Source organism: Vicia villosa, linkage group LG3 (genome assembly GCF_029867415.1).
Source record: "Vicia villosa cultivar HV-30 ecotype Madison, WI linkage group LG3, Vvil1.0, whole genome shotgun sequence".
NCBI classification, from domain to species: Eukaryota; Viridiplantae; Streptophyta; class Magnoliopsida; order Fabales; family Fabaceae; genus Vicia; species Vicia villosa.
In genome coordinates, this window is record NC_081182.1 from 164,895,209 (window position 1) to 164,967,297 (window position 72,089).

General features: G+C 35.6%; 5 protein-coding genes across 5 annotated transcripts; 3 read left to right on the forward strand and 2 right to left on the reverse strand.

The window, feature by feature from the left end:
* The first annotated feature begins 3,663 nt into the window (after positions 1-3,663).
* Positions 3,664-4,515, forward strand: LOC131659304 (uncharacterized mitochondrial protein AtMg00310-like). Its single transcript, XM_058928513.1, has one exon. The coding sequence runs from the start codon at positions 3,664-3,666 to the stop codon at positions 4,513-4,515; it is 852 nt and encodes a 283-aa protein (XP_058784496.1).
* A 25,116-nt stretch (positions 4,516-29,631) lies between these two features.
* LOC131659305 (protein FAR1-RELATED SEQUENCE 5-like) lies at positions 29,632-31,048 on the forward strand. Its single transcript, XM_058928514.1, has 2 exons — positions 29,632-30,489; positions 30,714-31,048. Exons 1-2 carry the CDS (start codon positions 29,640-29,642, stop codon positions 31,046-31,048), a joined length of 1,185 nt encoding a protein of 394 aa, XP_058784497.1. The 5' UTR covers positions 29,632-29,639.
* A 6-nt stretch (positions 31,049-31,054) lies between these two features.
* On the forward strand, positions 31,055-32,257 carry LOC131659307 (protein FAR-RED IMPAIRED RESPONSE 1-like). Its single transcript, XM_058928515.1, has one exon. The coding sequence runs from the start codon at positions 31,055-31,057 to the stop codon at positions 32,255-32,257; it is 1,203 nt and encodes a 400-aa protein (XP_058784498.1).
* Positions 32,258-36,457: 4,200 nt separating this feature from the next.
* On the reverse strand, positions 36,458-38,049 carry LOC131659308 (uncharacterized). Its single transcript, XM_058928516.1, has 3 exons — positions 37,815-38,049; positions 37,072-37,709; positions 36,458-36,844 (listed from the first exon to the last, which is right to left on the reverse strand). The coding sequence occupies exons 1-3, from the start codon at positions 38,047-38,049 to the stop codon at positions 36,458-36,460; spliced, it is 1,260 nt and encodes a 419-aa protein (XP_058784499.1).
* Positions 38,050-62,358: 24,309 nt separating this feature from the next.
* Positions 62,359-64,800, reverse strand: LOC131659309 (uncharacterized). The gene has a single exon (XM_058928517.1). The coding sequence runs from the start codon at positions 64,798-64,800 to the stop codon at positions 62,359-62,361; it is 2,442 nt and encodes an 813-aa protein (XP_058784500.1).
* Positions 64,801-72,089: the final 7,289 nt, after the last annotated feature.

Genomic DNA, 72,089 nt, shown 5'->3' on the forward strand with positions numbered 1-72,089 from the left:
ATATACATATATATATATATATATATATATATATATATATATATATATTGTATTTATATTTTTTATTTATTATCTATCATAAATTAGTTATATACATTTTTTAATATTTGTTTTTAGATATTTGGATATTATATAATTATATCAATTTTATTAATTTTTTTATATTTTTAATTTGTATTTATTATTTAGAAAAACTAAGTAATTCATGATTATAAAAAAATTATAATTTTATTATAAAAAAATTAATAAAAGAGAACAATTAAAAAAGCATAATTTTTTAACATTGCAATGGGATTTAATACATTAAAGAATGTTAAATGGGATATAAATTATAAAAAATTTATAACATATTTATTTGACAGTTTTTTTAAACAAAACTTATTTGATATTTATATATAAATTAAATATATATTTATAATTTTTATTTTTATTATTATTATTATTATATTCTTATTAATGTAGAATTAAAGATTTTTTGTATAAAAAATGAGAATTAGAATAATAAGATATAATAGTGCTAATTGAATATATTATTATTATTATTATTATTATTTTTAATATTATTATAAGTTAGATATTATATAATTATTATTATTAATACTGGTGGTTTAATATTATTATTATTATATTATTAATATAAATATTATAATGATTATTATTATTTATCTTTAGAGTTTGTATAATTAGAGTTTGTATTTATAATTAGAGTTTTTATTAATAATTATTAATGTAAAATCTATTTTTAAAAAAGTAGAATTATGATTGATATTAGAGTGACACGTGTCAAAGGTTGCCAAAAGTTGTTATCATGATGACACATGGCTAGGGTTGCCATCATGACAACCTTGCATTTATATATAAGATTATTATTATTTTTAATATTATTATAAGTTAGATATTATATAATTATTATTATTAATACTGGTGGTTTAATATTATTATTATATTATTAATATAAATATTATAATGATTATTATTATTTATCTTTAGAGTTTGTATAATTAGAGTCTGTATTTATAATTAGAGTTTTTATTAATAATTATTAATGTAAAATCTATTTTTAAAAAAAGTAGAATTATGATTGATATTAGAGTGGCACGTGTCAAAGGTTGCCAAAAGTTGTTATCATGATGACACATGGCTAGGGTTGCCATCATGACAACCTTGCATTTATATATAAGATAAGATGGGTATGTCAAATTGATTATTGTCTATATGTATCATTATTTCTGTTTTCTCTCTTCATACTAAACAAAACAGCAAGTAAAGTAACGTGTCAAAGATGCACATTGAGAAACGAAACATGCATGGAGTTATTCTTGAGCCATGTGATTTCATTGATAACATATACTTGCCTTCTCCTTCTACAAATACCAGCATATTATACCATTCCTCATCAACAACTCTTTCAATCTCTAAACCCTAATCTCTTTATCGCATCAACAATATCTTCATTCTTCCATCACAAATCAGAGTAAAATTATGCAATTTTAGTTAAAATCCTAAATATTTTGTCACCGATTTTGATTCTCCATTTCTTTGTTGATTACAGAAACAACAATGAGTAGAAAGGGTTGATAAGATTTTGTTTTTAATTTTTCAAAACAAAGAAAGGGTGGAGAAACTGTTATGAATCGGTGGATGTGAACTAAAAAAACAAAGAAAGTGTTATGAATCGGTGGATGTGAACTGGGAGTTTCAGTTGTGTCGCAAGAAAATTTGTAGCAGCAGTAGAGTATTTATGGTGACAATGACGATTTTGAGTTCCTTCAGTAATTTTTTTATTTTATTTTTAATGTTGTTTCTCTATACTTGGTTTAAAGGTTTCTTCTTTCTCTTTGAAACATATTGCAGATTGGAATCATGGAAGAAGATGAAACTTAAGAATTGATTCCTTGGAAGAAGATGAAGCTTAAGAATGGATTCCTTAAATCATGTTCTTCCTCTGTTCATTACCTTGACTTATTGCTTTATAACTTTTTATTGTTGTTGTCTGGATATTTTTGCCATTATAAATATATACTGGTGCTTTTGTTTCTTTCTTCTTTTCTATCTAAGTTTTTTGATTTTGTTTTTGCAAGCTGAGAAACACACAACAGAGGCAGTAGTAAACAAGTCTGGTGTCATGTAATTGACTTATAATGTACTTCAATTCCAACACATGCATGATTATTGTATATGGTATTAAATAATTTTTCTATTTCAATTAACTTTTTCTTTTCAAACCGGCTTATGTTATGTATTTTTTATGTTTAATTTTTCCGTTTCTTAATATAATAATAATGTTTGTTTCAAAAGTTTGTATTGATAAATTTGTTTTAATTTCAAATTTTTCTGAACCAGCTTAAATTAAGGTTTTTCTATGCAGGAAAATAATGAAGTTTGGTGAAACATAGAAGAATATGGTTAATTTAGAGGTTTTATGGATACATCCCACTATTTTTAAGCCCATTGCACAAAACATTGGCAGATCTGGACTACTAAAAAGAAAACTTTACTTTTTATAATATGTTTATTTATTAATTATTGTGAAATCATGATTATATTTTTTTTAAGAAATTATATATTATTTTCAATTAAATCACATAATTATTACCATTTTTGATGTTTTGAATAAATTTATTTTATATGAATAAAGTGGATAGAATACATTTCAATATAACTGAATACATGAATATCCTTAAAATTTTATATAATTATAAATGGGAAGTATATCAAATTAAGATAATATATTTATTTTTTCAAAATTATCATTTATATGTTTATTAAATAGCAATATTTTTATTGTCATAATTTTACTGTCACATTTTTTAATATTATTTATTGAATAATTTTTTCATAAATTTACTTTAAACATTATAACTATACCAAATCACAATTTATTAACTTTTTACTAGTGAAAAATTACTATAATAATAAATGTAAAATTAAATTAATTAATAATAAATGTTCTATTTGTTTGTGACAAATTAATTTTAAAAAGGGAAAATCAAGTTAATCATTGATAAATCTCTATTTTAAAATGATTTATTAAAAATAATAATTTTAAAATCAATCTATATTGATTCTTGATGTTAGAATTAAGCAATTAAATTATATGTAATAATATACAATAAAAATTATGAGTGCTTTAAGCAAGGGAGTGAGTCCATTTTTTTTTGAAACAATAATCTTTATTCTAAATCAGTTTTGGGATGGATTATCAAGGACCTAAATGTAATTATATTTTCTAATCATTACATATATTTTAAATTTCTCTTTCCAGATAATTATTAGTTTCCACTTCTCAACGTTTTGAAACGTACAATTTAAATACAACTATTAAAAAATAATTACTACTTCCAACGTGCAATGATTCTCATTTTACATTGGGAAGAATAACTACAACCTAAAGCCCTCTAAAAGATTCTCTGCAAAAAATGTCATTTTATCATCCTAATTATTACTTACCCTAATTAAATATGGGTAATGCTAACATGTGCCCTTATGGCACATGTTAAAAAAACCTCTATTTTGCAGGGCCAACGTGGAGGAAGTTAATCATCTTATGAAGGTTCTGGATATCTATGCAAAGGCTTCCGGTCAGGAAATCAATTTATCCAAATCTGAGGTCTTTTTAGCCGGAATTTGAGTTTGCCTGCCCAGGAGGATCTTGCAAATATCATGGGAGTCCGTCATGTCTTAGGGACAGGCAAGTACTTAGGGCTGCCCTCGATGATCGGGAGGAGTAAAAAGTCTACTTTTGCTTTCATCAAAGACCGCATTTGGCAACGAATTAATTCTTGGAAAGGTCGGTCCCTGTCAAAAGCCGGTAAAGAAGTCATGATTAAATCGGTTCTCCAAGCTATCCCGGCTTACGTGATGAGTATATTTATTTTGCCCGAAGCAGTGATTAATGATATTGAGAGAATGTTGAATGCTTTTTGGTGGGGTGGAGGTTCTAACAGCAAGGGTGTCCGTTGGATGGCGTGGGATCGTTTAGCTTGTTCTAAGAAGGATGGAGGTCTTGGTTTCAGAGATTTTAGAGCTTTTAATATGGCTATGGTGGCTAAGCAAGGATGGTTTATTATGAGTCACCCGAATTCTTTAGTGTCTAGATTCTTCAAAGCAAGGTACTTCCCAAAAACATCTTTTTTTGAAGCTAATCTTGGTTCTAATCCTAGTTTTGTATGGAGGAGTATTTGGAAAACTAGAGATCTTCTTATGCTCGATTGTAGGTGGAGTATAGGTGATGGTAGCCAGATTAAGGTTATGGAGGAACCTTGGATTCGGGGAAAAGATGAGAGGTGTGTTCCGGGTCCTCAACAACATGGTATCTATAATATGGTGGTTAAAGATTTGTTGTTGCCAAACGTAAAACAGTGGAATATGAGGTTGATTAGAGAGCTGTTCGATTTTCCAGGAGCGGAAGCTATTACTTATGTCCCGTTAGTGGAGGACGTTGTTGTTGACCGTTTGGTGTGGAGGGAGGAGAAAGATGGTCAATATAGTGTTCGATCCAGTTATTGTGTTTGAAAAAGTAAAAAGAAGCCCCCTATTCATGAGAATATTGAGTTTAATTGGAATGAATTGTGGTCTATTATAGCTCCCCCACGAGTGAAACACCTTCTTTGGCGGATTTGCTAGGGTTGTTTGCCTTCCCGGGTCCGACTACAACAACATCGTGTTCCTTGTCCTATTATGTGTCAATTTTGCAGGGAGGAGGAGGATGATTGGCACGTTTTTTTTGGATGTCCGGAGACTATCGAGTGCTGGAGGACAGCAGGTTTGTACGACATTATAGCACCTCTCCTTCTTCATTCTATTGACATTCGATCTCTTATTTTGCACTTGTGTAATAGGGAGGATAGGAAGGTGGCGGGGCGGTTTGCTATGATGATTGAGTTGTTGTGGCATAACAGGAATGATTTTATTTGGAATAATGAGAAGGAGGAGGCATCAAGGCATGGGTGGTTAGCTTTTCATAAGTGGCAAGAGTGGTGGTTGGCTCGAAATCCTCAGGATGAAGAGGCTGCTCTTCCTTCCACTCTTTCTTGGATTCCCCCCCCCCTTCCGGTTGGGTTAAGTGTAATGTTGATGCGGGTTTTAATCGTCACCAAGGAACTACTAATAGAGGTTGGTGTATCCGAGATAACTTGGGGAACTTTGTTAAAGCAGGTGTTGCTTGGGATGTTGGTTCACTTTCTATCCATGAAGCGGAAGCGTTGGCGTTAAAGGAAGCTATCCAAAGTGCATTAGCCCTGAAGGATAGAAAAACACTTAGAAAGGGGGGGTTTGAATAAGTGTAGCTTTAAAAACTTGACAGATAAAAATAAATTGCACAGTTATTTTTATCCTGGTTCGTTGTTAACTAAACTACTCCAGTCCACCCCCGCAGAGATGATTTACCTCAACTGAGGATTTAATCCACTAATCGCACGGATTACAATGGTTCTCCACTTAGTCAGCAACTAAGTCTTCCAGAGTCTTCTGATCACACACTGATCACTCCAGGAACAACTGCTTAGATACCCTCTAAGACTTTTCTAGAGTATTCTGATCCACACGATCACTCTAGTTACAACTTGCTTAGATAACCTCTAAGACTTCCTAGAGTATTCTGATCCACACGATCACTCTAGTTCCTTACAACTTAATGTAATCGATTCTAAGAGTATTACAATTGCTTCTTAAAAGCTATAATCACAAACTGTGATATTTCTCTTAACGTTTAAGCTTAATCTCACTAATATATTACAACAGCAATGTAGTGAGCTTTGATGAAGATGAAGATTCTGAGCTTTGAGTAGAACAGAGTTTCAGCAAGTTAATATGAGTTGTTTTGTGCAGAATCGTTAACCTTGCTTCTCATCAGAACTTCATATTTATAGGCGTTGGAGAAGATGACCGTTGAGTGCATTTAATGCTTTGCGTGTTCCGTACAGCATCGCATTTAATGTTATACGCTTTTGTCAACTACCTCGAGCCTTGTTCACGCTGTGTCTACTGACGTTGCCTTTAGTAGCTTTTAACGTTCCTTTTGTCAGTCAGCGTAGCTTGCCACTTGTACTTCCTTCTGATCTGATGTTTGTGAATACAACGTTTGAATATCATCAGAGTCAAACAGCTTGGTGCAAAGCATCTTCTGATCTTCTGACCTTGAAGTGCTTCTGAGCGTGATACCATCAGAACTTCAGTGCTTCTGATCTCATGTTCTTCTGATGCTTCCATAGACCCATGTTCTGATTCTGCTTCGACCATCTTCTGATGTCTTGCCAGACCATGTTCTGATGTTGCATGCTGAACCCTTTGAGACAAAGCTTCTGAGCGCTGAATTATGCATACTCTTTATATATTTCCTGAAAAGGAAATTGCATTGGATTAGAGTACCATATTATCTTAAGCAAAATTCATATTATTGTTATCATCAAAACTAAGATAATTGATCAGAACAAATCTTGTTCTAACAATCTCCCCCTTTTTGATGATGACAAAAACATATATAAATGATATGAATTTGCGATCAGAAAGAGCAGACGGCAAAAGACAAATTACACAGCTATAGCATAAGCATATGAATATGTCTCCCCCTGAGATTAACAATCTCCCCCTGAGATAAATAATCTCCCCCTGAAATAAATACTCGAAGAACTTTAATAATAGACTTCCCTGATTATTTCGGTAGAGACGATCACATAAGCTTCTGTCTTCAGAGAATTCATAGCTTCTGACTTCTGCTTCCATTGGACAGCTTCAGAACTAGAATTTCCTTAGATCCCTAGAACACTCACAGCTTCTGATTCCTGCTTCCATTCAGGACAGCTTCAGAACTTGAATTTCTTTGATCTTCAGAACATTCACAGCTTCTGATTTCTGCTTCCATTTAGGACAGCTTCAGAACTTGAATTTCTTTGATCTTCAGAACATTCACAGCTTCTGATTTCTGCTTCCATTTAGGACAGCTTCAGAACTTGAGTTTTCTGGATCTTTAGAACATTCACAGCTTCTGATTTCTTCTTCCCTCGGATAGCTTCAGAGCTTTGAATTTCTACCAACATCACTTCATGCTAGATTTGTATCAGAACATTGTTGAATGTACCAGAGCATCATCAGAGCATCTCTACATCCTGAAATGTTACAGAACAAAAACTAAACGACAAAAGTCAGCATGAACGAGTCAGAACATAAAATGTATATTTGAACACATGATATGTATCAGAGCCATATAGGCTGAAATAATGTATCAGAGCAAATAGAATTTTGTCAGAGCAAATAGACAAATATGGATCAAATTCTATTATCAGTGCTTCTGATTCATTCTTCTTTCTTGCTTCTGATTTCTGAAGCTTGACAGCACTCAGCTTGCTTCAGTTTCCATGAGCTTATTCTTTTTACAGAATAACACTTCTTATGGTTTTGCTTCTTGTGTTTGCTTTGAAGATTCTCTTCATTTCTTTATACCTGCAAAACACTTAAACCATATAGAACTTGCAGTTCTTGTTAGTAAATGTGTGGGAGCTTTACCCAGCAACTGATAGATTAATCAAATCATTTATCATTTATCTTCTCCCCCTTTTTGTCATAACATCAAAAAAGAATATTTCAAAAGATTCAGATGAATAAAACGACAAATAAAATCACTGGAATGTAAAAACAAAGAAACTTTTCATTGATAATCAAAAGATATTACAAAAGGTTCCTATGTTTAACAAGATGAGAAACATTCCTAGCAAATACATAAAAAGTCATCCCAAGAGGAAATGACTACAAAAATTAAAAACAAAACCCTAGCAAGACACATTCTGTGTCAACCCATCAAGAATCCCCGTGGTCTTCTTGTCTTCCAGACTAGAGCCTCCACTGTAGGAGAGATCCAAGAGACCAAAGAGGAAGAGAGGGACAGTTCACAGACAGAGAGCTACTGTTGCAAACGGGGCTTTCTCTTAACATAGAAGTTAAGAATATCATTCTTAACCTCTTCCCATAACTCAAGAAAGTCTTCTGTCTTTGGGTGAACGTTGATAACAACATCAAAGAAGAGGTCTGACTTGAGAGGTATTAGGAGAGCCATCCCGAGATATGCAGAGATCTGCCGCCTTTGAGTCATAGATCTTCAGCAGGCTTAGAGCATTAAGAGATCCAGACAAAGGATTTAAGATGAACGCTAGGTTTGAACTAGGATTTTTAAAAAAAAAAAACTTTGTTTGAGCAAGAGAAAAAAAACAGGAGAGAGAGAGAAAAAAAACTTGATGAGGAATGCAGAGAGATAGAGAAGGAAAACAGAGACAGAGTGTAATAGAGAAAATATAGGAGGGAAGGAGAAGCGTTTGAAGAGTATTTAAAAGAAAATAAAATGAAACAAATGATGGATAGCATTTAATGTTACGTGACATGAGGAGAGATAATAAAGACAAATGAGGTGACTAGCACAGTTACCTATGGTCGGCGTCCCTTCAACTGCACGCGCGCTTATCCATGAATAGTAACGACAGGTTTACCATCCCGAGATAAAACGTTACAGCTGTTTTGCTTTAAAAGAGGTTCTGAATCAACTTAGACAATGAAACGTTAGTAATAACCGAATCATAATTTCTAAAAGATTTCAATCAGAACTTCTGATTAAAAAAAAAAATCCACATTCATTTCAGAAGATACTCATACGTAAGAACTTCTCATCTTCTCATTCTGGGCATAAATCCATACTGATGTTCTTCAGAATGAACTTAAACCTATCTTCAGCCAGGGGTTTTGTAAAGATATCAGCCCATTGATGGTCTGTATCAACAAAGTTTAAAGATATAACACCCTTCTGAACATAGTCCCTTATGAAATGATGTTTAATCTCAATATGTTTAGCCTTTGAATGAAGAATAGGATTCTTAGATAAACATATAGCAGAGGTATTATCACAGAATATAGGAATGTTACTCTCATATATCTGATAATCTTCTAACTGACTCTTCATCCAGAGCATCTGTGTACTGCAACCAGCAGCAGCGACATATTCTGCTTCTGTTGTTGATAGAGCAATAGTTGCTTGCTTCTTGCTATACCAGGAGATCAAATGACTTCCAAGAAATTGGCAACTTCCTGAAGTACTCTTTCTTTCAATTCTGTCTCCAGCATAGTCAGCATCGCAGAATCCTACTAAGTTGTATTCTTTAGATTTTCTGTAAACTAAGCCAACATTAGTAGTACCTTTCAGATACCTTAGAATTCTCTTAACAGCAGTTAAATGAGATTCTCTAGGATCTGATTGGAATCTAGCACACAAACAAACACTGAACAGAATGTCAGGTCTAGAAGCAGTCAAATATAGAAGAGATCCAATCATACCTCTGTATAACTTCTGATCTACCTTCTTACTTACCTCATCCTTACCTAGGATGCATGTTGGATGCATAGGAGTTTTGGCTTCTTTGCAGTCTAGAAGATTAAACTTCTTCAGAAGTTCCTTCACATACTTGGTTTGGTGAACATACGTTCCTTCTGATGTTTGATTTATTTGTATTCCAAGGAAATACTTGAGTTCTCCCATCATGCTCATTTCAAACTCAGCCTGCATAGACTCAGCAAACTCCTTTCCAAGTGTAGCATTAGATGTTCCAAAAATAATATCATCTACATATATTTGACAAATTAAAATATCCCTTTTAAAGGTTTTACAAAAGAGAGTAGTGTCCACTTTTCCTCTAGTGAAACCATTATCCAGAAGGAAAGAACTTAAGCGTTCATACCAAGCTCTGGGAGCTTGTTTCAATCCATACAACGATTTCTTTAGTTTAAAAACATGATTAGGAGACATAGAGTCTTCAAAACCAGGAGGTTGATGGACATAAACTTCTTCATCTATATAACCATTTAAGAAGGCACTCTTAACATCCATCTGATAGAGAGTGATGTTATGTTGAGTGGCAAATGAAATTAATAGACGAATAGATTCTAACCTGGCCACTGGTGCAAAGGTTTCTGTATAGTCAATCCCTTCTTGCTGACTATAACCCTGAGCCACCAGTCTGGCTTTGTTCCTTACCACTTCACCTTTCTCACTGAGCTTGTTTCTGAAGACCCATTTTGTACCGATTATATTGAATCCATCTGGTCTAGGAACAAGATCCCAAACATCATTCCTTGTAAACTGATTCAGTTCTTCTTGCATAGCAATTATCCAGTCTGGATCTTCTAGAGCATGATCAACAGAAGTTGGCTCGATCAAAGATACAAGACCTAATTGACAGTCTGCATTGTTCTTAAGGAATGCTCTTGTTCTGATTGGATCATCCTTCTTTCCAAGAATGACATCTTCTGAATGACCAGAGATGAGTCTGGATGATCTTCTGACAGATGGTTCTTCAGAAATGCTTAGATTCTCCAGAGAAGCTGATACTTGATCTTCAGACTCTTTGCTTCTGAGAAGCTCTGCTTCTGATGCGTTGCTTCTTGGCTCAACAACTTCTGATATATCAATATCACAATCTGCAAAATTATCAAACTGCTTTGGTTTTTCAGAACCAAGCTTATCATCAAACCTGATATTGATTGATTCTTCCACAATCAAAGTTTCAGTGTTGTATACTCTGTAGCCTTTTGAGCGTTCAGAATATCCAAGAAGGAAACATTTTTGTGCTTTGGAATCAAATTTACCAAGATGATCTTTAGTGTTCAGAATAAAGCATACACATCCAAAAGGATGGAAATATGAAATGTTGGGCTTTTTATTCTTCCACAATTCATAAGGAGTCTTATTTAGAATAGGTCTGATAGAGATTCTATTCTGAATATAGCATGCAGTGTTTATTGCTTCTGCCCAGAAATGCTTAGCCATATTGGTTTCATTGATCATGGTTCTGGCCATTTCTTGCAGAGTCCTATTCTTTCGTTCTACAACTCCATTTTGCTGTGGAGTTCTAGGACAAGAGAAATCATGGGCAATACCATTTTCTTTGAAGAATTCTTCAAAGGATCTGTTCTCAAATTCACCACCATGATCACTTCTAACCTTTATGATTTTACACTCTTTTTCAGATTGAATCTGAATGCAGAAATCAAAGAACACTGAATGAGACTCATCCTTGTGTTTCAACAATTTTACCCACGTCCAGCGGCTATAATCATCTACGATGACTAATCCATATTTCTTCCCTCTGACGGATGCTGTTTTGACTGGGCCAAACAGATCAATGTGCAAGAGTTCTAATGGCCTTGAGGTAGAAACAACATTCTTGGACTTGAATGCAGGTTTGGAGAACTTGCCCTTCTGACATGCTTCACAAAGAGCATCTGATTTGAATTTCAGATTAGGGAGTCCTCTGACAAGATCCAGTTTGTTAATCTGAGAAATCTTTCTCAAACTAGCATGACCTAATCTTCTGTGCCAGACCCACTGCTCTTCAGAAACAGACATAAGACAAGTCACCTTCTGACTCATAAGATCTTGCAGATCTGTCTTATAAATGTTGTTCTTCCTCTTGCCTGTAAATAGGATTGAGCCATCCTTCTGATTTACAGCCTTGCAAGACTTTTGATTAAAGATTATATCATAACCATTGTCACTCAATTGACTGATAGATAAGAGGTTATGTGTTAATCCTTCTACAAGAAGTACATTAGAAATGGAAGGAGAGTTACCAGACTTTATAGTTCCAGAGCCAATTATCTTGCCCTTCTGATATCCTCCAAACTTGACTTCTCCTCCAGACTTAAGCACCAGGTCTTGGAACATAGACCTTCTTCCTGTCATGTGTCGTGAGCATCCAGAGTCCAGGTACCACGACATGTTGTGCTTTGTCCTTTTTGCAGCCAAGGATATCTGCAATAGGAATAATCTTATCCTTAGGTACCCACATTTTCTTGGGTCCTTTCTTGTTAGATTTTCTCAAGTTCTGATTGAACTTGGGTTTAACATTGTAAGCAATAGGAGGAACAACATGATAATTTTTAATGTGAGTTTCATGATATTTCCTAGGTTTTGTCACATGCTTTTTGGTGTGTGTTATGTGAAAACTTTGAGCATGTGAAGTGTGCCTAATATCATGGGAGTGGCCATACTTGAACTGATCATACAATGGCTTGTATGTGAATTTCATTTCATCAACAGGTTCAAGTTTGTATGGGGTTTCACCCTCAAAACCAATGCCGACTCTTTTGTTTCCAGACACAGCATATATCATAGAAGCTAGCTGACTTCTGCCAATACTTCTAGATAAGAACTTCCTGAAACTTAAATCATATTCTTTCAGAATATGGTTTAGACTAGGAGTGGATTTTTCTGAATCAGAGGGAGATCCAACATTATTGGATAATTTTAAAAGTTTTTCTTTTAATTCAGAATTCTCCAACTCAAGCTTCTTTGTTTCAAATTCAAATAGCTTTTTCAGCTCTTTGTATTTGAGACTAATCTGAGACTTGAATTCCAGAAGTTCAGTTAGACCGGAAACTAACTCATCTCTAGTAAGTTCAGAAAATACCTCTTCAGAATCTGATTCTGATGTAGATTCTGATCCGTCATCTTCTGTCGCCATCAGCGCACAGTTAGCCTGCTCATTTTCAGAGTCTGAATCATCTTCTGACTCATCCCAGGTTGCCATAAGACCTTTCTTCTTATGAAACTTCTTCTTGGGATTTTCCTTCTGAAGTTTTGGACATTCATTCTTGAAGTGTCCAGGCTCATTGCATTCATAGCACATGACCTTCTTCTTATCAAATCTTCTGTCATTAGAAGATTCTCCACGTTCAAATTTCTTTGAACTTCTGACGCCTCTGAACTTCCTTTGCTTGTTCTTCCAGAGTTGATTTAGCCTTCTGGAGATCAAGGACAGTTCATCTTCTTCTTCAGATTCTGATTCTTCAGGATCTTCTTCTCTAGCCTGAAAAGCGTTAGTGCATTTCATGATATTGGATTTTAATGCAATAGACTTACCTTTCTTTTGAGGCTCATTTGCGTCCAGCTCTATTTCATGGCTTCTCAAGGCACTGATAAGCTCTTCCAGAGAAACTTCATTCAGATTCTTTGCAATCTTGAATGCAGTCACCATAGGACCCCATCTTCTGGGTAAGCTTCTGATGATCTTCTTTACGTGATCAGCCTTGGTGTATCCCTTGTCAAGAAATCTCAATCCAGCAGTAAGAGTTTGAAATCTTGAAAACATCTTTTCAATGTCTTCATCATCCTCCATCTTGAAGGCTTCATACTTCTGGATTAAAGCGAGAGCTTTAGTCTCCTTGACTTGAGCATTTCCTTCATGAGTCATTTTCAAGGACTCATATATGTCATAGGCCGTTTCCCTGTTAGATATCTTCTCATACTCAGCATGAGAGATAGCATTCAGCAAAACAGTTCTGCATTTATGATGATTCCTGAAAAGCTTCTTCTGATCATCATTCATTTCTTGCCTTGTCAGCTTTACGCCACTGGCATTTACTGGATGTTTGTAACCATCCATCAGAAGATCCCATAGATCACCATCTAGACCAAGAAAGTAACTTTCCAGTTTATCTTTCCAGTATTCAAAGTTTTCACCATCAAATACCGGCGGTCTAGTATAACCATTGTTACCGTTGTGTTGCTCAGCAGAGCCAGATGTAGATGCAGGTGTAGACTTTGCAGTTTCATCAGCCATCTTTTAATGAAGTGTTTTTCTCTTCCTGAATCTTTTCTAAACACGGTTAAGTGCTTGCACCTTAGAACCGGCGCTCTGATACCAATTGAAGGATAGAAAAACACTTAGAAAGGGGGGGTTTGAATAAGTGTAGCTTTAAAAACTTGACAGATAAAAATAAATTGCACAGTTATTTTTATCCTGGTTCGTTGTTAACTAAACTACTCCAGTCCACCCCCGCAGAGATGATTTACCTCAACTGAGGATTTAATCCACTAATCGCACGGATTACAATGGTTCTCCACTTAGTCAGCAACTAAGTCTTCCAGAGTCTTCTGATCACACACTGATCACTCCAGGAACAACTGCTTAGATACCCTCTAAGACTTTTCTAGAGTATTCTGATCCACACGATCACTCTAGTTACAACCTGCTTAGATAACCTCTAAGACTTCCTAGAGTATTCTGATCCACACGGTCACTCTAGTTCCTTACAACTTAATGTAATCGATTCTAAGAGTATTACAATTGCTTCTTAAAAGCTATAATCACAAACTGTGATATTTCTCTTAACGTTTAAGCTTAATCTCACTAATATATTACAACAGCAATGTAGTGAGCTTTGATGAAGATGAAGATTCTGAGCTTTGAGTAGAACAGAGTTTCAGCAAGTTAATATGAGTTGTTTTGTGCAGAATCGTTAACCTTGCTTCTCATCAGAACTTCATATTTATAGGCGTTGGAGAAGATGACCGTTGAGTGCATTTAATGCTTTGCGTGTTCCGTACAGCATCGCATTTAATGTTATACGCTTTTGTCAACTACCTCGAGCCTTGTTCACGCTGTGTCTACTGACGTTGCCTTTAGTAGCTTTTAACGTTCCTTTTGTCAGTCAGCGTAGCTTGCCACTTGTACTTCCTTCTGATCTGATGTTTGTGAATACAACGTTTGAATATCATCAGAGTCAAACAGCTTGGTGCAAAGCATCTTCTGATCTTCTGACCTTGAAGTGCTTCTGAGCGTGATACCATCAGAACTTCAGTGCTTCTGATCTCATGTTCTTCTGATGCTTTCATAGACCCATGTTCTGATTCTGCTTCGACCATCTTCTGATGTCTTGCCAGACCATGTTCTGATGTTGCATGCTGAACCCTTTGAGACAAAGCTTCTGAGCGCTGAATTATGCATACTCTTTATATATTTCCTGAAAAGGAAATTGCATTGGATTAGAGTACCATATTATCTTAAGCAAAATTCATATTATTGTTATCATCAAAACTAAGATAATTGATCAGAACAAATCTTGTTCTAACAAGCCCTTCATCTTGACCACGTTATTTTCGAGGGCGGTTCACTACAAGTTGTCCAAGCTATTCACTCTAATAACATAGGTAGGTCTGAATTTAATTTTATTATTCGCTCTATTAAACTTTTACTTTGTGATTTTCCGAACTTTGAGGTAGAGTTCGTTAAGCGTCAAGCGAATATCATTGCTCATTGTCTTACAAAGGCGGTCAATTCTTGGCCTCGACGCAGTTATGTTAACAGTATTCCTCATTGTATTGCTTCTATTCTTATGAATGAAAGAAGTTAAGTTTGTTTTGGTCAAAAAAATGGGAAGTATATCAAATCAAGATAATATATTTATTTTTTCAAAATTATCATTTATATGTTTATTAAATAGCAATATTTTTATTGTCATAATTTTACTGTCACATTTTTAATATTATTTAATGAATAATTTTTTCATAAATTTACTTTAAACATTATAACTATACCAAATCACAATTTATTAATTTTTTACAAGTAAAAAATTACTATAATAATAAATGTAAAATTAAATTAATTAATAATAAATGTTCTATTTGTTTGTGACAAATTAATTTTAAAAAGGGAAAATCAAGTTAATCATTAATAAATCTCTATTTTTAAAATGATTTATTAAAAATAATAATTTTAAAATCTATCTATATTGATTCTTGGTGTTAGAATTAAGCAATTAAATTATATGTAACTAGTTTGTATACCCGTGCGAGGCACGGGTTTAAATTTAGTATGATTGATTTCGATCAGTATGACTATAACGAAATTCAAAATAATCATATAATGATTAGTATATTCATGGCTTTTGATCGTCTTCGTGCGAGGCACGGGATAAAAAGATTCAATAAAACTTTATACATAATAAAAACATTTACTCTCATTTCAAACATTCAATAAAAAGTATTTGATAATTCATTTATTTTTCGAAAATATTGACTTTTGAGATAGAATTTTTCAAATATTAAAAATAATTTTTATTTATTGACTCAAGTTTTAAAATTAAGAATTGTTTTTAACAAAGATACATAAGATTCATATAGTATGAATTTACATTAACAAAAATATCATACGAATATAAAATTCATATATTATACATTTACATTTATTCATCTTTCTTATAAATATTTAATACATAATAAAATATTAAAATAAATTAAATATATAATTATCCATTTGTTTTTTTCATAAGAAAAAGTTGTGATTTCTATACATCATATTATCTTACATTTTTTTGTTAAAACGAATATTATATCAACTTATAAATGTTACCATTTTAGAGGACCCATGCATCTTAGAATCTCCACGTTATTTTTAAATATTTTCTCTTTGAGTTTGATTTTTTAACTATATTTTATTATAAATAATAATATATAATAATGGTAATAAAGTAATTTACTATTACAATCATATTTATTTTATTAAATCTATGGGCTAATCTGTCAGTGTTACAAAGTTAAATTCAGATCTTTTTATATATAACTGGTAAACTTTCGTTTAAAAAATTTCTCAACTTTTTAGTCATTTTTTGTGTATCTTAACAATCGTAAAAAAAAAATTATTCAGTTTGTATTAAATAAAATGAGAACTTTTTGTATTATATATTTTTGTTTTTATTAATCAGTATACATTTTTGTTTAATATCTAATTATAAAATTACTATTGCCAAATTTAATACAACATTAACATTAAAATTAATGATATATTTCCTTAAATAATTGCATTATTTGTTTTTAATCTATATTGATTTATTTTTATATTTTGCATTCTATTATCTACTATTTAAATTAAAAAGATAAAATTGACTTCATCATTATTACTTCCTTAAACGTTTTTTTTATATGACCGGACAAATAATAATGACTTTTACACGAAAAATGGTTAGTCAAAAAAGTTTATTTCCTCTATTACCATAGCAAAAACTTTAATAAGTTATATGAATTTGAAATTAAATTATCTTATAATTTTTTAATGTAAATAATAAATGATAGAAAAATATTTTACTAAATAAATAACTAATATGCTGCTTCAATATTAAAATAATTATTAAAATTATTTATTATTCAATCCGTTTTATATTATTTGTAGCAATTGAGCTTCTCATACGGATTAAGAAAATGTGATAAAAAGAAGAAAGAGAACTTTTTTTTTGTTATATTACCCTTATTTTATTTATTATTCTTTTAATTTTTATAACTTTCATTAATATTTAAATATTGTCATAATTTATAGAATGCCAAAAAGATACATTGAGTTCTACAACAACAAACTCAGAATATCCTCTCAAACCAAGGTGAGTTCCATTAGATAGAACTTTGGGTAGGTAGTTTGGGAATGTATGCATGTTGGGTTTTGGGTTGAGTTTGATGCTTTGCATGCTTGATCAATTGATGAAAATGTGTTCTCATTATGATAATAAATGGATTGTATCGTTATTACATGTTTGAGATTGAATTAGGATTGATTAAGATGCAAAAATGGAGGTTAGAACCCTAAAAATTCGTGTTCTGCACTGTCAGGTTCGCTACAGCGAACTCTGTGTTCGCTGCAGCGAATGCCTGCAGACTGCATAATTGTGTTTTCACTAAAACGGTCATAACTTGAGTTCTACAACTCAAAACGGAGCGGCGTCAGAAGCGTTGGAAAGGTCTTCCAGTGCTTTATATGATATTGCTTAGATAACATGCTTTTGATGCAGATATAAATTATGGTACATGATTAGGAGTTTCTTGGTTTTTAGAATAAGCATAATTTAGCTTTGAGTTAATGTCATTGAGATGTTATCCTTGGGTTGAACTTAGACTAGGATGTTACCCTAACTATTAGGTTGTATAATGTTATCCTAAATGAGTGTATGTATGTTTACTATAGCTTGTTATTCGGTTATCAGTGGCTGCATATAGAATTTGGGGCTTGGGGACCCCAAATGCGTTTCTGCATTTTGCTGATTTTGCAGAGTTTGCTGCAGCGAACTTTCATTCGCTGTAGCGAACTGTGTATCAAATAATCCTGGGAGTTGAATTGATTTATTCGTTGTAGCGAACTTTCATTCGCTGTAGCGAATCGGGGCTTTGCTGGAGTTCGCTGTAGCGAACTGACCTGGGTTTGAAGAAGTTTAGCTTCTGTTTGAGTTCGCTGTAGCGAACAGAAGTTCGCTGTAGCGAACTAGTCTGATGCAGAATTGATATTTCTCCCATTTGAGTGCAGTTTCGTTTCATATCGGAATCGAAGGCCTCTTATGACTTGTATGACATTCTGATATGTGTTTTAATTATATAAGACCATGATATGACTGAAATCCCTTGGATATGCTTGTATGTTGTGAAATACAAATTGTGTGGATTATATTGTGGCATTATTATTTTTGATTTCGTTTGTTCCGGCTGAACATTCGAATGTGACTGCCTGTGTGATGGCTTATACCGTGCTGTGTGATCTCGGTGATGTGTGTATGCTTGAATCGGAGTAAGCTTAAGCTACTAGGTGGTAAGGCCTGTTTATGGACTTAGTTCCATCATTACCGTTGCGATGTGCTTGTGAGGGCCTACGGGGCGTATCCCACTCGACGTTAACTCATCTGCATTCTCGGTATGTTTTGCACACCTGAGCTACCATTGCGATATGCTTGTGAGGGCCTGCGGGGCGTATCCCACTCGACGTTAACATATCGGCGTGCTTGGTATGGTGGAGAAGTAATGCCACGTAGGTAACATTACTTCTAATTCACCTCTAGTGATGCCACATAGGCAAGATCACTAGGCTTTCGCCCGGTGGGCTCGTATTGTCAAGATGGCGTATTTGCACTCGACGTTAACTCATCTGCGTATGGACAGTGATGGGGTCGGACGCCACTTAGGCAATGTCACGGCTGTAACTCATCTCGGATGGATTCCATTTAGGAGGAGTATCCGATTAGTCTTGCGATGTGCTTGTGCAAGTCTCTTGATGCGATGTACGGGTGTAACTCACCGAGGGTGTGGTTTGGCAGCCTAGGTAGACAGGCAGATTGTACTCCTGGATTCCTCGTACATGGGTACGGGTCTGCATACTTGTTTGTGATGGCATTGAGCCTGTTGTTGTTTCTACCTCATTGGATAGTTATGGGACTTCCATTGACGGTGTACCCTTGTTTGTATTTGTACCTAGCCGTGAGGAAAACCCGGATTCTCAGTGAGTCTGTTTGATTGCATGCACCTTGTAGAACCGAGTGAACCCATAAGATAGGGGAACTCACTGAGATTTAGTAATCTCACCCCAATCCTCTTAATATTTTTTTTCAGGAACAGGTTAGAAGTAGTCTGATTATTTGAAGGATTGCTTTGAAGACTGTGGACAAGCAAAGGGCAGGAAGACCTCGTCAGACGTTATCTTTCCGCTGTGCATTGTTGACGACAAGCCGATTGTATACATCTTAGTTGAAAACTTGAATTGTATATGATTTTAATTTCTTGTCTTTACCGCTTATGTATGTTTCTTGTACCATTTATAGCATCACTACATATTATTCTAGACATATATGTATGGGGTGTTACACCTTCACTCTTATATTAAATGATAATATACAATAAAAATTATGAGTGCTTTAAACAAGGGAGTGAGTCCATTTTTTTTGGAACAATAATCTTTATTCTAAATTAGTTTTGGGATGGATTATCAAGGACCTAAACCTAATTATATTTTCTAATCATTACATATATTTTAAATTTCTCTTTCCAGATAATTATTAGTTTCCACTTCTCAACGTTTTGAAACGTACAATTTAAATACAACTATTAAAAAATAATTATTACTTCCAACATGCAATGATTCTCATTTTACATTGGGAAGAATAACTACAACCTAAAGCCCTCTAAAAGGGCAGCCGCTAATATGCATAAACATTTACTTATGCATGGTGCATAAGTTAACCTAAGCCCTTGGATCAATATTTACTAAAAACAGAAAAAAAAACGTTTTGCTGATTTTTTTCCTTCTCAATTCAACGACTCGACATCTTTTTCTTCTCAACTCACCACCGTCGCCACCGCCTGCACCGTCGCCACCGCCTGCACCGTCACCACCGCCAATCTCTGCCGATCACCACCGTCTTCATCCTTTTTTCCCAACACATCACCACTATTGCCATGCTTCCTTCCCAACACCTCATCACCGTCGCCTTTCTTCCCGCCATCAATAACTCATTCCGGTGATTCCTCACAGCTCACTTTCATCCACGAAATCATAGGTATTGGATTTTACACTTGTTAAATTGAATTTTAGATGATTCACACTTCAATTTCTGAATTTCTATAGAACTTATTGTTTTACCTAATTCAAGAATTCATTGAGTAATGTATGTACTATGGTTGAGTAGTGTTACGATTCCACGAGTAATGTATATTTTGATAGAATAACCTTGCATACTTCCATGAGTAATGTGCAATATATTTTGATAGAATAACCTTGCCTACTGTATAATATTAAATTGAATTTTAGAATTCCCACTTCAATTTCTGATTTCTTTCTTGCAATATGTGATTACCTAATGCGAGAATTCATCGAGTAATGTGTAATATGGTTGAGTAATGTTAGGATTCCATGAGTAATGTGCAATATATTTTGATAGAATAACCTGTTAGACGCTGGCCTTGGGATCTAGAGGGGGGGTGAATAGATCGTTCACAGTTTTACGGAGTTAAACGACTTTTCAGCGGAAGTGATTCTGAATCGACTCGCGTCTATTCCGAACCACTATCGAAACGATTATATATGTGTTTAAAAACCAGTCAAAGACTTGAGGTAAGTGATAAGAGTATACGTTGCAGAATCAAAGCGTTGCTCTTATTGAAAATCAGATTAACTTCTTGTATGATGGACAATGTTTGCAATGCAGTAAGAGTGATAGAAAGAAATATACAAACACTTGGTGATAATGATCAAATTGAAGGTGATTCAATGTGTGGTGGATTGTGATGTTTATGTAAGTTCTTAATTCACAATCTTAACACTCGAATCGTTGATCAATTTGCTATTATAACCAAATATGAACAGAATGTAAATGAAAAAGTAAAAGCGACAAGAACACGATATTTGTTTAGGCAGTTCGTCGATCGTCCTCGCTACGACTACGTCTGCCCCCAATTCCAAACTGAAATTGGGTAATCTTTCATTAATGTTGAAAGTAGTATATACAAAGAAGATAACAAAGCGATAAAACATAAACCAATTATGTCGATCCTTTGAATCTTCTTCCCCCTTAATCTTGAGTCAGATCAAGGTTATCCAAGAGCTTCACTTTGATCCCTTTCTGCAGTGTCTTCAATTCCCTCGAACCCTTGTTCTTCAATCTTCACACTCAGCCGGATCCTCGATGAAGCCTCTTGATAAAAACCCCCAAGAAACACCTATCTTGGAGGACAAAACCCGCAGATTTTATTCACCAAAAACCCCACAAATCTTCACCCACTAGGAATCTTCAATTCCGTTCCATGGACGTTATCGAACTCGATCACTAACCCTCAACGCAAGAATGATTATGTGTAATTGTGTTGGAGATGACGAAGAACGAAGATGAGAAGCCTTTGTGTATCTTTCAGTCGTTGGTGTTTTTTTGAATAATGAACCTTGGACAATATATATGATAGCTTAACAGTTGGAGATGAGAGAAACAGAATTTTTGGCATTCTTGATCAGTTAGGTCGACCTCTTGTAGTGCTTAGGTCGACCTAGCAGAGCTTGCAGAATTTTGCTCCCAGTTAGGTCGACCTGTTTAAGGAGTAGGTCGACCAGAATCCTCTTCAAATGCATTCTGGGGACATTTTCTCAGATTAGGTTGACCTAGTTGTTGTGTAGGTCGACCTAGCAGGCTGGTATGTAAATTTCATCAATTTAGGTCGACCTAGATGATGTGTGAGTCGACCTAGCAGGAGTATATGGATTTTTCTCCGTTTTAGGTCGACCTGGGTTGATGGTAGGTCGACCTAACTGCTGCTTTTCTGCATTCTTCTTGTTTTGCTTGTGTTGAGTCAACCTATAAGCATAATGGGTTGACCTGTTCTGACATGAGTGATCAATGCTTGCTGTTGCTTGTATGCTTATTGAGTTTGCCATGAATCAAAAACATCTTTGTGATTGTAATCTTGTATTCACATACTCCCCCTTTTTGATGATGGCAAACCAGTGGTCGAAGCTTTGGTAGTAAGTGATAAAGACTCAACAAGGCTGAAGGATAGAAAAACACTTAGAAAGGGGGGGTTTGAATAAGTGTAGCTTTAAAAACTTGACAGATAAAAATAAATTGCACAGTTATTTTTATCCTGGTTCGTTGTTAACTAAACTACTCCAGTCCACCCCCGCAGAGATGATTTACCTCAACTGAGGATTTAATCCACTAATCGCACGGATTACAATGGTTCTCCACTTAGTCAGCAACTAAGTCTTCCAGAGTCTTCTGATCACACACTGATCACTCCAGGAACAACTGCTTAGATACCCTCTAAGACTTTTCTAGAGTCTACTGATCCACACGATCACTCTAGTTACAACCTGCTTAGATAACCTCTAAGACTTTCCTAGAGTATTCTGATCCACACGATCACTCTAGTTCCTTACAACTTAATGTAATCAATTCTAAGAGTTTACAAATGCTTCTTAAAAGCGATAATCACAAACTGTGATATTTCTCTTAAAGTTTAAGCTTAATCTCACTAATATATTACAACAGCAATGTAGTGAGCTTTGATGAAGATGAAGATTCTGAGCTTTGAAATTGAACAGCGTTTCAGCAAGTTAATTTGAGTTGTTTTGTTCAGGATCGTTAACCTTGCTTCACTTCAGAACTTCATATTTATAGGCGTTTGGAGAAGATGACCGTTGAGTGCATTTAATGCTTTGCGTGTTCCGTACAGCATCGCATTTAATGTTATACGCTTTTGTCAACTACCTCGAGCCTTGTTCACGCTGTGTCTACTGACGTAGCCTTTAATAGCTTTTAACGTTCCTTTTGTCAGTCAGCGTAGCTTGCCACTTGTACTTCCTTCTGATCTGATGTTTGTGAATACAACGTTTGAATATCATCAGAGTCAAATAGCTTGGTGCATAGCATCTTCTGATCTTCTGACCTTGAAGTGCTTCTGAGCGTGATACCATCAGTACTTCAGTGCTTCTGTTCTCTTGTTCTTCTGATGCTTCCATAGACCCATGTTCTGATTCTGCTTCGACCATCTTCTGATGTCTTGCCAGACCATGTTCTGATGTTGCATGCTGAACCCTTTGAGACAAAGCTTCTGAGCGCTGAATTATGCGTACTCTTTATATATTTCCTGAAAAGGAAATTGCATTGGATTAGAGTACCATATTATCTTAAGCAAAATTCATATTATTGTTATCATCAAAACTAAGATAATTGATCAGAACAAATCTTGTTCTAACAAAGGCTCCCCCGTACATTCAGCATCTATCTCTCAACAAGGCAATCTCTCAACAAAGCTCCCCCGTACACTCAGCACTCAGCATCTATCTCCCCCTTTGACAACATCAAAAAGAGAAAACATAGAGAAAACAGGAGAGTAGAAGAGCAACGAGAGAAACATAGATAAAATGACATGAAAATGATGAAACAGTGAAGTTGACAATAAAATAACATAAATAAACCATAAGATGTATAAGATCCAAACATGTTTAGCAGTACATTTTAACATAACAATGGTCCGAGATATAAGCAAACTACAAAAGAGTGTGACAACACATAGAAATATAACATAATTATGATGAGATAAGATGCAATGATATGATGATATGATGAAGAATGCATCCTAGCGCCTGCCCCTTCTTCCTCTTCCTCTCTGAAACGTGTGCGGGCGATCTTCTTCAACCTGTTCCAACAGATCCAGCACAGATAAGTTGAGAGTGTTGAAGCTTTGGCTTATGTTTGCATGACGATTCAGAGCAGTTTCTTCAGACTGATTTTGTCTTAGGACAGAGTTGGATGCAAATGTTTCAAAATCATTCTTGTGGTCTTGAATCAAGCCGTATAGCGATTGATATTGAAGTTGTTGTTCATCATATCGATCTTGTTGTAGCTGTTGCATGGTTTGGAACTGGAGCTGTTGTGATTGATATTGAAGTTGCTGTTCATTATATCTCTCTTGTTGAAGTTGTTGCATGGTCTGTAACTGGAGCTGTTGTGATTCAAAATGTTGTTGTTGTTGTTGAAGTCGCATATTTTCAAGCATGGAGATAATGTTGGACTGATCTTGTGGAGGTGGAGCCGTGTATCCCCAAGGGATTTCTTCCTCTTGAGACGGAACATATTGCCAATTTGGATCCGTGTCATGAGCTATATCTTCCATGGTTTGATCCTCATCATTTGCTATTTCTTGATCATTTCCCTCTTCTTCATTTCCTACAGTATGACCAAATTCAGTAGGATCATCATAGTTATAGATAATTCTTCCGGTTCCCTTTTGTATAAGATAGTAGGTTTTCTTATTCGGATCCCAATGATATCCCATGAGAGTTAAAGTTGTTTGAGAGAAATCCTGGTTCTGTTTCATGTGCACATAAGACAACCCATCCAGTTTCATGCCAAAGTGGTTTACTATGGTTTGAATGATCGAGCCATAGCATAAAGCAGTAGTCTTTTGTTGTATCTCTTGAAATTTGGCAGTCAGAAAGTGTGGCCAGTGCACACGCGTCCTGTTTTGAATCAGGTACATTAACACAATCTCATTCCTTTCAATTCTGGAAAATCCGCCTGCTCGTGGTCGAATGACTCTTGAGATAATCCAGTTAAGGAGCCTGGGATCCCTTTTTAGGTGACCGGCTGTGATGGATTCATTTTGCTTGTCAAGAACAGCAGGATCTTTGAGAATGGATGTCATGTAAGCGACATGATCATAATTGGCCGGAAGGTCACCGTCTTCTATACGAACTTCGTCTCCCAAGAGTGTAAGACCAAAGATACTAATCCATGCTCGTTTGTCAACAATATGAGATCTTGACCCCATCTTAAACCTAAAATTACAGCCTTCCTCTCTTGTGAACCCTGCATAGAAGGCCCTAACAGTGTTCTCACAGTACGATGTGGCACATTCCAAAAGGGGGTGAACGTTCTGATGCTTAATAAGACTAACAACATCAGGAATATGCATATTCTTAGCAACATGTTGGTTAAAGATATATTGCTTCACTACCTTCCTTTTCATTTGCCATTTTTCAAAATTATCTCTGCAATCAGGGTGAACAAGGGCTACAGCACTTACCGGTTGTGAGGATGATCCAGACGCAACTTCCTTTCCCTTTCTTGATTTTGGAGGCATGGTTGTTGAAGATTTGTGAGAGAGAGAGATGATTTTGACACTTTTTGAACTTTGAGGAATTAGGGTTGGCCGTACACAATGGAGTGAGAATGAATGAAGATGGAAAGAATGAAGAATGGTTATGTATGGGGATGGGTCGGGTCGACCTAACAGACCCAATTTTGGGAATTTTTGAACCAGTAGGTCGACCTAAATGAAGGCCTGGTCGACCTAACAGAGGTAGTGAGAAAAATAACCAGTTTAGGTCGACCTAAAGAGTGAGTAGGTCGACGTAACTGGACAATTTTAGTTTCTTGTGAAATTTTTCTTCTGTAGGTCGACTCAGATACAAGGTAGGTCGACCTAAATTGCTTCAAAATGTTTGAAATGACTTAGAGATGTTGCTATATGATGGATTTATGCTTAGTTACTTGCTTGTATGCCCTAATTATGATATGTTATGAGTGGAGATGATAAACACATATGTAATTGAGATATATAGATAAACATATATGAAGTCACTATAAGCATGTTAATTGATAGCATATTATAGCATCAATAAAATTTTTGGAAGTGAACAATAAACATGTTACCGCTATCTCAATATGTAGGTGTTTTGTCATCATTGTGTGGAGTCCTCTTGTTAGTGTGCCATACTCCTAGATTTGATGATGAATTGTTTTGATGGAATGTTTCACAGCTTGATTTGCTTGATTTTTGCGAAAAACTCATCTAGTATCGATTACTTGATGTTCTCCTGGATGCGGGACATGGTCCCAAACAATATTCTGCTAAGAATAGGTTTAAAATCTCTTTGCAATGCAACTTGCCAATTGCACATCAAGTAATGCGTCCTTTGTGTTTTTCGGGTTAACTGTATTTGTGATGTATCTTATACATTTGTGATGGCCAGGTCACCTACATTTCCTCTGCCAAGTATGGTTCTTCAATTTGTCTTTATAGATGACATGCCAAGAGTGGTATGTCTTCCTTTATGTGTCTTGAGCACCAGCTGTCAAGGGACCACCACCTTTTGGCGATGTCAAGACACTTTTCCTGCAAAATTAATTTAGAGAGGAAGGTCCCCAATCTTCATTGGGTCCTGGATGGTGAGTACAGACATTGTTGCACTTAGGCAACCATTGAAATACTCCTTTAGGAACTAAAATTCTCCTAAATTTGCATTTTTCAATGGTATGGCCCTTTTTGCAACAATAATGACAGGTAATATGATGAGAATATGGAGTTTTGCTAGTTGATATTTTTGGTACAAAAGTGTATTTACTATATAAAGGAGTATACGATCTTTTGAACTTATTTGGATCAACCGCAAAAGTCACTTTTGGTTGTAGAGCCTTGTCTAACTTGGCTTTTAGATCTCTTACTTCTTTTTGCCAAATGTGACATGTCTCACAACCAAACCATGATGTAGGATCTATTTCAACTTTATCCTTTTGAAAGTCTAGCATAGATTGTTTTAAAGCTTCCATATCCTTTTCGGTTTTCTCAACTTTTGATTCAAGATATGAAAATATTTTCTTATTTGAGGCCAAAAGTTTGAAAGCTTTAATTGCATCTCTATGTAATTCTTCAAAAGCAAGTTTTAGTTGAGAATGAGATACCTTATCTACGAGTTCAGGTTTAAGATGACTTACAGCTTTCTTTTTCTTGTGTTGATGAGCCATGAAACATAGGTTTGCTGATTCTTCTTCATCGCTTGATGAGCTTTCACTAGATGAATCACTTTCCCATGCTATGTAGGCTCTTTTAGATTTGTTATGACCTTTGCTTTGGTTCTTCTCCTTTTCTTTCTTAAGGTATGGACAATCCGGTTTGTAGTGACCGGCTTTCCCACAATTGAAGCAAAGACCTTTGATTTTTCCTTTGTTGTCGTCATCTTGTTTGAACTTGTTTGATTGCTTTCTATAGTTGATCAAGCCTTTGTCAGAATGTTTTGCTCCATTTTTCTTTAGATATTTGTTGTATCTTCGCACAAACAGTCCCATTTCCTCATCATCGGAGTCTTCGTCATCACTTGTATCACTATCCTTTGGCTCTTGTCTTGAGGTCTTGGAGGTTGAAGCTTTTAGAGCTATTGACTTCTTCTCTACCTCTTTCTCCATGTTCTTTTCTTTCTTTTCCCTTTTCTCATGCATGTCAAGGCATTTAAGGTGTTGTTCATGTTCCTCTAGTTTACCAAAGAGAGTGGTAATGTCTAAGGTATTTAGATCATTTGCTTCCTTTATTGCTGTAACCTTGGGTTGCCATTCCCTGTTCAAGCATCTTAAGATTTTGTTAGTAGCAACTGCATTGGAAACAGGTCTATCAAGAGAATTTAACCGATTTTTCAGGTGAACGAATCTCTTCTGCATGTTTTCGATGGATTCACCATCTTCCATGTGGAAGAGTTCGAACTCTTGAGTTAACGTATTGATCCTAGCTAGTTTGACATCATCCGTTCCCTCGTGGGCAACTTGCAATGTGTCCCACATAGCTTTAGCTGATCTACAATGGGAAACGCGATAGTATTCATCAACTCCTAGAGCTGAGATTAGAATGTTTCTCGCTTTCCAATCGTATGCATATCTCTTTTCATCTTCAGCATCCCAAGTATTTTCTGGTTTTGGAACAACTGCACCAGCTGCATTTGTCATGGTGATCTGAAAGGGACCATTGACAATAGCTGTCCAGATGTTCCTATCAATTGCATTGATGTGGACACACATACAATCCTTCCAATAGCCATAGTTTTCACCGTTGAAAACTGGAGCTCTATTGTGAGCCCCTTTAGGTCCGGAAGCCATCTTTCCAATAAGTGTTTCACGTAGCACGGAATAAACCAGAGCTCTTGATGCCACTTGTTAGACGCTGGCCTTGGGATCTAGAGGGGGGGGGGTGAATAGATCGTTCACAGTTTTACGGAGTTAAACGACTTTTCAGCGGAAGTGATTCTGAATCGACTCGCGTCTATTCCGAACCACTATCGAAACGATTATATATGTGTTTAAAAACCAGTCAAAGACTTGAGGTAAGTGATAAGAGTATACGTTGCAGAATCAAAGCGTTGCTCTTATTGAAAATCAGATTAACTTCTTGTATGATGGACAATGTTTGCAATGCAGTAAGAGTGATAGAAACAAATATACAAACACTTGGTGATAATGATCAAATTGAAGGTGATTCAATGTGTGGTGGATTGTGATGTTTATGTAAGTTCTTAATTCACAATCTTAACACTCGAATCGTTGATCAATTTGCTATTATAACCAAATATGAACAGAATGTAAATGAAAAAGTAAAAGCGACAAGAACACGATATTTGTTTAGGCAGTTCGTCGATTGTCCTCGCTACGACTACGTCTGCCCCCAATTCCAAACTGAAATTGGGTAATCTTTCATTAATGTTGAAAGTAGTATATACAAAGAAGATAACAAAGCGATAAAACATAAACCAATTATGTCGATCCTTTGAATCTTCTTCCCCCTTAATCTTGAGTCAGATCAAGGTTATCCAAGAGCTTCACTTTGATCCCTTTCTGCAGTGTCTTCAATTCCCTCGAACCCTTGTTCTTCAATCTTCACACTCAGCCGGATCCTCGATGAAGCCTCTTGATAAAAACCCCCAAGAAACACCTATCTTGGAGGACAAAACCCGCAGATTTTATTCACCAAAAACCCCACAAATCTTCACCCACTAGGAATCTTCAATTCCGTTCCATGGACGTTATCGAACTCGATCACTAACCCTCAACGCAAGAATGATTATGTGTAATTGTGTTGGAGATGACGAAGAACGAAGATGAGAAGCCTTTGTGTATCTTTCAGTCGTTGGTGTTTTTTTGAATAATGAACCTTGGACAATATATATGATAGCTTAACAGTTGGAGATGAGAGAAACAGAATTTTTGGCATTCTTGATCAGTTAGGTCGACCTCTTGTAGTGCTTAGGTCGACCTAGCAGAGCTTGCAGAATTTTGCTCCCAGTTAGGTCGACCTGTTTAAGGAGTAGGTCGACCAGAATCCTCTTCAAATGCATTCTGGGGACATTTTCTCAGATTAGGTCGACCTAGTTGTTGTGTAGGTCGACCTAGCAGGCTGGTATGTAAATTTCATCAATTTAGGTCGACCTAGATGATGTGTGAGTCGACCTAGCAGGAGTATATGGATTTTTCTCCGTTTTAGGTCGACCTGGGTTGATGGTAGGTCGACCTAACTGCTGCTTTTCTGCATTCTTCTTGTTTTGCTTGTGTTGAGTCAGCCTACAAGCATAATGGGTTGACCTGTTCTGACATGAGTGATCAATGCTTGCTGTTGCTTGTATGCTTATTGAGTTTGCCATGAATCAAAAACATCTTTGTGATTGTAATCTTGTATTCACATAACCTTGAATGTCTAATATTGAATATGCATATCTATCTTTCCTATTATTAAAGTTGTAATTTGTATTTTGTAGGTTGTGTTGCTAATGGATGAGATTTCGTCTTCCACAAATGTCACTCAAGATGTTGGTTCAATCTCCGATGAAAATAAAGAATCGTGGCAACATTTTGTCTTCCACGACCTTTCATCAATCAAGGATTTCTATGCTAAATACGCTCATGAAAAGGGATTTAGCATGAGAAGAAATTTGCACTCCTTATTTGATTCTCGTAACAAAAAAACGGACATTGTGCAATATATCCGTTATGTTTGTAACAAGCATGGTTTCAAGCACGGAAGTCGGGCGGATCCTAAGAACAAGACAAACTCGGATACTCCTGTTCTCATTGAATATCAGAAAGAGAAAGAACTTCCTGAGGAAAGGATTGGTTGCCCAGCTAGTATTTCGTTGAAGTATGATTCCAATGTTAAAGGTTATCACATATACAAATGGAATGTTACTCATAACCATCCTCTCCATAAACCCGAGCATTCGCATTACTTGAGATCGGCTCGAGAGATTAGTGAGCCTAAAAAACAACTTGCTATAATAAATTCAAAATCAGGCATGTCTGTAAGATCCTCCTTTCAAGTTATGCATCAAATAGCTGGTGGTTCAAAGAACCTTGGGTATTGCTTCCAAGATTTAAAGAACTTTCTCACCACTGTTCGACAAAAGGAAATGGTCATTGGTGATGCAACTATTATCCAAGAATATCTTAGAAACGAAGCTTTGAGGAACCCATCATTTTATTATGATATCCGAGTAGATTCTGAAGAGAACATAGCTAGTATTTTCTGGTCAGATGCAATCATGCAGCAAGAGTATGAATTATTTGGTGATCTCATCAGTTTCGACACAACTTATCGAACAAATACGGAGTATCACCCATTAGGTATGTGTTCTATTCATTTCACTACTATAATATCAAGCTTCCATTTTATTTTGTAATTATCAGTGCATTGATATATTCTCTCTACCATATTTATTATTACATCATTATATATTAGTATAAAGATATATTGATAACATCCTTTGTTTTAGGTATGACACTGCTTTTATATTGATAACATCAATTATTTTAACTTTTTTGTTATATGTTTTTGTCATACATACCAGCTCTGTTCCTTGGATTTGACAACCACCGTAAGAGTGTATTATTTGGTTGTGCCCTGCTCTACGATGAGACTTCAGCAAGTTTTGATTGGTTGTTTACGACTTTCCTGAAGTGCATGAAAAATAAGAAACCCATTACAATTTTTACAGACCAAGCTTCTGCTTTGATGAAGTCAGTTCCAAACATCTTTCCCGATGTCTTCCATGGGTTGTGTTCTTGGCACATGGGGGAGAATGCAAAGTCCAACTTAGGCTCTCGTTGCAATGGTGCATTTCTTGACGAACTACATCACTTGGTTTCGAATGTTGATGATGAGGCAAAGTTTGACTTCAATTAGAGTAAGATGCTTCGAAATTGTTTTGGTGGTAAAGCCACTTCTGAATTTACTTGGCTTGTCCAGATTCATCGTAATCGTACTCAATGGTCTTCTGCTTGGGTGAAATCACACTTCACTGCCGGTTTGAAGACCACACAGTTAAGCGAGTCGTTCAGTGCCTTTCTTCGCGACTTTCTTCAGCCAGACCACTCACTTGTGCAATTCTTTATCCATTTCAATGTTATGGTTGAGAAAATGCGAGATAATCATGCTGATTGTGATTTCAAGGCTGCCAATACTAGGCCGAGAAACAATTATCCCAACAGCCAACTCCTGAGGTCTGTTGTCGCCAAGTATACTCCAGCATCGTTTGCATTCATTCACAAGCAATATGATCTTTCTTTCAAATATTATTATGAGGAGGACACGTCAAGAAGTTCAATTTCTAACAGAGTTTTCAAAGTGTTCACAATTCAACTTGTTCGTGATGCCGATGAGATGGATTTTGATAATGATGCCGCTGCGAATGTATATATGTCGGTCGAAGAAGTTCCAAAAAACCTTCTTCCTAATGATCAAGATCCTTTACGACTTGATGAGTGGGTTGTTACTGTAGATATTGGGAACAAGATTTTTACTTGTACATGTCGGATGTTCGAGAACCGGGGATTCTTATGTCGCCATGTTTTCAAGATATTAGACTTCTTAGGGTGTTCTGTCCAATACCAGTCCTTGAAGTCCATACCTGACCACTACATATTAAAGCGTTGGACTAAAGGAATTCGTCCATCCCTTGATGCTTTAAAACCCATCAGTATTGGAGGTATTCAAGATACTACTTTTGCACAAAGATATCAACAAGCTTCTGGTGTTATGCTTCAGATTATAACCCGTGTTTGCATGGACCCTGATGTGTGCCAATTTTTTCTTAATGCTGCAATTGAATGTGGGAACCAAGCGGAAGAGTTGATTGTTGCTAAAGGTGTTTCCGGTCAACCTTCAACTTCCAGGTCTACATCTTGCAAAGATACTAGTGTTGCTGAACCTCTTGTAGTTGATTCTAGTGGAAAAAAGTTCAAAAAGAGACCCAATCCAATCAGGGCTAAGAAACGGCTCAAAAGTGATTATGAGTTAGCTAGGGAGAGACAAAGATTCATCGCACAGCGGAAGAAACAAAAGAAAGAAGAAGATGCTGCAAAATTAGCTTTAACAATCAACAATGTTGATTGATTTTCATTAATTTCTTTCCATTATTTTAGACAATTATATTTCAGTCTACTATTTCAAATTTTCATCATACTGTAAGCAGAATTTTTACTATTCCGTTTTAGTTACTGCAAATACATTAGTGACCGGAATGGATAATAAATGATATTTCTATGTTTCCATTGCCAATTTAGCTTCTGCTCAATCAATCAACCAGTAGATGAATTAGTTTGTTTTTCAATTAAGAATCAGTAGATGAATCACTTTGTTATTTTGTCTACTTTACCTTGTTATTAGTAAACTTTGTGGTAGCTAGGATGATTTATATCTACTCCTTAATTAATTTATGACTTCCATTTTTAAAAATGAAATAAAATTATACTTGGTTTTGTGTTATGTCAAAGGTTATGATGCTGTCTATGTTCTTTGTATATAATGCCTAAGTTATGATTCATGCATGGCTAGTAGTTACCTTTCTCAATTGGAGATATGATATTAGAAAGGTTAACCGACTTGTCATTTTATTAAAATAGTAGAAACAAGTGATTAAAATTACTACAATTTCACATTTTTAAATATGTATAACAGTTTTCTTTCACATTATAATATGCTTTGTATTTTTTATGAATCGAAGCGAAAAATGTGGATAGCCGCACGTTTTCGTCTTGTTGTCATATATTCTTTGAAGAAAGAGTTGTAAAGTTGGATATCCACTTGTGTGTCATTTCAACTACTAATTTCTAAGTAATGATATAATTCACATTTTTGTTCATTGTCCGATTTTTTATTAATATGGTTCATTGGATTATCTTGATTTTGAAGTAGAGTAATAAAATGAATTGAGCTCAAAGAACATATTTAACACAATAGTAATAAAATGAATTGAGTTCAAAGAACTTATTTAACACAATAAAACTATGCTTTATTATGCATCCATCTTCGATAGTTTCTCTTAGTTAAATTACATGCACCTGTGTAAAACATAATTGCTGAAACAAAGCATGTATAGCGACATATTAATCAATACTAAGCATGTATTACTCAATACTCAATACTCACCACTCAATACACAATACTCACCACTCAATACTCAATACCCCAATAATGCCTCAAACCACGGTGATTTCTGCATATTAAAAAGGATGTAAGACCACAACAGCCAGAATTTAACTAACCAGCCAATACCCTGTTTCTCCACATAAATACTTCATTATATAACAACTACAAAATTGACTAGAAACAATGCAGAACTATACATAATCACATGACACATCTTGTCCCAGCATCAAAATGAATATAGCATATGTTTGGTATTGCGTTTGGAATTACATTTTGACATCCAGAGGCATTTTTTATGTAAAAATTTAGAAGCTGTGCATTGAAGCTTTTCTGTTAACTTGACTTTTAAACGCAATTTTCACCATCGTGACAATTTACCAAACAGTGCATATACTAAGTAGTGCAGAACTCTGTAAAATAGCTATATATTAATTACTTACACTACCACCTTGGGACTATCTATCCAAGAGAAAACCATATACTACAATTCATTTGATATGAACCAACAAACAACTTTATGCCAAGTTTCAGTTGCCCAAATTTAAGCTTAAAGAAACAATTTGCTCATACAAGTCCAACTTCATCAATTCTAGAAATTGCTGTTAAAATGCTAACTTAAATACTAATCAATATAGGTACTAAACATCAAAATTATATTTCACTAAACACCAACATTCTTACTACACAATTCAATATAGAGTTTTTTTCCTTTTTGTCCTATGTTTTTTTGTCTTCTTCACGGCTTCTTTCTCAAGGACTTGTGCCATAGAACATTCTTCCTCTTCTTCACCCAAGTTAGGGGCTGACTTCTTTGTCTTCACCTTTTTTTGTTCTTCTCTTCTTCTTTCTCCAAGTCATCCGCCATAGCACATGCAGCCTCTTCTTCTGCCAAGGTCAGAGCTAACTTTGTCAAGTTTTGAAGCAGCTCATTGTCCTCACGCTTCAAGATGTCTAGCAGCACTTTTACTCTTTGAATCTCCATGAAATCATCTTGCTCTTCATTTGTCATCATATCCCAATGCTTAAAAAAATCCCAAATTGCAGCTTGCTTGCTATCCCATTTCTCAATATATGTCAGAACAAATAGCCCGCATGATTTCCTATCATGTTGTAAAGGCAATTTCACATCCTCCCAACTCCATTCACTAAAGTCTATAGGTTCATTTCTCTTAGCATTTATCAACTCCATCCCATATCTCACTTTCCACTTCCCCCAGTTGTCCCATTCATCTTCTTTTCGAAATGTGAACCTTTCACAACTATTCAGAAATCCGAACCTCTGTTCTTTGAAATCAATCACATATGCAGCATAGTGACTCTTCAAATAAACTGGGAAAAACCACTATAATGATGAAAAGAAATCACGAGTACAATAATCAACATGGAACTTAATACTATCAAAACAGATTACTCAATACAGATTACTTAGTACAGATTACTCAATACTATCAACATATTAATCAAAACAGATTGCTATAGCTAACCTTGTAATTAATCAAAACAGATTACTCAATACTATCAACATATTACTTAAACATTATTGAATATTATCCTACATATTTTCTATGCACAGTAACTTGGCCCTATTTAAACTATGTATACTATTATGTAGATGTAACGCCGCAACAATATATTTACAATATGTTCAATACTAGCACAAATATTAAGCAAAAATGTACTTACATATTCAGGATTTTCGATGTCTATATCATTAAAATCCATGTATTTGAGCTGTCTTATTAAATCTTCTGCATACTCAGCCACTACATGGGCTTCTCTATGATCCTTTTTGCGTCTAGTGATCTTGACGCCATGCTCAAACTATGTGCAAATAATTATAACAAAATACATTTAATATGGGAATTTAAACAATGAAGATATTGTAAATTTTAGTTAATTAAAACTAATCAATATGTGATACTTACTTCATATGTAACCGGGAATATGAACCTTTTCATCTTTCCTTTCATCATCTCTTTTTTATTCAAGAAACTAAAATAGTTTCCAATGACATCCCCCTCTAACTTACAATCCTTCTTGAGACAAAATAAGGATCCCCTGTTAAGGTTTTCTAACATCTTGCATTTGTCTTGGAACAATACCTCCCTTCATGTTAAAATCATTATCAATTAGAGATGAAATATAATGAATCTCATTTAAAAATTGAAGTTAAAAAAAAATATTAAATGGCTGGAATTAAAAAATCAACGTACATAGCTCCTCCATTTGCTTCTGCCAATGTCCACGCATAGTTGACCAATTGTGTGTCTTCCTCACTCAATTTTGCCTTCTTCATTTGCATTACATATGGGGATCTAAAGTATTGTGACAATGCTGAGATCCTTTTTGGAAGCGGAAACTGTTCATTTTGTGGTATGTTCTCCATAAGTGTGTATGTTGCCACATCAGATGGTGACTTTCTACTTTCTTCCATTGGTAATACTACTTCCAATGATATAGGAGTACTGAATCCTAGACTAAAAGAAGGCTGACCCCAATCAGAATCATTCATCTCAGCTGTATCACCATGCTTCTCTTGACTTTCTTTTTCAGGCTGATTTGCATCATCTTCTTTTCCGGGCTGTTCTGCATCATCCTCTTTATCAACTAAATTTGCAGCTTGTTCTTCAAGCCCATGATCCGAATCATCATCCTTGTCTTCACTCTCAACCAATTCAGGACTTGCATTTCTAGGCTCATGTGCATCATCCTCTTTATCTCCAACTTCTTTTCCTGTATTAGAACTATGCTCCTTGTCTCCAACTTCTTTTCCTTTTCTCATTGAAGACTCAGCTTCCTCTGCCTGTTTGACCCAATAAGTCTTCCAATCAGCCCAAAACTTCAGCTTTTCATCACAAATTTTTATTTGTTTTTTAGCCTGCAATGTACATAAAACCACTCAAATGAATAGCCACATATTACTCAAACTAAGCATGTATAGCCACATATTAAACATGTACTCTCAAACTGTAATACTAAATACTACTCTAACAATGAATAGCCATATATTATGCAATACTCAATACTCAAACTGTAGCACTCAATACTGAATATTAAAATAACAATGAATGGTCATATATTACACAATACTCGATACTCAAATAACAATGAATGATCATATATTAAGCATTACTCAATACTCAATACTGCTAATATATTACACTACTAAATTTGAATATTGAGTATTTCGTTCAGATATACCTCTTCTAATGCGTAGTCTTGTGGAGCCAAATGAGCCTCCATCATTTCATCATCCACATTTTGTGTCTTTCGCTTTTTCCCTTTTCTTTGGATCACTTTCTCTCTACTACGTTTTGCAGTCTCAGCAATTTTGTCATGCATCACTTCATCATCCATGTCTTTTGCTACCATACTACTTTCTGGAATATCACAATCTTGTTTATCAAGAATGATCACCTTGTTGAAACCTCCCTTCTCCTTTATTTTCTTCAACTCCAAGCTCACAATGTCATCCTCCCAATTTCCACAACTTGGTGGTTTTTCAACTATTTTCTTCTTTTTGGTTGTTTGCACCATATCTAAAAAATGTACCTACAATGAAGATATTAAATTTGATTATTAAATAAAATTTAAAGAGGATACATTCAATGAAAACAATATTTTAATAGATTACATACTAGAAGAAAGTGGAAGTCTGCTTTCCCAGAACATGCATCTTTCTTAATCCCTCCGTTGGCATGTTGAATTAAGTGTTGACACCAGTTGTAGTTACTAACTTTCTTTACTTCGCTCAACACTGTAGCCTAGTTCAAACTAACCAAATATGAAGTAGTAGGGCAAAGAATGGTTCCAATAGCCAATAATATAAAACCTTTTGCCCAAGCTTTGTTCTTTGTGATTTCAAACTTCATCAATTTTTCATACAAAACATTGGTATGTATGTTGATCATACTATCATAAGTCTCCCCTATGTACCCGAGCTGCTCCTTAAGTTTCTTCAAGTTTTCTTTATTTGATTTGTCAACCTTTTCCAAATCAATTATCTTCTTACCCCTTGACAAATCATATACCCTCTTCACATCTTCTTCTCCAACAGTAATTCTTGCATTTTCATTGACAATCATTCCCCTATGTTTGTCAAAGTTATTTAAAATCCAGCTTACAAATACCCTCGGGATAATGGTGATGTTCAGTTTCAACAGTCCGCCAAATCCACATTCCTTAATATACTTCTCTTTCTTAATACAGTCTTCTTTCTTCCTAGGATCTTTCTTTCCCTCGTTCAACAACAAAACTAATTCTGTCAGCTTCTTAGGAAAACACCTATGCAATATCCTTGATGAAGTTTTTTTGCTTTTCTTATTTCTCATGTCAGCAACTCCATCCTCTTCCTCTTCTATGCTAACAGCAGTAGTACGATCATTTAAGTCTTCCTCTTCTGTTGTCTCAAAATCTTCTGAACGGTCATTGTTGTCAATTCATGCCGCAGATCTTGTTTTCATATCTGTCCATACAACATATTACTCAATAACAAGAACAGAAAGTAAGGAACAGAACATACTCAATATTAACAACATATTACTCAAATCCAAAAACAGATTATTCAAATCCTTACTTCTATGCAATATCCTTGATGAAGTTTTTTTGCTTTTCTTATTTCTCATGTCAGCAATTCCATCCTCTTCCTCTTCTGTCCTAACTGCAGCAGCACGATCATTTAAGTCTTCCTCTTCTGTTGTCTCAAAATCTTCTGAATGGTCATTGTTGTCAATTCGTGCCGCAGATCTTGTTTTCATATCTGTCCATACAACATATTACTCAATAACAAGAACAGAAAGTAAGGAACAGAACATACTCAATATTAACAACATATTACTCAAATCCAAAACAGATTATTCAAATCCTTACTTCTAGGAACTTAAACGCTGGATATTTAAAACTATTTGTTTGGCCTTAAGATTTTAACCTTAGTATCCAACACCAAACATCATCTGAAGTTCAAATTTGAGTTTATAATTTCTCAATCAAGAAATTAAAAGGCTAACAACATGTCAATCAACTAATATGCATTAATATCTGAAATATGAAATATATATTGCGTAAAGAGTGCAGATCAAACAATTATTTCAACACCACTCAGTTGATGTCACATGATAATATTACAATGGAGATCTTCATCCTAGCTACATACACAGAAACATATTACTCAAATCTATAAACATATTACTGAAATCCAACACATACTACTCTAAGTCATTATAAATTACTCTAAGATATCATGCATTACTCAAGACCTACTACAAATTATTCAATTTCTGTCACATTACTCAATTTTATGACACATAAGCTATCATAAATTACTCTAATCTATCATACATTACTTATGACCTACTGCAGATTACTCAATTTATATTTCACAGTACTCAATGTTATGATTCAATACAAACCACATATTAATCAAAACATAACATTCTTTACTCAACCATGTGTATTACTCAATCTTGCCTGCTACAAATAGTGCTCATAGTAGACCACTCATTACTCAATACATATTACTCTATTTCATACATATTACTCAAATCAGTCTATTAATAACTCAGCAAGTTACATATCAACATGCATTACCTAAACAAGTTAATCAATCAGATTACTCAATATTACTCAAATAATTGATTTGGAATAAACATTCAGAGATTTATAATTTCAACAATTGAAACAAAATCGTGACCTAATCTGACCTAATCGCAGTAACTCAGACACAAAATGAAACAAAATCGTGACCTAATCTGACCTAATCGTAGTAACTAAAACACAAATTGAAACAAAATCGTGACCTAATCGGAAGAAAGTTTTAATCTTACCTAGATGATTTTGAAGAAATAGTTGTGGATGGCGATGGTGAAGGTCTTGCAATGGCGATGGTGAAGGTTCTGCGATGGTGATGGCGGCGAGAGAGAGAGTGCGATGGTGGTGGTGGCGAGAGAGAGAGTGCGATGGTGGTGGCGGCGAGAGAGAGAGAGAGAGAGAGGGAGAGATTCCGAATCCCCAAAATCGTGAGAGAGCGAGAGAATGAGATTAGGTTTCCTCTTTAGCAAATGTCTTATATATGCCTAATATTCACCGTTAGATTAAAATGTTGATCCAAGGGCAGAGATTATTCTATGCATGGTGCATAGATTATTCTCTATGCACAGTAACTTGACCCTAAAAGATTCTCTGCAAAAAATGTCATTTTATCATCATAATTATTACTTACCTTAATTAAATATGGGTAATGCTAACATGTGCCCTTAGGGCACATGTAAAAAAAACCTCTATTTAGAAAGTTTTTCTTAAATAAAATAAAAAGTAAAATTAATTATACATTTATAATTAATTCAATACACAATTTTCAAGAGAAAGTTTCTTTATTTGTTTCTTAACATGTGCCCTTAGCATTACCCATTAAATATTATAATTAATTTCTATACCAAAAAACAATCAAATAACGTGTAATAACATTGGAACAATGCATATACCTTACTCTTAATTGAATCTGACAGTAATAAATACTTATTCCAAAATTATGATTCATTACCATTATTATAATTGAACAGAAAATTTGTATTGGAAACACACAAAAATCTTTGTACTCCCTATTCATTTCCTTCCGTCCTTCAATTTTTTTACAACATTAAATTTGTTTCGACCTAAACCCTAAAAAAACCAAATACACAATAACTATTTTTTTTTTATAATAATAGTTAATTAATGAAATTCAATTTTATTTTATATTTTAAAATTTGTTTAGACCTAAAAGTGAAAACTCTTTAATGAAAATTAATTTATAATATTTAATTTGTTTTCTTTTTTTTTTAAAATATAATTATTAATCAAATTTTAATCTGATGGAAAATTATATACAATAAACACAAAATGGTTTTTTTACAACTTTGAAAAAATATAATATACTTGATGGAAATCATATAAAATATTATGACATGATATCATAAATAAGAAAATTGACTTAACTCATCTAATAGAAATATAAACTAATTTATTTTTATTTCAAATCTAATATATAACAAGAAATATTTTTTATTTTAACGCAATTTATATTTCCGCAATTTATATTTTTGTTCTTTATATATCTGCAATTTATAATTTCGCAATTTATATTTCCGCTCTATATATTTCCGCATTTTATATTATGCTCTTCATTTTATGCTCTTTACATTCCATTGCATTTTATCTTTATGTCGTTTGTCTTTTGCTCACTTGAGCTCTTATTTTTTTTTCTATTTCTTTTTGTCTTTTCGTTTTTCTTTTTGGTTTACTTTATTTTTTATTTATCATTTATGATTTTATTTAATTTTTAATATAATAAAAAATCCAAAAATATTATATTTATTTAATCAAGTCTTGGCTTTACTTTATCTTATGTATTAAATAAAAAAATCAAAAATATGTTTGTTGTTTAAATCATTTAGGGTTTGTTGTTTAATTTGTATAAATTTTTAATACTTGTGTAATATAATCTTTTGACAAAATGTTGATATTAATGTCATGCCATTTGAATGCCTTTGTCTTTTGTTGTTCATACCATGAATTAATTAGACTTTATTCATTTTCAAATGACTAAGGCATGATTAGAATGTGAAACTTTTGTCTTGAAAACCCTAATTTCATAAATCATGATCCATGTAATATTTTATTGACTTGATATCACGCCTTGATGTTTGCACTTATTCATCTTTGAGTTTATACCATGATAATCCTTTGGAATTTCTCATTTGATATTGCCATATTTTTTTGTGATTAACCTTGTATGCTTAAGGTGATTGCCATGAGTAATGTTTGTCCTGATCTTACCATGTTTATAGGTTTGATATGATCCTTTTGCTTGATGATTATCCACACTTGTTGTTCGACGTTCATACCTTGATTGTGTCCATAATACACATACCATGTCTCACACACCACTTGATATATTCACCTTTAATGCTTGCTTGAGATGTATGATTCCTCATTGATGCTAAAACTCCAAAGGAATGAGGATGGTATTGACTAAAATTGTCAAGGTACTCACTCTCTTTTCCAACTCTTTTACTTTGTGCTTAGTGTTGTTAAAGCTTTGCACCCATTTGTTTTGAAATGGTTTTGTATTGTTAAAGCTCAACCTTTTTTAAATCAACCTTTGATTTTGTATTGTTAAAACTCAACCAACCTCTTTTTTACCCTTGCCTTGTATTGTTAAAGCTTGACACCTTTTTAAAAACTTGTTAAGTATTGTTAAAGCTTAACATTTTAAAAAAATTGTTGAGTATTGTTATAGCTCAACACCCAAAAAGATTTTGCCACTTGGCTCTTTATTTTCCTTTTAAGAGGAACTACAAAAGCTCTGACTTCCCTGCTGCACTTAAGGGGTATGTAGGCCTAAGATGCGATATCTTATCGAGCTCACTTTTCAAATTTATTTTCTCATCCTCCCACTCTATTTAAACAAAAACACAAAAGGCGTTTCATAATAACAAATATATATATATATATATATATATATATATATATATATATATATATATATATATATATATATTTCAAAGAGGTTCCTACGGAGTACCGTAGATGTGAGGGGTGTTAATACCTTCCCCTTACATAATCAACCTCTGAATCTAAGATTTCTGTTTATTTTGTTAGTTTTGATTTTAAAAACTTCTTTGGGTTTTATTTCGCTCTTTTTCCCATTTCCTTTGGAAACAATAAAGCGCGGTGGCGACTCTATTAAAATGTCTGATCTAAGTCAATCAATAACTTTAGTGTCAAATTTTCACCGCTACAAGTATCATATTGTTATTTCTCATTTAATTAATTCAGGTGAAACTGTTAACTTTCTAAAATGAAAAGATTTAGCAAAACCTTTGAACTTCACTTTTAACATTGTGACTGTAACACCCTTCTAAACCACCGCGACAATTATTAAAATACTCAGAGTAAAACATGAAAACAAGGGTGACACAATTAAAAAAATTAAAACCAAATATAATTCATATGTCTTGCTTTATTAGGAACGGTTCATCAAATAACAATTTCATGTTTATCACAGCAGAATAGTATAACATCACTAAAACAAACTAATGGAAACACAATCTAAAAACCAATAAATAGAGTATAATGACTAAACTCTAAAACTATCGTTCCTAGTGTTACAAGACCATAGCATGACCGACACGACCCAAAATAAATGGATAGACTCTACGAGCTATCCTCACTAAAGCAATAAGCCGCTACTCCTCAATCTGAAAATTATCAACATTTAAGGGTGAGTCTCATTCACAATTAATAAATATTATGCACTCATAAGCAATAAAACATCATAGGCATATCATTCACCCAATTATAATACATTCAAATTTTCATACAATCGTTCAACAACTACACCAACAGATATATCACCAAATATAACACTGAAAGTCATTCAATCATGTTATATCAATATGCATATGTATGTACTGACTCTATGCATGTGGTACCAAATATCATGGGATTAATCCATCTGACTGATCTAAACATCACCGAGATACAACCCCTACTGACACAAATTCCACACAATGGGAATTATGCCCACCATTGATCCAAACATCACCGGGATCCATCACCAAAAATGATTTATGAATGAATGCACACATATAATATACTTATAGCATCACCGATCCGATGCACCACATAATCTTAACAAAACTCACCATTATCATCACCGATAAAGTATGCACATGTCCTAGCATCATTAAAATCATATCACACACATTTATATCAAACATATCATCCAATCATGATAATAATCACAACAATTCCATCACCGCATCAACACATTGTCACATTCAAGAATATATGCATACGATGTTACATTTCATCCACTTAATTAAATCGAGATTTAAAATAAAATCGGGCTACTGCCTATTCGACCAGATTATCACATAAAGCACTTAGCTAGCATCGCAACGCCCAAAACGACACATAAATTAGACACACGGATTAAAAGATATGAATTTTAGAAAATAATTTATTTTTAAAAAACACACAGCGGTAACCGGTTACCTCAATCCAAGTAACCGGTTACTTTCTCTGGCAGAAACTATTTTTTTCAAAAACGTTCAGTGGTAACCGGTTACCTCAAATGAAGTAACCAGTTACTGCCTGACGGACAGACCAACATCCCTATTCGTAACAGTGGTAATTGGTTACCTCAATCCAAGTAACCGGTTATTGCCTCCCAGACAGCAACACACACTGCGTACAACAGAGGTAACTTGTAACACCCTTCTAAACCCCGCGACAATTAAATAAATACATCAGATTAACATGGAACAAGGGTGCCACAATTCAAATTTAAGAATAACATCATATGTCATTGTCATGCATTCACTGAGAAAATTCATCATAATACGAAATAACTCATGTTAACACAGCGGAAAATCAGTCATACGGATAAGTTCAACATCTTTGAAAACTATATCCCTCAAAACATCAAAATAAAACAAATAGAGTCATAAACATAAACTCAAAACATCGTGTTCCCCGGTGTTACAATATCAGAGCATGACACCTGACGCTAAACTAAACGCACTGACTCATGAGCTAATCCTCACCAAGTCGAAAAGTCGATATCCTCAATCTGAAAATGACAACATGTAAGGGCGAGTCTCGTCGAAATTAACAAATATTATTGCATCATAAATAATAACACATCATAGTTATATTATGCACCAAATTGTATTATATTTCAAACAATTCAACAAACACACAACCAACACCTCATCAATTCATAACACTGAAACACATTCAATCATGTTATGAAAATCATGCATATGAATGAACTGACACTATGCATGTGGTACCAACATCATCAATGGGAGTAACCCACCGACCGATCCAACATCGTCAGGATACGGCCCTGCCAGCACAAATTCCACACAATGGGAATTATGCCCTTCACTGATCCACTCATCATCTGGATACAGCCCTCAACACATGATTATGAATGAATGCAAATATATCTGAAACATACTTATACCATCGTCAAGTCTATGAGTAACATCATCCAATACTCCAACCATCATTATCAAAGCATGTTTATATATATTAACATAATTCAAATACAATCATATCATCAATCAACACAAATTTTATTTCATCAAGTTTATCATACTCAAAATGGCACTTAAAACAGGCCAGCGGTTTAAAATTTACGCATCGTCAAACTTTCAAAAATCATAAAACAGCAAAATTTTGCGCTCACGCTGGTCATATGCGTACCATACGTGTATCAACAGAGGCTGATTTCCACAGAAACACACACCATACGCGTATCACAGTGCCATACGCGTACCACCTCTTCATCATACGCGTACCATACGCGTACGAGCAGAAGGGCGTATTTTGGACGTGACAGGGCGCGTACCATACGCGTACGGCCCTCAAGAAGCCCCTCATACGCGTACCATACGCAAATAGCCAAAGGCTTCCAAAAACCTGCAACTCGTACCATTTCGTCTTCTTCGCGTTTTACACCATTACAGCCTGCGATTTTGGATCTAAAACAGAAATTCTGCACTCTTTAACATATAGCATTCATCTATCTCCAATAGTCTATCACCCTATATCAATTTTACTCGTTACAATCCTAATTTCTACTCAATTAGTTAGGGATTTACATTCATAGATTCAGTTCCATGGATGAACACAGTAACCACATCAAACAAATACCATATTCATACCACAACATCAATTTACACACAATTATGCACATAATTTAGTACAGATAATCATTAATCATATAATCTATTCAAATTCATCCTAAACCCCAATCTAACATACAATCCAATTGACCTAACAATATCCCTAATCAATATTATCATCTAAAAATACGATAAGAGGTGCTAACCGAAGAGTCCCCTTTACCTTAGCCACAAGTTCTTGATTTGGTCTCTCCCTCTTTGGTAACTCTTTCACGTTCTTCGAGTTCCCAATTACCCAGTTCTTCTTTTCACGTTCTCTCCTCTTTTCCAATTTCCTTCTTATTTTATGAAAATACATTTTAATTAATAAAGGGCTTTACTAACTTAACACCCCCATCTTACTAACATCACACATGGCTCAATGCCATAAACCATTCTTTTCCAATTTATTTTCATAAAACCAAAATAATTCTAATTATTAATTCAATTTCCAATTAAATTAAAAATTAAAATATACGGGTGTTACAACTCTCCCCCACTAAAAAGTTTTCGTCCTCGAAAACATACCTCAAGTAAAGAGTTCCGGATAAGAGTTTTTCATCTGGCTTTCTAGCTCCCAGGTAACATTTCCATCAGTCGGTCCTCCCCAAGATACTCTGACCAAAGCTATCTCTTTGCCACGTAATTGCTTCAGCTTTCGATCTTCAATTCTCACATGTAAAGCCTCAACCGTCAAGTTGTCTTTCACCTGTACATCATCTACTTGGATCACATGGGACTTGTAATGCGGGGGAAGAACTGACTTTTTAAAATGTGCGAATAATAAGAGTCACCACCGACTTTTATTTTATCCAATTAGGAAAGGCAAAAAGAACAAGAAAGACCTTTGAAAGATTTTGAGTTCGGGGGGTAGGTTATTGTAGCAACCTGCCCTAAAAATTAAAGAATTTTAGAGTCGCCACCTATTCTACCAGGGCGAATAGGAAACCCTACGCGGTTAAGAAATTCAGGGTAAGATATTATATTTGGGTCAAGGGAAGGTGTTAGGCACCTTTAACCCTTTCCTAAGGTTTTGAATTTAAAGGCGAAGGTTTATGGCTAAATGTTAAGGTTTATAGCTAAAGAAATGAATAGGGCGAAAAGTGAGATTTGAATGAATTGAGGTTTTGGGGAAGGGGACTCGCCTTGGTTATCCAAGTGCCTACGTACATCCTTATGGAGGATCAGAGTCTACATAGTTCGGGAAAAGGGTTGTACGCCTTAGATTTAGTATGGGGTTGTTTGAAGGTATTTTAAATTACCTTATCGTAGTTTTTGAAATTCCGTAGTTTGAAGATGAAAAGTGTTTTAAGATTTGGCGTACAACCCTGATCTTTAATATGCACTATTAATCGCAATGATCAATAGGTTTGATCACCATAATTAATAGATTAGTAGAGGATTGCTAACAATTCTAATCGATAGATTCGATTATCACTAATAGCAAATGAATGTATTTTAAAAAATTAGTTATTTAATTTTATCGTTATCCCTCATAATCAATAGCTTTGATTACAAATAATAACGAATTGATAGAAGAGAAATATGCTAATCATCGTAACCAATAAGATGGTTAAAACCTTTTAGCAAAATAAACCTTATTTTTATTTTAATTAATTAAATAATTAAATAATTAATTATTACCCATCGCGACCAATAGATTTAGTCAAAATGAATAATAAATTAAATTATAATGTTTTATCATATTTTAACTTAATTAAAAAAATTAGATTTATAAATATAAATAAAGATTAAAAAGTTAATTAAATAATTATAGTTAATTAATTAAAATAAGGTAGGAATTAGAGATTTGGATTCAGTGTGGTTTGGCTGAGGGTTTATGGTGTGGGGATCAATCTAGGGCGCAGGATCTATGTGGGTTTGGAGATCCTATGGTTAGACCTGAGGGAGCACCATAGGCTAGGGGACTGCTGGCGCACAGGATCAAGTAGTATAACATGTTATTAAAAATAAAGCTGAAGGGAAGGCTCGAACCAATGACCCCCCCCCCCCTCGTATATACGCCTCTCCAGCCATCCCAACTAAACTAGTTATTTGTTTATCAAACGCCTTCAATATAATATATAAAAAATCAAGAAAACAAACAGAAACGCTCGCACAAATTTAAATGAGCCTGTCACACGAGGACACCTCATCATCTTCCCCACCAGACCTACAAAAACTCTGCACATTTTGCTACGAATTTGCTATGAATCCTCTTCGTAGCAATTAAACCCTGCAACACCAAAACTCTCATTTATGCACATAAATATTTCGCGACCATGGGGATCCCTTCGTCCAAGCATCACGACCCCCATAGTACCCTTAATATCCTCTAATTTCACCCCTAGCACCAAACCCCAATTTCAAACCTATAAACCCTAACTCGGTCAACAATGGTAATCCATGTCAAAAGTGCCCAAAAATTCAATTAAAGATCCAGAAACGTTCACAGTGTTGAAACAAAGCATGACATACAATCCAATTCACCTAAAGATGCATGAATTACGCTAATCGATTCAAAGTTTAGAACGAAATACCTTGGCTCGAGGGAGATTAATCTTGGGGTGCTGATGCAGAGTAACGATCCAAACACCTTCAGAATCCTTCAAGGAACGTGTAGCAAGCTTTAGAATCCCTTGAAACCTCCTAATTCTCCAAAACCGAATCTTGATTTTGCGTGAATTTTCTTGCTCTTGAATGTGGTTCTCTGCCCAGAATTTCGTCCCCTAATCCTATGCTTTGTGTTGTATATTTATAGAGGAGTGAATTAGGTTAAAAAAACTGAGCCCAATCTCCATAATTCATGTGATTGATATTTGATATGGAACTTGAATGAAAACCTTCTAAATTTGTCCAATCTTGTACCAATATTTTTCCAATCACTTAGGCACAAAATTATATTGAAAATATGCAATAAATGTTGATTGGAATTGATCAATATAAGGCCTAGAATCCAATATTTGATTTTCTTTGATTTACATAACTTTTAATTCATTACTTAAATGAATAAAAATCATATAAAATCAAATAAAATGCTATAATTCGTGGAAAATGAATTTTATAGCTTGGATAACTTGTGGACCAAGACTAAACCTTAAAAAGTTAGGCCCATTTGCAAGAAAATTCAATTTGAACCCCTTTTACTTCACATTTTTCCTTCAAAATTGCCCAACTTTGACAAGACATATCTCCCTCAATTTTTAAGATATGAAAGAGTTCTAGGACTTTTTGGAAACCTCAAAACATCCTCTACAAGCCACTTTGGAACATATTTTTCATTTGGAGATTTTATCTTGATGATATGCCCTTTGACAAAAAACTGCTTTTGGCTGACCTTTGAAAAGGACCTATAATCTTTTGTACCATATCTCCCAAATGAAGCATTTATGGCCTTGGCATGTCAGAGGCAAAGTTGTAGAGAATCCAATTTCCTTCAAAATAGGCTTTGAGTGAGAAATTTATGATGTTCCATGTGAAAGTTATGCCTGGTCAAAGTACAGTTGACTTTTTTGGACAAAAACCCTAATTTAGTAACCATGTCCTTTGTTGATTTTGAAGCTTTTCCTTGATGAATCATGATCAAACTTTGATCAAATGATGAATGATACTTCATAATATTGTTGTTAACAAAAAATCAGGAGTTTTGACCATACTCTGACCATAGTTGACCTTTAAGTCAAACTAGTCGACTGTGGATCATCTGAGCCTTTGAATGAGCAACCCTTGGAATTGAACCTTGACTTTTGACATGGAGATGTTTTGAAGCATAATGAGTCATATGAAATTTATTGGAGACCTTATTTTGTCAATTTCCTTAGGAGGATACAAAACAGGAGATCCTTGCTTAGGAGAATGCCTTGATAAAACCCTTGAGCCTTGAGTCATTGAGGATGAAATGTGGAAGGCAAATTTTGGGGTATGACAGCTGCCCCTATTTAATTACATTGGATTGAATGGCGTGAGGATATGCAAGTCTCACGAATTTCGGATTGAAGAGTTATTAAATAATGGAAGACCCTTGAATTTGCCTTGTACCAGGTGGTGAAAGAAAGGAATTGTCTTGCTAACGCATGAGACTTACATAGCGGAGACTCGTAGTTTGTCGTGTAGAAGATAACCAACTTGCCATAGTGATAGCAAGCTTTCGCAGTTTGTGAACCCCACTTACTATAGTTCTAGTAAGCCTTCGCAGTTTGTGTAACCCCACTTACTATAGTTCTAGTAAGTCTTCGTAGTTTTTATAACCCAAAAGGATCACTTGCTATAGTTCTAGCAAGCTCACCTGCACCAATAGGATCACTTGTCATGGTTCTGACAAGCTCACCTGCACTAATAGGAGTCACTTGCCCTGGTTCAGACAAGTTTACCTGCACCAATAGGAGTCACTTGCCCTGGTTCGGACAAGTTTACCTGCACCAATATGAGTCACTTGCCCTGGTTCGGACAAGTTTACCTGCACCAATAGGAGTCACTTGCCCTGGTTCAGACAAGTTTACCTGCACCAATAGGAGTCACTTGCCCTGGTTCGGACAAGTTTACCTGCACCAATAGGAGTCACTTGCCCTGGTTCGGACAAGTTTACATGCACCAATAGGAGTCACTTGCCATGGTTCTGACAAGTTTACCTGTATAGAGGATTGTTTTGTAAATGCGTATGCATCATGCGCATGCATATGACCCTGTTGTTTGTATAATTTAGATGTATGATTTGTTTGTATATACATGTTGTATGTATGCAAATGAATATGCATATATGATGATTCCAATGTCTTATCTCCTTATCACCCATTGAATTTGTTTAACCCTTTCGAGCTGTTTGCGAATACTAGTTTGGATTGTATTTGAATGATCCATTGATAACACCCCTTGTAAGAGAATCGTGGTAGATCAGAATGATCGCAGCGTAAGGCGTATGTAGCCTTCCGGAGATTTCGTAATTTTAATCTGTTGCTTTTGTATTGAAAATTTGTAAGTTTCTCATACGAAATCCAAGTTAAAGTTTATGAAAATAATTTATCCTTTGCACGTGGTATTGAAATGACGAGAAAGCGTGGTATGAAAGAAAAGAAAGCTTTTATTGATGTTGCCTTAAATTGGCGAATGTACAAAAAATGCAAAAAAGAAAATGACAAATAGAAATGATGTTAATACTGCTGTTTCTCCTTTGTTATCGAGGGTCCCAGTAATCCTTCGACCTTAGAAGTAAATGATTGGACGAATCCTTATCCTTCGTAGTTTGCCTTTGGCTCATAGCCTATGACCCTGCCTTTGCTAGGCGTAATACTTCTTGACCGCATCAGAATTGATTGGGTGCGGTAGCTCATCCCCATCCATTGTAGTGAGGACAAGTGGTCCTCCTGAGAATACCGTTTTTACGACATATGGAACTTCGTAGTTAGGTGTCCACTTTCCACGGGCGTCAAGTCGAGGTAGTAGGATTTTCTTGAGGATGACATCACCTTCTTTGTAAGTTCGAGGACAAACCTTTTTATCGAACGCCTTTTTCATCCTTTTCTGATAGAGTTGCCCGTGACACAAAGCTGTCAGTCGCTTTTCTTCAACGAGATTAAGCTGATCAAAACGAGTTTTTACCCATTCCGATTCTTCTAACTTTGTGTCAGCCAGGACCCTTAATGAAGGAATCTCCACTTCGATGGGGAGGACTGCTTCCATACCGTAAACCAAAGAGAATGGTGTTGCTCATGTGGATGTGCGCACCGAGGTTCTGTAAACGTGTAGGGCGAAGGGAAGCATTTCGTGCCAATCCTTGTATGTTTTCACCATCTTTTGTATTATCTTTTTGATATTCTTATTCGTAGCTTCAACAGCGCCATTCATCTTGGGCCTGTATGGTGAAGAATTGTGATGCTCGATCTTGAACTCCTCGCACAGCTCCTTCATCATATTGTTGTTTAGATTCGACCCATTGTCAATGATAATCCTATTTGGAACCCCATACCGGCAGATGATGTTATGCTTAATGAACCGGGTGACTACTTGTCTTGTTACGTTGGTGTAAGAAGCTGCTTCAACCCATTTGGTGAAGTAATCCATTAGAGGCTTTTGGTTCGATCATCCCTATCATGTTAATCCCCCACATTGCAAATGGCCATGGTGAACTCAGTATGTTCAACGAATTTGGCGGCATATGTATTTTGTCGGCGTAGATCTGGCATTTGTGACATGTCCTTGTGTATTGGAAACAGTCGGCTTCCATTGTCAGCCAGTAATATGCTGCTTGTAGTATTTTTCTCACCATTGAATGTCCATTTGCATGAGTTCCGAAGGTTCCTTTATGTACTTCTTTGATAATCTCCTTGGCCTTATTTTTATTCACACACCTTAGTAGCACCGAGTCGTAATTCTGTTTGTATAGGATATTCCCACTCAAGAAGAACTTGGCTGCCAACCTCCTTAGTGTCTTTTTATTAATCGTAGAGGCGTTCTCTGGGTATTCTTGTTTCTCTAGATACCTTTTGATGTCATGGTACCATGGCTTGTCATCTGGCTGCTCTTCAATTGTGAGACAACAGGAAGGCTCATCGAAGTGTCTAACCGTTATCCGTGGTTCATGGTTTGGCCAAGTTACCTTGAACATAGAGGAAAGCGTTGCCAGTGCATCAGCCATTTGATTTTCTTCCCTTGGGATATGAGTGAAAGTGATTGTCTCAAACTCAGCCATTAAGTCCAGTATGAGGTCCCGATATGGGATTAGCTTTGCATCTCAAGTATCCCATTCTTTATTGACTTGGTGGATTACCAATGCTGAATCCACATACACCTCAAGCAGTTTAATCCTTAGATCGATTGCAACTTCTAACCCCAATATGCACGCTTCGTATTCTGCAATATTGTTGGTGCAGTCGAAGCATAGTCTCGCACTGAAAGGTAAGTGACGATTGTCAGGAGATGTCAGGACTGCCCCTATACCATGTCCTAGTGCATTTGAGGCCCCATCAAACATAAGTATCCATATTTCCCCTGGTTCATGTCCTTCGTCGGGTCCTGGTATTTCGTAGTCCCTTACCACCATAATGTCCTCCTCAGGAAAGTCAAACTTCATAGATTGATATTCCTCGAGCGGTTGGTGAGCAAGATGTTTTGCCAATACACTCCCTTTTATTGCGTTTTGAGTGACATATTATATGTCGTATTCTGACAGTAACATTTGCCACCTTGCAATTCTACCCGTGAGAGCCTGTTTTTCGAACACGTATTTCAACGGATCCATCCTCGATATCAACCATGTGGAATGGTTCAGCATATATTGCCGTAGACGTTTGGAGGCCCATGCTAGGGCACAAAATGTCGTTTCCAATCGTGAATACCGAGATTCGCAATCCGTGAATTTCTTGCTAAGGTAGTAAATAGCGTGCTCCTTTCTGCCCGTTTCATCCTGTTGCCCCAGTACACATCTCATAGACCTTTCGAGGACTGTGAGATACACGATCAGTGGTCTCCCTGGTACGGGAGGTATGAGTATTGGTGGTTCTTGTAAGTAGCTTTTTATAGCTTCGAAGGCTACTTGACAATCGTCATTCCATCTGATCGGCTGGTCTTTCCTTAGTAGTTTGAATATAGGCTCACACGTGGCTGTTAGATGTGAAATAAACCTTGAGATGTAATTCAATCGACCCAAGAACCCACGAACCTCTTTTTCCGTCCTTGGAACAGGCATTTCTTGTATAGCCTTCACCTTGTCGGGATCTACCTTTATGCCTCGTTGGCTCACAATGAATCCCAATAGCTTTCCTGACCTTACACCAAATGTACACTTGTTCGGGTTTAACCTTAGCTTGAACTTCTTTAAGCGCTCGAACAACTTTTGCAGGTGTGTAATATGCTCTTCTTCCGTACAGGACTTAGCAATCATATCGTCCACGTACACTTCGACCTCCTTGTGAATCATGTCATGGAACAATGTGACCATGGCTCGTTGATATGTTGCCCCTGCATTTCGCAATCCAAAAGGCATTACCTTGTAGCAGAAAGTGCCCCAGGATGTCATGAAGGTTGTTTTCTCCATGTCTTCGGGAGCCATTTTGATTTGATTATACCCAGAGAACCCATCCATGAAGGAGAAAACCGAAGCTTACGCCATATTGTCTACCAGTACATCTATGTGTGGTAGTGGAAAGTCGTCTTTCGGACTTGCTTTGTTTAGATCCCTGTAATCCACACACATGTGTACTTTCCCGTTTTTCTTAGGGACTGGCACTATGTTGGCAATCCATGGTGGATAGTTAACCACGGCAAGAAACCCTGCGTCAAATTGTTTGAGCACCTCTTCTCGGATTTTGTTATCCATGTCCGGTCGAACCCTTCTGCGCTTTTGTCTGACGGGTGCACACCCTTCTTTGAGTGGTAACTTATGCACGACAATGTCTGTATCTAACCCTGGCATGTCATGGTATGACCAAGCAAATATCTCGGCATACTCGTGGAGAAGTTTGATTAGCGTTGCTTTCACGTTCTCGTCCAGTGTTGCCCCAATTTTGATTTCCTTGGGTTCTTTGTCTGTACCCAAGTTTATGATGTCAATGGCCTCCTGAGGAGGGAGCATGCTTTTGGATTCCTTGTCCATTAACCTTGACAACTCTTCCGGAAGTTCATCGTCTTCCTCAACCCCTTCCTCAGACTGATTAGCGAGAGCCTCGAGTTTGTATTGAGTTTCAGCAGTATTATTATCGGTGGTGTTAGAAGGTGATCTGCACATGTTTTATGATTTGCTTTTAGTATGCAGATATGGATGTGCATTTTTTTTTGTGAAAAAGTTTATTTGTCATTTTGAAAAAAGAAATAAATGCAAGAAGAGACGATGTTTTCAATACCAAATGCAAACGACAATTTTATTAATAAACTTTAAACTTTGAAAGTAAATGGGGCCCTTACAAACCAACTCTATGCTTCGGGCGAGGGATGAGCGTTTTTTGTTTTTTTTATTTATTGAAAGGGAAAAAAACACAAAAGTAAATTACTTTGAAATGAAAACTATCTCCGGTATCTCCAGGCTTGTCCAATTTTGGAGCTGCTCTCCTGATCTGACCCTTCGGAAGAAGTTGGATGTTCCCTCCTTAGAGTCCATGTTGGATATCATGGCCACATGTTCATACCCGCCTATCACGAAAGTCTACATAATCGGGGGGAATCGTGGTTCCTCCTTCACAACGCTTGTGATCTTCGACAGTTGATCCTTCTTCTCCAGGATTTCTGGTACTTTTCCCCAGCCTTCCACATTCAAGTCTTGTAGGTCTCTCCAGGATGTTACCGCCCTTTGCATCTTTTCCACAGGTAGTGTGACAACAGTTACGATCTCCAGTGCTTGGAATGCAGTTTCTAATGCCCCTTCTCCAACCTCAATGTATTTGTATGAATCCAGGTTGCTGACAAATATATCCTCTTCTCCATTGATGGTTGTCATACCCCAAAATTTGCCTTCCATATTCCATTCACAATGATTCAAAGTTCAAGAGTTTCATCCAGTCATTCTCCTGAGCAAGAGTCTCTTAAAGCTAGGGTTGGTACTCTCCTAAGGGAATTAGCAAAACAAGGTCTCTAATGAAGTTCTCCATGGCCCATTATGATCCAAGATACCTCTATGTCAAAAGTCAAGGCCCAAATCCAAAGTTTACTTGTTCAAACAGCTCAGATGATCCACAGTCAACGGGGTTGACCCAAAAGTCAACCATGGTCAAAGCACAGTCAAAACCTCTGACTTTTGGTCAACATCAAGTATGGAAGAACATATCCATCATTTGATCAAAGGTTGATCATGATTCGTCAATAGAAACTCAGAAATGAACAAATGCAAAAAGGTTCAAATTAGGGTTTCTTTAGGAGAAAGTCAACTCAACTTTGACTGGCCATAACTTTCACATAGAATATCAGAAATTCCTCACTCAAAGCCTATTTGGAAGGAAATTGGATTCTCTACAACTTTGTCTGTCACAAGCCAAAGCCAGAAATGCTTCATTTGGAAGATATAGCACAAAAGATTACATGTCCTTTTCAAACATCAGTCAAAAGCAGTTTTTTGTCAAAGGGCATATGACCAAGATAAAATCTCCAAATGAAAAATATGTTCCAAAGTGGCTTATAGAGGACATCTTGAGGTTTCCAAAATGTCCTAAAACTCATTCATAGCTCAAAAATTGAGGGAGATATGCCTTGTTAAAGTTGGGTAATTTTGGAGGACAAAATGTGAAGTAAAGGAGGTTCAAATTGGTTTTTTTTTGCAAATGGGCCTATACTTTTATGACTTAAACTTGGTCCACAAGTCATTTAGGTTATCCAAACCATGTGCCACGAGATTTAGCTTATTATTTGATTTTATATGATTTTTATTTCATTTAAAAAATGATTTAATTAAGGGAAAAATCAAATATTATGTTAAAAGGTACATATTGATCAATTCCAATCAGTATTAATGACAAAATTCAATATAATTTTCGTGCACAAGTGATTGGGAAATATTGGCACATGATTGGACAAAAATAGCAAGCTTCCATTAAAGATTAAAATCATATTTTCTCAAACTTTCACGATTGGATTCAAAGATCTTTGGGCCTTTAATTTTGACCTAATTCATTCCCCTATAAGTACTGAACATAGGGCATAGGATTAGGGGACGAGATTCTGGGCAGAGAACTATCTTCAAGGGCAAGAAAATTGGTCAAGAAACTTGAAATCGGTTTTAGAGAATCAAGAGGTCTTAAAGAATTCTGAGCATAGCCACACGTTCCTTGGAGTATTCTGAATTGATTGAGACCCTCGCGCGACTTCAGCACCCCCAGAACATTCTCCAATTAGCCAAGGTAGGTTGTTCTGAACTTTGGATCGAACAACATGATTTATGCATTCATATGTTAAATTGTTGATGTGTTATGCTTTGTATAATTGCTATGAACGTTTCTGGATAAATCAATTGAAGTTTGTGTGCTTTAAACGTGTTCTGCCATTGATAGACGAATTAGGGTTCTTGAATTTGGATTGGGGCTTTCTGGTAGAGACAAAATTAGGTTAAATTAGGGGCATAGTTGGGTTCGCATGGTTCAGACGAAAGGTTTGGATAGGTCGCGAAATATTTATATGTGCATGTGTGCAGATTCACTATTTTTCCAGGTGTGTTTTGCTACGAAGAGAATCGTAGCAGATTCGTAGCTAATTGTGCAGGTTTTTACAGGTACAATGGGGACGATGATGAGCTGTCACCAAGTGACTCGTTTAGTTGAATTCACGCGCGCATTTTATTGGGTTTTATCTTCTTTTTTTATATATGTTTATGAAGGTGTTTGTTTAACACATATGAAGCGCAGCCCAGTCGGATGGCGCATATGCTGACCCAAGGGGTGTGGGTTCGAACCCCCCTCTACATATTTTTTCTGAATATTCCTGTATGATTCTGTGCACCCCAGGCCTTAGTCCTCACCATGCACCCTCTAGATCCAGCCATAGAATCCACCACTTATCCAGATCCAATGCCCAGAATTGGTCCCTATACTATGTACCATACATACTGCCACATTGAACCAAAACCCTAATAAACTAAATTTATTTTAATTAATTAATATATTTTATTTAAATTCTTTTAATATTTATTTATATAATAATAAATTATTTTCTCAAATAAATTAATATATATTATAAATGTTAAATTTCTAATTTATTGATTCGTTCCGATTAAATCCATTAATCGTGATGGACAATAATCGATTTTCTTAAAATACTTATTTAATTGAAATAATAAGTTTTATTTGGCTAAAGGGTTTCAACCATTTTTATTGGTTGCGATGATTAGCCTATTTTCCTTATTTTAAGTCATTATTACTTTTAATCGAATCAATCGATTACGACGGGTAATGATACAAATTAAATCATTTAAATTTCTAAAAAATACTTTTATTCGTTATTAGTGATGATTGAATCCATCAATTAAAATTGGTAACGATACAACTTCTAATATTTTAACCATGGTGATCGAATCTATTGATCATTGCGGTTAATAGTACAAATTAAAATCAGGGTTGTACGCCCAAAATCCTAAAACGCTTCCCACACCTAAAACATTCAAAACACTTCGAATCAAACTACGGATTTTCATCCTTGTTCAAAACTACGATAGGCCATTCAAAAAGCCTTCAAACCATATCAAATCAAACTCTAAACCTAAGGGCGTACAACCCTTCCCCGAACTACGTTGACTCTGATTCTCCCTAAGGAGATACGTAGGCACTTGGATAACCAAGTCGAGTCCCCTTCCCCGCAAATCTCATTTTTTCCCGATTTTATTTCCTAAATCATAAACCTTTAATCTTAATAATTTGCCATTTACCCTATTAACTTTCTGTCATCTTTTTTTATGTTAGCCATAAATATCAACCCTATAGTGCAAACCTTAGGAAAGGGTTGAGGGTGCCTAACACCTTCCCTCGACCTGAATATAGTATCTTATCCTGAATCTCTTAATTGTATAAAGGTTTCCTATTCGCCTTGGTAGAATACGTGACGACTCTAAAGGTTAATTTTAGGGCTGGTTGCTACAGCTGGTGACTCTGCTGGGGAAAACTATATGCTCCTATAGGTTTTGGTAGGGTTTAGGTTTCAGTAATTTTAGGGTTTGGCAAATTTTTTTCCATTTTTAGAGTTTGTGTTTGTTTTCTTTTTATTATTGTTTATTTTTTTCATTCTTTATTTTGTTTGTTTATTTCAGCCAAAATTTTTTTATCTGTTTATATGTATTTGTATTTAATTGCATAAATGTTTATTATATGCACTGTTGGGTTATTATATTGATGTTAAAACCTAAGTGTGGGAGTTATCCTTGAGATCAGGGGGGACTTGAATCGCCTACTAGTCTCATTGATAACTCCACTCGGAGTGGGTTGAATATCCAGAAATGTCCAATACGAGGCTTGACCTTGTTGAGGGCAGGACTTGGTATTCAGCTGATCTCTCCGAGAACCTACCCCAAAAATTCGAACCTCATTGGATAAAATGAATTGTTCTAAAATCCAAAGAGACAAAAAGTCTCGGAGGCTACGAACGACCGCATGAGACCCGTGTCTAGGACATACCCATGGAAATGGTAGGCTCTTTAGAGCCGCTACGTCGAACCTATGAACCTAGGGCCTATGTGATTATGTGCTATATATATATGTTGTTTATTATTTGTTTGTTATTTCTTTTTTTTCTTTTTTTTTCTTTTTTTTTCCATTCATCATGCATCATGTGCATTCTTGCATCATGTCTTATTCAAAAAAATTAAAAGAGAAAAAAAAGAGATTTATTATATTTAATCCATAAATGTGGATAAGACAGAAATACGAATAAAGCATATCATTCATGGCATGCACATCATTTCCATGGCATTGAGAGGAGATTTCTCTTTTATCTCCAGAGCAAGGGATCATTGGGAAGGATAACCTAACATCTCAATCGTCTTATCAAACAAGATTTCAGCAAAAGAAATCAATGGATCAGCTAGAACAGAATCAAGCCGCCCTTTGTGAGGAAGTGGATCAACTAAAGGCAGTATGGAAGAGGTTAAAGGAGGTATGGCTCAGATGCTAGGATTCATGAAGGCCCTCCTAGATAAACAAGACAAGGCAAAAGAGGTTCAGTCTGGGGATACCCTGGTTCAGGATGAGATCCCCAACGACGAAAACCCGCTGCTAGGATTTGTTTCAGGCTCTGGCCCGGCTAAGGATAGACCTCAGGTCCGATCTGTCAGGAGAGCTATCCAATTCCAAGAGAAAGGAGAGACCTCTCAAGAAGGATTTGTCCCCACTCCACAAACGAAAGGGACAACCCGCACAGTTTGCATTCCTGCTAACAATGTCCCTAAGGATGATGATCACCTGGATCTACAATACGGAGTACAAGAGGTGGACAACACAGACCAAGCACCTCAGACACAACAGTCTATTCCTAACTATGGGGAAGACTCCAAGGACAATGAACAAATCAAGGCGCTAGAAGAGAGACTAAAAGTGGTAGAAGGATACGATGTCTTCGACGTGGATGCCTTCGAAATGAGCTTGGTCTCAGACTTGACTATCCCACACAAATTCAAGATTCCCGACTTCGAGAAATACAAAGGACTCACATTTCCGAAGAATCACTTGTGCATGTATGTGCGACAAATGGCTGCTTATGCTCACGATCAAAAGCTGATGATACACTTCTTCCAAGATAGCTTAAGCGGAGCATCTATTGACTGGTACATGCAATTGGAGAAATCCTATATCCGAAGCTGGAATGATCTTGCTAACACATTCTTGAAGCAATACAAGTACAACCTGGACATGGCACCCAACCGGATGCAATTACAAAATATGTCACAGAAAAAGGATGAATCATTCAAGGAGTATGCCCAAAGGTGGAGGGAAATGGCTTCTCGAGTACAACCTCCCTTGATGGAAAAAGAACTGGTGGACATATTTATGGGCACTTTGCAAGGACCGTACTACGACAAGATGGTCGGAAGCATATCTTCAGGGTTCTCGGACTTGGTTGTCATCGGTGAGAGGATTGAAAATGGGATAAAAATGGGAAGATATAAGGGGCACCCTCAGGTTCCTATCACACAAAGAAGTCATATGACGGAAAAAAGGAATCCAACACTATGGGGGAAATCCTCGTTAATCAGACCCCAGTACTACAACGAAAGGATCAGCAAAAGCAACAGGGTGGCCAACGCACCTGGAAGGCCAAGCCAAAACGATCATTTACCCCATTACACATGTCACTGTCTCAAGCTTTGCAACGTCTGCTCAGTCAGAACTTGGTAACTCTGCTACCTCCATACTCAGCTCCATCTAACCCCGCTCCTGGGTACAATAATCATGCTAGGTGCGCTTATCATTCAGATAGTCCTGGTCATGATACAGAGGATTGTGGACCGTTGAAGCACAAGATCTAAGATTTAATTGAAGAAGGGCTCATTGAGTTCGAAGATCCTCGCAAGTCTAATGCCATAGGTGGCTAGAAGGAGGATTTCTTAGATCATTAGTTTCGTTTTCATTCGCAATTTCTTTCCGTTTGTTTAAACATTGGTCTCACGACATATGTTATGTACTTTACAATAATCATTAATGCATTGCTTACGTTTGTCTTGATTTATTCCTAGTGTTCTCACTATATTTAAAACTGTGTTTTTACCTAGTTTTCTTCTTTGCGATATTCAACTCTCGTTAAAAGCTGTACACCTTTAGAGGGAGAATGACGAAAACGATACCACGATTTCATACATTACGCTTTCGAACAGACCGTGTTGACGGTGTACAGGCATTGTTTCAATTCCTAAATAATGGAGATATAAGGATGTTAATCCCTCATCAACCCCTTTGAGCCTAAAGAAGTAGGCGTTTTCCTTCATATAAAATAAAACCCTTAATACATAACCTGGGGTAGGGTAGCTGCTCAGTTAACTTAATTATTCCAAACTGTTCCTTTGAACATAATCACCGATGGTTCCCCGTCATCATTAAGTTCGGCAGTCAATATCCGCAAAGAAAAAGAGAAAGCAATGCAAGGCCCGCCAAGTCAAAACATGTTAAGGAGACTTAGGCAAAATCGGGGCATCCCGCTGACTGTAGTTTTAAAATGAACAGTTCAGGCAAAAGTTAGGGATAACAAAGTCAAAAATGATGGAATAAGGTGCGACACAACAAGGGGGGTTGGATTGTGTCCCTTTTAAAATTTATCTTAGTATTTAAAAAGGTTGCCTTTAATAAGAAGAAAGTGATTAGTAATGTCTTTAGAGGTTTAAATAATTAGTGTTAATGTGTGTGATAAAATATAGTGTATGAATAATATAAGAACAAGACAATAACTAAAGAACACAAGAAAACTTATCCTGGTTCACCAACTTGGCTAGTCCAGTCCCCACACCCTGTGAGATTATCCTTTATCAAATACTTCTTACAATGGCTTTTTCTTCTATGTATTCTTAGCCTCACCAGGCTTACACTTCTGAATGGTATAGCTTACAGATAGCTTACAAAATGATTGGTTTGTATATCTATGATATACTTTGTGATCTTAGTAGGTTTACAATAAGTTCCTAAATAATCTCCATATGGCAGTGAGTATTTAAATATAGAATGTGTATGATAACTCTTAATATATTTTGATCACAATATGGTAGTGAGAGCTAAAGATAATATATAGAGAGTATGATTGCTTTGTGAATAAAGACTTTGGTTTTCTTTGTATGCTTGTGGATATTTTTGGTGCATGAGAATGAAGCATAAGTCTTGTATTTATAGAGCAAAGCAAAGGAGAAAGAAGTGCCAAGAGTTTCTCATGAGAAGTGCTGGCAGCTTTGGACTTGGTCTTGGCTTGACTTGGTACTGCTGACAATCTGCAAGTTCTGACATTTGACCATTTCAACAAAGACTTATTCTTGGCAAAGTAAATCTGGAGGAGTAACTCTGGGACGAGTAACTCTGGGACAAGTAACTCTGGGACGAGTAACTCTGGGACGAGTAACTCTGGGACGAGTAACTCTGGAACACGTAACTCTAGGACTAGTAACTCTGGGACGAGTAACTCTGGAACACGTAACTCTGGGACTAGTAACTCTGGGACCATGATTCTGGAGAGTAACTCTGGGGCCATAATTCTGGAGAGTAACTCTGGGACTGTCATTCTGAAGAGTAATTCTGGGACCATAATTCTGGAGAGTAACTCTGGGACTGTCATTCTGAAGAGTAACTCTGGGACCATAATTTTGAAGAGTAACTTGTTTAACTTCTGAGAATCCATATGTTCTTAAAGCTTTGTTCTTTGTCAGCTCAATCTTGAATCATCATTTTAACTCTTTGTTTGATAGAGACCATAAATTATTTAGATGATTAATTGATGAAATCACTTTGGAGTTTCTTTAGATAAAATAGTTTGTAATATTCAAAACATTAACAGAATATGTTTCAACATTCTCCCCCTTTTTGAATGGTGAGAAAATTTTTATTTTAATTTCTTTGAGTAAGGACTTTGAAACTCCCCCTGAAAAGATGCATACTTTGAAAGGGCAAATGCTCCCCCTCAATGTTAGTACATATATAGTAAATAAATTTATTAGCATTTGAAACACATGTTGATTAGATAGCAGTTTTTGATTAATGTTTGAGGAACAATATATTAATTGATTTACATCAATATTTTGATACACAAACACAAAAAGATCCTAGAGGATTACTGCTAAATATAATGCAAAGTCCTAGTGAACTAAAGATAAATAAAGTACAAAGAACTTAAACAAGACAAAGCTTTGGTCAAAGCTTGTTCTCCCCCTTTTGTCAAACATACAAAAAGAAAGGGGGCACCAAAAGATAGAGGACGAGAAGATTAAGAACTAGATTGTTCATCATCAGATGTTGCCTCAAAAGATAATGGCAGAAATGGAAACTGAATCTGAGAGGGATCCAGAGGAGACATTCCTGGAAACCTCGGGCATACTTGTTCAGTGACATAATCAATCCAGAATTTTTGGTAAGCCATTAACTGCTTTTGGAGAGCTGTGTAGGATCGAAGGTTGACGCCCTGATGGGGGTTAACCGTTTCAGATGAGGTTGCAGATCGAGGATAAACGGGAGGACGATTACCAATGCTGGGGAAGTTATTAAAAAATGAGGATGTGATGGAAGTGATGGGAATCTGAGGAAGGGTATTTGAATTATCGGTGGTGTTTCTAGGAGGTGATGAGTCATACCTCGGAGCAAGCAGTGTTTGAACATTGAAGGAGTTATCATCATCTTCCTTTGGAGAAGAAAATATTGGAGAGTTTGTTTGGAAGACATAAGGATCAGGTTGTGGAACAGAAGGCATGGCGTGTGATTCTATAGGATCATCTTGTTCAGATAGCTGAACGGAGTTATTAAAAAAAGCTTCAATCTGAGCAGTGAGATCATTGGAGTCTGTATGATTGATTGAGGAGAGTTGAATTCTTCTAGGAGAAGGTTCTTTGTAAGAATTTGGAGAGTTCAGAGGTGAGGTCGTGGAGAGAGGATTTGTTGTCATAGTAGGGGAAGTGTATGTGGCAACATGGGGAATAATTGAAGTTTGTTGATTTGAAGTGGGTGGAGTTAATAATTCAACCTCAAGCATGGATATGAGTGAGGACAGCTGAGCTGAAGCAGGAGTGTGAGGAGATATTGGTGAGGGTGGTTGATGAGCTGAAGCACTAGGAGGACTTGAGAGAAGGTTTTCAAGAGCGAAAATGTTGATCATGTCAGTGTTAGAAGTCTCTAGGGTTGGAGGACTTGAAACATTTGAGAGAGTTTCAGTTTGGAGAGAAACTGGAGCTTGAGTGATGACAACTGTTTGTGGTGAGGATTCTACTGGGATTGGTGATGTAGATGTAAGGTCAATGCATTGTGTGATTACAGGAGATTGTTTATTTGTTTCCTTTGGGTTTGGAGATACGGATTTAGAGGCATGAGGAGAGATCAGTGAGGGGTCTTGTGGGGATTCTAGGTCAGCAGTGTTTGGAAGAGCCACAGATAATGGAATGGGAGAATTTATGGTCAGGCTATTTGGAGAGTTAGGAGATTCAGTACCTGTTGTTAAAGGTTCAGTTGGAGCATATTGCTTGACAAGACGCCTGCGCTTTGATTTGGCCTCAGGTTTAGGTGATGGTGCTCGCTTGAGTGAAGGAATTTTCATGCGCTTCAGCTTGGAGGCATCCAGTATTTTGTTGATTTCGAAGGAGTCTTCATCATCTAGAGGAACATTAAAGTGCTTGAATATTTTGGTAAGAAGCATACCATAGGGGGCGCTTCTTGCTCTAAGACCAGTGTGTTTAATGTAATTGAGCACCAAATATCCTATATTGAGAGGAGTTTTCTTTGAGAAATGATAGATGACAAGGAGGTCTTTATCAGTGACTCGTTCCATACTGCCTTTTCTTGGAAGGATAGTATGAATACAGAAGTTATGAATGATATGGCTGAGGGGTTCGAGGTTGGCAGACACAAAGCGTTCATTTTGATGTTTGGTGATGGAGAGTCTGTAGGATTCAATGTCTAGGTCATAAGATGAGGGCCAGTCATCATTAAAGAGATGAAGTCCATTGTTTGGGACATGCAAAATGTCGCAAAGGAGCTCTGGGGTTAGGGTTATTTGACGACCCTTCACAGATGAGATTAGCTGTGTATCACTGTCAGAGGTTTCAATAGCAGCAAAAAAATTCCTAACTAATCTAGGGTAGAAGACATCAGAGAGTTGGAGAAAGTTTGTCCAACCTGTGGCTATTGCGAGCTCGTTTATGTCGTAACCCCAGATAGAGTAACTATCCAAGTCGACGGTTTTTCCGGCAACAATAGGGAGTGAACGCCATTTTTCATTGTAGAGAGAGCGAACATCATCATCAGAGATGAATTCTTTTGTTGAGATTTCAGATGGATGGTCATAAGCTTGGAAAGACGAGGAGACGAGAGAGGTTCCTTCGCTTGATTGAGTGGAAACGTGTGAGGAGGATGGTTTGGTGGTTTGAGGAGCAGAGACGATCTGGGTTGAGGGAAGAGGAAGATTAGGGTTTTGAGATTCTTCTGTAGTTTGCTCAGAGGGAGTTGGATCGTGAGAGATGTTTGCATGTCGTGCTGAGCGACGGGTGGGAGTGGTGGGTGTTGGTCGAGAGTCAGTGGTTTTCATGGTTGTTTTTTGTCGAGTGGTGGTGGTGCGGCGCTTGGTGGGTGGTTTTTCCATGGAGAGGGTTTTCTGTGTTTTGGAAGGAAGAGAGAATATAGTATCAGCAAATGGAACAATGATAGTTATAACTTTGAATACCATTTGAAAGGTTTAAGAGAGATTAAGTTGAATCATTAGAGATTGTTGGGAAGAGCAAGGATTTGATGGGAAGTTGGTAGAAGGTGTGCTGATTTGATTGGTATGGGAAGAGGCAGCTTTTTTTTTGTAATGATGAAGAGATATAGAGAAACGAGAAAGACAATGAGAAAACACACGTGAATTTTTGAAAACTCTAATATAGGCAATATTTTGATTAATATAAAAATCTGATATATATATTACTAAGAGCAAAATATATATATATATATATATATATATATATATATATATATATATATATATATATATATATATATATATATATATATATATATGTACTCAAGAAAAACACACGTGATATATATATTTTTTTTATTACCTAATATATAAAAAAATATTTACTTAGGTATTTTGATAATAGATAATTTTGATTTTAGAAAATTAAATCTATCTTCCACTAGAGGTTTGGTGAAAATATCTGCTAATTGATTTTCTGTATCTACAAAAATGAGTTCTATATTTTCTTTCTGAACATGATCTCTAATAAAATGATGTTTTATTTCAATGTGTTTAGATCTTGAGTGTTGAATAGGATTTTTTGACAAGTTTATAGCACTAGTATTATCACAAAAAATTGATACTTTGGAGTATTGAAGTGAGTAGTCTTCTAGTTGATTTTTTATCCATAAAATTTGTGAGCAGCAATTTGCGGCAGACACATATTCTACTTCAGTTGTTGATAGAGCAATTGTATTTTGTTTTCTGCAAGACCATGTAATAAGAGCTTGTCCTAGAAATTGACAGGCTCCACTTGTACTTTTTCTTTCTATTTTGTCTCCAGCATAGTCAGCATCACAGTAAGCTATTAAGTTGATGTGATTTCCTTTTTCATACCATAAACCAATGTCAGTGGTACCAACGAGATATCGAAAGATGCGTTTGACAGCAGTCAAATGTGATTCCTTAGGGTCAGTTTGAAAACGTGCACAAAGACCTACTGAAAAGACAATGTCAGGTCTACTGGCAGTTAAATATAATAATGAACCAATCATACCTCGATATTCTTTTTCTGATACGGATAGTCCTTGTTCATCTTTATCAAGATTAGAAGATGGATGCATAGGTGTTACCATAATTTTTGCTTCATTCATTCCAATTTTTTTTAATAAATCTTTAATGTATTTTTCTTGACATATGAAAATGCCATTTTTGAGTTGTTTTATTTGTAAACCCAGAAAGAAGTTGAGTTCACCCATCATACTCATTTCAAATTCACTTTGCATCAGTTTTGAAAAATCATCACACATTTTTTCATTGGTTGACCCAAATATGATGTCATCAACATAAACTTGAACTATTAGTAAGTCATTTTTGTGTGATTTTTTGAAAAGAGTTGTATCAATTTTTCCTCTGAGAAAATCATTTTTAATGAGAAAAATACTAAGTCTTTCATACCAAGCTCTAGGAGCTTGTTTAAGACCATATAATGCTTTTGTTAGTTTAAAAACGTGATTAGGATGAGAATGTTTTTCAAAACCAGGTGGTTGATGAACATATACTTCCTCGTTTAGGAACCCATTTAAAAATGCACTTTTTACATCCATTTGAAAGAGTTTAATATTTTTATGAGCAGCATATGCTAAAAGAATTCGAATAGCTTCTAACCTTGCCACGGGTGCATATGTTTCATCATAATCTATACCTTCTTGTTGATTATAACCTTGAGCTACGAGTCTAGCTTTGTTTCTGATTACTTTTCCATTTTCATCAAGTTTATTTCTGAACACCCATCTTGTACCAATAATAGTTTTATCTTGAGGGTAAGGAACTAGTTTCCAAACTTGGCTTTTCTCAAACTGAGATAATTCTTCTGTCATGGCTTCCATCCAAGATTCATCTTTTAATGCATCATTGATATTCTTTGGTTCTACCTGAGATATCATTGCCATGTTATTAGAGTTATCTTTAAAGAAATTTCTAGTTCTTACCTGATCAGAGGTGTCTCCTATTATTTGTTCATGAGGATGATCAGTTACACTTTTCCATCCTTTTGGAGGATTTGTTGTAGGTTGTTCAGAGTTGTTTTTAGCTTCTTGGATAATGTTCATAGTGTTGCTTGTATCTGTTGGTTGAGTGTTAGGAATTGCTTCTAAATCGGTTACTTCATCCTCGTGAGAATTTTCTAAAGCTGCAACATTTAGTTCATCAAACATAACATGCATGCTTTCTTCTACACATTGATTTTTCAAATTGTAAATTCGGTAACCTTTTGATGTTGAGGAATAACCAAGAAAGATGCCTTTGTCAGATTTTGAATCAAATTTTCCTAGAGAATCTTTGTTGTTAAGAATATAGCAATAGCATCCAAAGATATGAAAATATGAAATATTTGGAGTTCTATTTTTCCGTAGTTCATAAGGAGTTTTCTTCAAAATTTTCCTTATGGTTACTCTATTTAAAACATAGCAAGAAGTATTGATAGCTTCAGCCCAGAAATATTTTTCAACATTTGATTCATTTATCATAGTTCTAGCCATTTCTTGTAAAGTTCTATTTTTCCTTTCTACAACACCATTTTGTTGAGGTGTTCTTGGACAGGAGAAATTGTGAGATATACCATTTTCATCAAAGAAGGTTTTAAAGGAAATATTTTCAAATTCTCCTCCATGATCACTTCTTACAGCAACAATATTTGAGTTTCTTTCATTTTGAACTTTTTTGCAAAAGATTTTGAATGCTTCAAAAGAGTCATCTTTATTTTTTAAGAAAAGTACCCATGTGTACCTTGAGAAATCATCAACAATGACAAAGCCATATCTTTTTCCACTTAGACTTGAAGTTTTTACAGGACCAAATAAATCAATATGAAGGAGTTCCAAAGGTTTGTGTGTTGACACAATATTTTTTGAATGAAAACTACTTTTGACCTGTTTGCCTTTTATGCAAGCTTCACAAATTGAGTCTTTTTCAAAATTGAGTTTGGGAAGACCTCTAATAAGATCTAATTTTGAAAGTGTTGAAATATTTTTCATATTTGTATGACCACATCTTCTGTGCCATAGCCACTTATCTTTTTCCCTAGATAAAAGGCAAGATTCAGATGAAAGATCATCTAAATAAAATGTGTAAAGATTTTTGTGCCTTTTTCCTAGAAAAAGAATTTTGTCAGAAGATGGGATTTTTACAATGCATGAATTTTGATTAAAACTAACTTCATAGCCATCATCACATAGTTGACTAATGCTAAGAAGATTGTGTTTTAATCCTTCCACATATTGCACATTGTTTATAAAGATATTACCTTTTTTACCTATGGAACCAATACCTTTGAGTTTTGCTTTATCATTGTTTCCAAAGGTTACAGTTCCTCCTTCTTTATTTTTGAAAGAGACAAAACTTTCCCTATCTCCAGTCATATGTCTTGAGCAGCCACTGTCCAAGTACCAAGGCTTTTTCTTGAGGGTCAGAAGACATTCCTGCATTATGTGTTAGTAATCTTTTAGGTACCCATATTTCTCTGGGTCCTTTGTTGTTAGAAATATGATAATTTGATATATTGGTTTTCTTTTTGAAATAACAATGTTTTTCAAGATGACTGGTTTTCTTGCAATAACAACATTTTGGTTTGATAATGTTTTTCTCCTGTAAAATAGTTTTTTCTTTTGTTTGAGTCTTGGTTCTATTTTTATTTGGAAGAAAAAAATTCTCATAAATCATTTGATTTTCAGATTGTTTAAATCCTAATCCAGCTTTATCAAAGACCCCTGATTGAGATCCCATTATTTTTTGAAATGTTTCAGTAGATTTTACAAAGGAGGTTATATCTTTGGTGAGAGTTTCTACTTGATTTTCAAGACTTTCAATTTTATCTTGATTGTTAAGAGGTTTGATTTTTTCATTAATAACTTTCTGATGTAATGACAAATAAGAATATGCCTTTTGTAACTCCTTAATGGTTTCTAAATGTTTTAAGTTGGATTTTATTAGATCTTCTTTTTCAGTTTTAAGAGTATGAATTTGTTCTTTTTGAAATAAGCATTTTTTAGTTAAGATATTTGAATCTTCTAATAGGTTGTCAAATAAAATTCCTATTTCTTTGCAAGTATAACAGGAGTTTAGTGTACTTACCTCTTCAGAATCGGAGTTAGTCATCAGGCATAGGTTAGCTTCCTCATCTTCAGCTTCAGAGTTAGAGTTCTCTGAGTCATCCCATTGTGCAAGCATAGATTTCTTTTTAGAGGAAAAATTCCTATGAGTTTTGAGTGGGCATTCTGTTTTGAAGTGTCCAAGTTTGTTGCATCCATAACATGTAATCTTGCTTTTATCAATCTCAGGTTTCTGGTAATCTTTCCTGGGTTGAAATGACTTTCTGTTTTGATTTCTTTTTAAAATCATTTGTTGAATTCTTCTAGAGATTAAAGCCAAATCATTTTCATCCTCAGATAGAAATCCGGTCTCTTCTTCAGTTATTCCTTGTGAGGTGGAGATTTGAGATGCAGAATTATGAGAGGTTTTAAGAGCTATCATTTTACCTTTTCTTTGTGGTTTATCTTCATTGAGGATACTTTCATGAGCACGAAGAGATCCTATAAGTTCTTCAACTTGTAGAATCTTTAGATCTTTTGCTTGTGAGATAGCTGTTACCATAGGTCTCCAAATCTTTGGGAGACATCTTAGAATTTTTCTAATTCTTTCATGAGCAGAATAAGCTTTTCCCAATGATCTTAGTTCATTGACAATTATAGTGAATCTAGAGAACATTTCATCTATGGTTTCTTCTTCCTTCATCTCAAAGGTTTCAAATTTTCTGACTCCTAGATCAATTCTTTCTTCTTTAACATGATTTGTTCCTTCATGATGTATTTTGAGAGCATCCCAGATTTCTTTGGCAGTTGTGCATTCTTCTATCCGGTCGTATTCTTCCCTGCTAAGAGCACATGATAATATAAATTGAGCTTTAGAGTTTAGTAGTACCTTGTCGTTTTCTTCTTTTGTCCATTGTGACTGAATTTTTGGAACTGACGCAACTGTGTCTGTTGCAGAAGTCATTGGTGTGTAGTTGCCATTTTCAACCACAGACCACATGTTGTTATCTTGAGATAGTAGAAACAATCTCATCTTACCTTTCCAGTAGTAGTAGTCAGAACCATTAAAGTAAGGAGGCCTATGTGATGATCCTCCTTCAGCTATAAACTTTGTATCAGCCATTTCCTGTTTGATCGATTAACTCTAACACGGTTAAGTGTTCTGTATATTCAGAGCCCGGAGCTCCGATACCAATTGATGGAATAAAGTGCGACACAACAAGGGGGGGTTGGATTGTGTCCCTTTTAAAATTTATCTTAGTATTTAAAAAGGTTGCCTTTAATAAGAAGAAAGTGATTAGTAATGTCTTTAGAGGTTTAAATAATTAGTGTTAATGTGTGTGATAAAATATAGTGTATGAATAATATAAGAACAAGACAATAACTAAAGAACACAAGAAAACTTATCCTGGTTCACCAACTTGGCTAGTCCAGTCCCCACACCCTGTGAGATTATCCTTTATCAAATACTTCTTACAATGGCTTTTTCTTCTATGTATTCTTAGCCTCACCAGGCTTACACTTCTGAATGGTATAGCTTACAGATAGCTTACAAAATGATTGGTTTGTATATCTATGATATACTTTGTGATCTTAGTAGGTTTACAATAAGTTCCTAAATACTCTCCATATGGCAGTGAGTATTTAAATATAGAATGTGTATGATAACTCTTAATATATTTTGATCACAATATGGTAGTGAGAGCTAAAGATAATATATAGAGAGTATGATTGCTTTGTGAATAAAGACTTTGGTTTTCTTTGTATGCTTGTGGATATTTTTGGTGCATGAGAATGAAGCATAAGTCTTGTATTTATAGAGCAAAGCAAAGGAGAAAGAAGTGCCGAGAGTTTCTCATGAGAAGTGCTGGCAGCTTTGGACTTGGTCTTGGCTTGACTTGGTACTGCTGACAATCTGCAAGTTCTGACATTTGACCATTTCAACAAAGACTTATTCTTGGCAAAGTAAATCTGGAGGAGTAACTCTGGGACGAGTAACTCTGGGACAAGTAACTCTGGGACGAGTAACTCTGGGACGAGTAACTCTAGAACACGTAACTCTGGGACTAGTAACTCTGGGACGAGTAACTCTGGAACACGTAACTCTGGGACTAGTAACTCTGGGACCATGATTCTGGAGAGTAACTCTGGGGCCATAATTCTGGAGAGTAACTCTGGGACTGTCATTCTGAAGAGTAATTCTGGGACCATAATTCTGGAGAGTAACTCTGGGACTGTCATTCTGAAGAGTAACTCTGGGACCATAATTTTGAAGAGTAACTTGTTTAACTTCTGAGAATCCATATGTTCTTAAAGCTTTGTTCTTTGTCAGCTCAATCTTGAATCATCATTTTAACTCTTTGTTTGATAGAGACCATAAATTATTTAGATGATTAATTGATGAAATCACTTTGGAGTTTCTTTAGATAAAATAGTTTGTAATATTCAAAACATTAACAGAATATGTTTCAACAAAAAAGAGATCACTACATACCCTCGGCAAAAGGGAAATATTACAAGAAAGGAGAATGACCGCCTTTGTAAATAAACTTTTGGGTTTTGAACCATCATGAATGTCAGTTTTACAATTCCCAAAATCTTTCGGAACTTAAACGCTTAATTAACTGAGCATAGGACTGGAGAACATCACGAAGAGTGGGATGGGTATAAATAAACTTTGAGCCTCTATCCTTTATTTCTTAAAACCGTGAACCAGGCCACGTTACAACCCTTAAAAGCCCTAACTGAAGCATGGTTAGTTCGAAAGCATACCGTTACCGAAAGGTATCCCGACTCCTTAAGGTCTACTATAACTCTTGAGTTGATATCACTTTCTTACGAAAAAATTCGTTTTATTAAAAAAAAATGTTTTTAAACTTTCAAGACAGACATATGCATTCGCATCTTATGAATTTCATTGTAAAGTACACTTGTCTATATGGATTCAAATGTTTAAACATCAGGGAGAAGTTGCATGGGGCATGGCTAATAGCTGAAAATCCTACTGACTGACGAAGTAGCTTTAGAAGCACATCAAAAAGAGGAAATATCTCTTACGCCTGACTCAGATGGCTATTGTATACACAAGGGCATGGCCCATCGTTATCTTATTTACTTGGGGGCAAGCCCATTACTTGGGATAACGTTGCAAAGGTCACTCAGTATCAGATGGTGTCAATGCCACTCTCACACCCTTTCCAGAAGCCT

Bases quoted from the DNA above. Each gene is read 5' to 3' on its own strand.
- LOC131659307 (XM_058928515.1), top strand. From the start codon at position 31,055: ATGCTTCGAAATTGTTTTGGTGGTAAAGCCACTTCTGAATTTACTTGG.
- LOC131659309 (XM_058928517.1), bottom strand. From the start codon at position 64,800: ATGGTATTCAAAGTTATAACTATCATTGTTCCATTTGCTGATACTATA.
- LOC131659304 (XM_058928513.1), top strand. From the start codon at position 3,664: ATGGGAGTCCGTCATGTCTTAGGGACAGGCAAGTACTTAGGGCTGCCC.
- LOC131659308 (XM_058928516.1), bottom strand. From the start codon at position 38,049: ATGAAAACAAGATCTGCGGCACGAATTGACAACAATGACCATTCAGAA. The intron at 37,710-37,814 runs GTATGTTCTGTT...ATGACCGTTCAG, and splicing joins TAATATGTTGTTAATATTGA to AAGATTTTGAGACAACAGAA. The intron at 36,845-37,071 runs GTTAGTTTGAAC...TCTTCATTGTAG, and splicing joins GCCCTACTACTTCATATTTG to GTACATTTTTTAGATATGGT.
- LOC131659305 (XM_058928514.1), top strand. From the start codon at position 29,640: ATGGATGAGATTTCGTCTTCCACAAATGTCACTCAAGATGTTGGTTCA. The intron at 30,490-30,713 runs GTATGTGTTCTA...CATACATACCAG, and splicing joins TACGGAGTATCACCCATTAG to CTCTGTTCCTTGGATTTGAC.